At 38.6% G+C, this 72089-nt stretch overlaps 3 protein-coding genes across 3 annotated transcripts; 2 read left to right on the forward strand and 1 right to left on the reverse strand.

The window, feature by feature from the left end:
- The first annotated feature begins 11229 nt into the window (after positions 1-11229).
- LOC140166063 (centromere protein X-like) lies at positions 11230-17727 on the forward strand. Its single transcript, XM_072189446.1, has 5 exons — positions 11230-11291; positions 14232-14283; positions 14663-14716; positions 15475-15563; positions 16791-17727. Exons 1-5 carry the CDS (start codon positions 11256-11258, stop codon positions 16803-16805), a joined length of 246 nt encoding a protein of 81 aa, XP_072045547.1. The 5' UTR covers positions 11230-11255; the 3' UTR covers positions 16806-17727.
- Positions 17728-20505: 2778 nt separating this feature from the next.
- On the forward strand, positions 20506-46703 carry LOC140158527 (uncharacterized). The gene is made up of 12 exons (XM_072181650.1): positions 20506-21019; positions 25651-25826; positions 26377-26482; positions 28309-28401; positions 30070-30269; positions 30774-30905; positions 38129-38573; positions 38916-39097; positions 39528-39633; positions 40428-40520; positions 44086-44291; positions 45429-46703. The coding sequence occupies exons 1-12, from the start codon at positions 20696-20698 to the stop codon at positions 45640-45642; spliced, it is 2277 nt and encodes a 758-aa protein (XP_072037751.1). The 5' UTR covers positions 20506-20695; the 3' UTR covers positions 45643-46703.
- A 6279-nt stretch (positions 46704-52982) lies between these two features.
- LOC140145908 (uncharacterized) lies at positions 52983-56865 on the reverse strand. The gene is made up of 4 exons (XM_072167630.1): positions 56617-56865; positions 55374-55437; positions 54469-54636; positions 52983-53507 (listed from the first exon to the last, which is right to left on the reverse strand). Exons 1-4 carry the CDS (start codon positions 56776-56778, stop codon positions 53191-53193), a joined length of 711 nt encoding a protein of 236 aa, XP_072023731.1. The 5' UTR covers positions 56779-56865; the 3' UTR covers positions 52983-53190.
- Positions 56866-72089: the final 15224 nt, after the last annotated feature.

Consider the following 72089-nt stretch of genomic DNA (forward strand, 5'->3'; position numbering starts at 1 on the left):
ATTCATTGGCAACATAATATTAAGCTATGACATGCTGAAGCAGATTCAAAAGTTGATGAATCCTATAGCAATTACTTATCAACATGTATTTGATTAATAAAAACATGCAAAGACAAAAAAAAAAACATGACAAAAAAATTATAACAAAATTAAAGCAAGAAATAAAAAGAGAAAGGTGATGATTGTGAGCAATTGGCAGTCTTATAACTTGTTTTTGCTAAACTGGGTATTATTTGGATGAAATATGTACGGTAAAAGACAAAACATCACACACAATGTGTTTCATAAAATTCACACGGGCCGTGAACTTAACTGTCACGGGGGTGCTCATACATAACAATTATGGTAGGATTTGCGTATAGAATATAGCTTATTAGGCATATATTCTGAAAAATTATATGAAAATTTTTTAAAATATTATTATTAACTTTCCGACACGTGCTTTTTTTTACTCTCACCTTTTGTTGCGTTACATGCCCACTGGCACATGAGCCGCTATAATATAGGGCCTAGGGCCTGCATTAAACATTGCTAAAGCTCAGCTTTGTCTAAACGTGGAAGATGGGGGGGGGTTATAAGATTGGTGTGAGTTGATGTAAGTTTTCTAACTAATTTGTCGATAACCTTTCATATATCTAAACATAATTCATTTTAGACCAGGGTGGAAATAATATTGGTAAAAATGATAGCCGTTTGTGATGTCCCAAAGCATGATCATTGAGATTGATAGCATGCATTTAAGTCAAAATGCATTTTACTTAAATACTATAAATTATGTAATATTATTCGTCCACAGAACAGAAAAATCATCTTGTCCTCGACTTCTCGTGCAATAGACTTCGATTTCATACAAACATAAAATATAGATGGTATATCCCCCGGATATGATGATATTATATGGAGTCATGCCTTAAAATCATAACAAAAGTAACGTTGGTTTCTTTCTCAAGTTCATCGTCCAGGGACCTATTGACTATAACCAGTTAAATCGTTCAAAAAACAAACCGCTTAATGAGTCGTGAAGAGAGTCAATGTAGAACGAACGAACTTCAACGAAGGCACGAGGCTAGCTGAATGTGTCCCGATTGCTTAAGGGCGTTCGCACGGTGAATCCGATGCGCTTGGTGGGCTCTGTGTCTTGAAAGATCATCGTGACTAAAGTGGCCCTATAATCGTCATACCATATCATTATATTGGGTCTGTCATTGTATCAAAATCAGAAAACAAGGGAAATCTGTCAGAATAAGGAACTTTTGTCTTGTCTCCGATAGATCTGATACTTAACGTATTGTCTGATTAGGTACAGCCCTGACCATAGTTTCAGGCGATGTTCTCATTCAGTGAGGAAGACTAAAATAACAGCCGTAAAGTTTATCATGTTTATAAGGGTAGCCAGTTTTAAAGGTAGCTAGTATACCATGTATTCATTAAACTGCAGCAAATACCTCTAAATTGATCCAATCAAAATTGAGTTTTCATTTAGTAGGTCTTTAAACAATCCAAAGATATGTCTTTACTCCACATAAGAAAACCAACGAAGTGTTGACCTGAAGGCTATAAAGGCATCATTTGGATTTTAATTTATTTCTAACATGTCTAAGAGGACCTAGCTGAAAAAAGAAAACCCGTGAATATTGAATGATTCAGTCACACTTACAGTAATACTATGAACTCAAGATTTCTTCCTGTCAGCGCGATTCTGTTGAACATGTTGAAGAGTTGGCTGTAGCTGTCTCACAACAGAGATAAAATAAATCTGATTCTTCAATCGTTAAACTGTAATCAGAGAGCTCATTTGATGTTAATCAAATGCTCTTTAACTTCTACCATGACTGTCTACAGCATCTGTAGATACTCTCGCCTAACTTCATCAATTAATCATGTTTAACTCTTTATACATTGCCGATTTCACACGGATAAGATTTTCTTTAAAAATCAGTGACATGAGAATAGAAGACAACGCGACAATAAAATATATTTATACATACTATCATACAAAAATTAATAAATAAATGTATTAAATAAATAAATAAATATTGAGACAAACAAACAAACAAACAAACGAATAAATAAATAAATAAAATAAATAAATAAATAAATAAATAAATAAATAAATAAATAAATAAATAAATAAATAAATAAATAAATAAATAAATAAATAAATAAATAAATAAATAAATAAATAAATAAATCATTTTTCATAATTCATTCACAAACTACGATTTTCATTTTGGATGGACTATTGTTATTTTTAATTTTTATTTTATTAACGACATCGTTGAATAAGGGTAGCCCAGATCAATGATTTTCATTTGGCAGGATCTAAATTAAATTTTCCGCAAATTAAGAAGGGCATAACTACATGGTAATCGGAAGGGACAGAATGCACCTCAGAAAATAATTTTGAATGAAATCGGGGATGGAAATTTATCGGGCCGTCGCAATGGCTCTCGCTTAGGTGGTTTACGTACCTGTTTGAGCTTTATTGAAGAGTTTACGAAATTATCTCTGGTTTCATTCAAATCCGTGACTATCAAAGGGAGTTCTACTTCACCCACAGGGCTATCAGAGGTACTTCATCTACAGTGCTATCAGAGGTACTTCATCTACAGTGCTATCAGAGGTACTTCATCTACAGTGCTATCAGAGGTACTTCATCTACAGTGCTATCAGAGGTACTTCATCTACAGTGCTATCAGAGGTACTTCATCTACAGTGCTATCAGAGGTAGATCTATTTCATCCATAGTGCTATCAGAGGGAGTTCTACTTCATCCATAGTGCTATCAGAGGTACTTCATCCACAGTGATATCAGAGGTAGACCTACTTCATCCATAGTGCTATCAGAGGGAGTTCTACTTCATCCATAGTACTATCAGAGGTACTTCATCTACAGTGCTATCAGAGGTACTTCATCTACAGTGCTATCAGAGGTAGATCTACTTCATCCATAGTACTATCAGAGGGAGTTCTACTTCATCCAGTGCTATCAGAGGTACTTCATCTACAGTGCTATCAGAGGTAGACCTACTTCATCCATAGTACTATCAGCGGGAGTTCTACTTCAGTTTACGAAATTAGCTCTGGTTTCATTCAACTCCGTGACAATTTCTTAAATTTTTATACAAAATACAAGTATTGCACTCTTTTAGATGTTTTGTAAGTCACACATCTGAAGTAACATGATTAAGGTTAAGCTGGAGACGAATTACATCTATGTATTCTTCGTTATAATGTAACTTCAGAAAATGTGCTTTTTCAGAAGATAGCGTTACATTCTGTTTAGAAAAGAGCATTTTGACTATCTTCAGAAAACAACATTATTATCTTCAAAAAATAACATTTTATAATCTCCTCTTCTGAAGATAGCATTTTACTATCTTTAATAAGACATATCATTTTACAAAGAAGATAGCATTTACTACCTTCAGAAGATAGTATTTAACTATCTTCAGAAGATAACATTTACTATCCTCAAAAGATGGTTGTTTACTCTCTTCAAGATATAGCCTATCGTTTTACAATCTTCCGAATACAGCATTTTACTGTCTTCAGATAATTTAACTATCACTTTACTATCTTCAGAAGATAGCATTTTACTCTTTCCAGCAGATGGCTTTTACTATCTTCATTAAATAACACTTTACTATCTTCAATAGATAGCATTTATGCTATCTTCAGAAGATAGAAATTTACTATTATCAGATGATAGCATTCAGTTGATATTAGTTTACTTTAAATAGCAATTTACTTGCATTTTACTATCCTCAGTAGATAGCATTTTACCATCTTCAAAAAAGATAACCTTTTTTTACCATCTTCAGTGGATAAGCATTTTACTATTTTCAAAAGACAACCTTTTTTACTATCTTCAGTATACGGTATAGCATTTCAAAAGATAACATTTCTACCAACTTCAGTAGATGGCATTTTACTATCTTCAAAAGATAACATTTTTACTATCTTCAGTAGATATCATTTTACGATCTTCAAAATATAATATTTTTATTATCTTCAGTAGATAGTTTTTTCCTATCTTCAAAAGATATTAACATTTTTAGTAAAATAGTACTATTGATCTCACCTCGGGCCCATAGTTTTAACCAGAACCTCTCATGGCAGTATATATTTGTATACTGTCTTCAAAAGATAACATTTTTACTATCTTTAGTAGCTACCATTTTACTATCTTCAAAAGATAATATTTTTATTATCTTCAGTAGATAGCATTTTACAATTTTCAAAGGATAACATTCTTACTATCCTATCTTCAGTAGATTTTCTATCTTTAGAAGATGGCAGCTTCAGAAGATAACATGTACTATATTCAAAGATACAGTAGTATTTTACCATCTTCAGAAGATAGCAGTTTACTATCTACTGAAAATACCATTTTTATAACCACATTTCAAAACCGATAATGGAATTATAAAATCTTACCCAATGAATAAATATATAAAGAAATAAATAAGTAAACAATTATTTTAATTAAAGGAGTATTGCGTGATCCTAGCATTCTCTTTTTATGACATTTTCAGTATATATCCACGAAAAAGCTTATTCCCAAAAATTAAGTTGATTCCGATTTTGCGCTTGAGAGTTAAGCATGATTATGTGTCTCACACTGTTCCATAGACAATGTGTTGTAATTTTGTTCTGGTATATAACGTAATTTAAATTTCATGATATATTTGCTGAACGAATTAATCTGCAAGAAATGTTTGGTACATAAACATTATGTGGCCAGAGGTTTCCAGTGGTATGAAAATCTCAATAATAAAATTGAACAATCTTGTTATGCAGCACGTGAACTTCGTTACAAATGCATAACAAACACGAGGGCATCCAAAAAGTATCTGTTCATGTGTACGTAGTATTATATGTGACTCTCTATGACTTGTGCACTTATTTTTAAGAGCCTACCATTTACCAAACTGAAGTTATGTGGGTTAAGGGATCTAAAATGAGCGTTTATTGCGTTTCGACAGTATTTTTTGTGGGACATGAGAGCACCTCGGACCTATCGAATTGCATTCTGAATACGAAGCATGTCTTTCTGATATCAAATAATTTTCATTTTTGAAAATCACAATATAATACAAATTTTATGACAAATTATAAAAATTTGATATTTTTCAAATTTTGATATATAACAGTCCTCGAAGTAAATTATATAAATCTAATGATATATTCTTAAAGTGTATGTAGCAGGGAGGAAAAAGCCGACGGTCAATTGAAAATTTTGACCTTTCATATTGAAGATATGGATTTTTTCCCAAAAAGACCTAATTTTTGTTGGTGTTTTGGGAAAAAAAATCCATATCTTCAATACGAAAGGTCAAAATTTTCAATTGATCGTCGGCTTTTTATCCCACCTACATACACTTTAAGTATAAATCATCAGATTTATAAAGTTTACTTCAAGTACTGTTAAATATCAAAAATATCAATTTTAATGATTTGCCATAAAATGTGTATTAAATTGCGAATTTCAAAAATCAAAATTATTTGATATCAGAATGACATTCTTCGTATTCAGAATACAATTCGATATGTCTGATGTGCTCTGATGTCCCAAAATAAATACTGTCCAAACGTTCATACCCCAGCCCTTAAGGCAGAACTCTTTGAATGCCTCGTTTATTGACCCGTTTTTGCAAGTTAGAAATCTAAGGACAATCAGCCAACAAGGCAGATGATTACATATTTTGCTTTTTCTGAACATTGTGCATTAACTTTAGAAACAGCTGATAGAAAAAAATGTCAGGGAATTATAATGGACACATCCAAACAAGCCCCTTTATCCATCATGTTCATAGGGATATCATATGTAGTTCTATACTTCTACTTCATCCACAATGCTATTGCAGAGGTACTTTCTACTTCATCCATAGTACTATCAGAGGGAGTTCTACTTCACCCACAGGGCTATCAGAGGTACTTCATCCACAGTGCTATCAGAGGTAGATCTACTTCATCCTTAGTACTATCAGAGGGAGTTCTACTTCACCCACAGTGCTATCAGAGGTACTTCATCTACAGTGCTATCAGAGGTAGCTAGATCTACTTCATCCATAGTACTATCAGCGGAAGTTCTACTTCACCCACAGTGCTATCAGAGGTACTTCATCTACAGTGTTATTAGAGGTACTTCATCTACAGTGCTATCAGAGGTAGATCTATTTTATCCATGTAGTACTATCCCAGCTAACACAAAAACGTGTTTAAAACGTTTAAAATAAGTTATATTTTGGGTTTTGGTTTAGGTAAAAACGTTTTAATAACATTAAAATGTCGGGTTATGTGAAGGTCATGAAATCGTTTTAAAACGTTTTGTATGAAAACACACTACAAAAATATTTTTAAAATGTTTTCGAAATGTCATTGTAAACTATTTTTGCACACATTTTTTGCCAAATATTTTGTCAACACTTAAATAACATTATGTTAAAATATTTGCACCAGGCAAACACAGAAATGTTCTTATAATGTTTTTTTACAAACCGTTTTAATAACATTTAAATGTCGGGTTATATAAAGGTCGTGGAAACATTTTAAAAACGTTATTGTAAATATTTTGGGCAAACATTTTTGCAAAATATTTTTTCAACCCCAAAATAACATTCTGTTTAGAATGATTTGCACCAAGTTTTCACAAATGTTTTTGGAATGTTATTAAAACGTTTTTATACCATTTATATAACCCGACATTTAAATGTTTTCTGTAAAACATTTGTTTTTGTTGTGCAGTAAATTACCAACAAATGTTATGAAAACGTTTTATACCATTAAGGGCTGGGGTATGAACGTTTGGACGGTATTTATTTTGGGACATTAGAGCACATCAGACATATCGAATTGCATTCTGAATACCAAGAATGTCATTCTGATATCAAATAATTTTAATTTTTGAAATTCGCAATTTAATACACATTTTATGGCAAATCATTAAAATTGATATTTTTGATATTTAACAGTACTTGAAGTGAACTTTATAAATCTGATGATTTATACTTAAAGTGTATGTAGGTGGGATGAAAAGCCGACGATCAATTGAAAATTTTGACCTTTCGTATTGAAGATATGGATTTTTTTCCCCAAAACACCAAAAAAAATTAGGTCTTTTTTTTACAAAAATCCATATCTTCAACATGAAAGGTCAATATTTTCAATTGACCGTCGGCTTTTCCTCCCTGCTACATACACTTTAAGAATATATCATTAGATTTATATAATTCACTTCGAGGACTGTTATATATCAAAAATTTGAAAAATATCAAATTTTTATAATTTGTCATAAAATTTGTATTATATTGTGATTTTCAAAAATGAAAATTATTTGATATTAGAAAGACATGCTTCGTATTCAGAATGCAATTCGATAGGTCTGAGGTGCTCTCATGTCGCACAAAAAATACTGTCGAAACGCAATAAACGCTCATTTTAGATCCCTTAATGTACCCTTTAAATAACCCGACATTTAAACGTTTTCTGAAAACCTTTTATAACATTTTGCGAATGATGTCGAAAACGTTTTGTGTTTGCTGGGTCAGAGGGAGTTCTATACTCATCCACAGTGCTATCAGAGGTACTTCTTCCACAGTGCTGTCAGAGGTACTTCATCTACAGTGCTATCAGAGGTAGATCTATTTCATCCATAGTATTATCAGCGGGAGTTCTACTTCATCCACAGTGCTATCAGAGGTACTTCATCTACAGTGCTATCAGAGGTAGATCTACTTCATCCATAGTACTATCAGAGGTAGACCTACTTCATCCATAGTACTATCAGAGGTAGATCTACTTCATCCATAGTACTATCAGCGGGAGTTCTACTTCATCCACACACTATGCTATCAGAGGTACTTCATCTACAGTGTATCAGAGGTAGATCTACTTCATCCATAGTATTATCAGCGGGAGTTCTACTTCATCCACAGTGCTATCAGAGGTACTTCATCTACAGTGCTATCAGAGGTAGAGCTACTTCATCCATAGTACTATCAGAGGTAGAACTACTTCATCCATAGTACTATCAGAGGTAGATCTACTTCATCCATAGTACTATCAGCGGGAGTTCTACTTCATCCACACACTATACTATCAGAGGTACTTCATCTACAGTGTATCAGAGGTAGATCTACTTCATCCATAGTACTATCAGCGGGAGTTCTACTTCATCCACAGTGCTATCAAAGGTACTTCATCCACACCAGGTAGTTCTACGTCAGAGGTAGTTCTACGTCATCCATATAGTGCTATCAGAGGTAGTTCTACTTCATCCACAGTGCTATCAGGGGTAGCCTAGTTCTACTTTATATTTTGGGGCATTTAGGTTATAAACCTCTCTGCGGCATTTACTAAACACAATTTAAAATGAAAGTCATCACTGGATAGTATCAGTTCACACACAATACGTTAAAATTATGTAATGGTAATTAATCAGAGTAACCATAGTAATCATATGCATCAAATTCTATGCAAACATGAAAATGGAACAATATACCATTGATTCTCTGATTCCTTCACCTATAACAATGCCCCTATAATCGTGCTGGAACAAGAAATAAAAGTTCATTAATTTTATTGTAAGTATGGAAAAAGAGTCCAAAATAATAATAGAAATCGGTAATACAGTATTCACTAACGCGTTCTAATTAGATAATCCGTCTTCAAAATGATTCAAATTATTTTACGGTTAACATGACGGCTATTAAAGATTTCACCAAGTGTCACCGGTGATCTTTGCAATCTGTCACTTTCCGAAGCTTCTTGAGGCGATAGCAGGATAGTTAAATCACCCATAATATAATCGTTATAATAATTTAAGAAAACTTACACACCTTCTTAATAATCTTGAGTTGACGAAAGGCGTAGAAGATGCTTCCCGAGAGATGAGTGTTAATTATTATTTTATTCGTTTACATGTTCGATTAGACGAAATCTCACTGGGGTACTCGTGGCACACAAAAACGAAGAAATGAGAGGATTAAATAGATGAGAATGTATCCCTGGTTGGACTTGTGCACAATTCTTGTTAAGACGAGTTTCTTCTTGAAAATTCATGTTTTTCATCTCATCATCTTTTTCTTCTTATATATTTCTTCTACGAGATAGTGTAAATTTCCTCAAAGTTCATTTGAACTGCATCCGTATACAAACCTGCCCAGATTGTGCTTATCTGACCCCATGCTCACGTTTCCTTATTAATATTATACCGGAACTGACCATCGACTTTGAAGGCGAATGGGATGGCAGATACCTAATTCTACAAAACTACAGTGTACTTGTTAATATTAATACATTTATCTGATAGGAAGTGAGCCAAGGAAACCAATAAATGCATTTTTATTACGACACCCCGAAGTTATAACAAGCCTTAGGATCTCATCCCATAGCATTCATCTTTTGTGTCAGTTCATAGTTTGTCTCAATATTTGAATGCAGATATCGTTAGGTCATGCTCCGCTCCGACCCGCCTCAACGACTGATACCAAGTCACCTTATAGCATATTGTGTTAATGATCAATATTCATATCGTGTCGTTATCAAATCACTATACCGCCTTTATTTGTCAAGAAATAGATACCTCTGGCTAATTTGACACGGTGTATTGATTTCAATTATCATAGAAACACTTCAGTTTAGACACCGTGTTTGGGCTAGAATAATAGCAAACCAAGACATTCGAATGCGAGAGATTAAAAAATGTGCAAGATTAAGAAACAGTTTCCCCGAAATGGGGTCAGGCTTCGAAATTTTTACGGGATGTGCCACGCCCACGTAGACTTTTGGATGCTGACTTTCTCTATACCTTTTGTTTGCTGTTTTTGCCACCCATCAGTATACCAATTTTTCACAAAAAACACCCAAAAAGCACCAAAATGTGCCCTAATTGGGCGCTTTTGACCAAATGCACCCAATTGGGCGCATTATAGTCTTCACTGAAAACCCACTCATTGATATACCAAAATTGCTGAAAGGTATACCCCAAAACAGTGGCACATCCCCGTCCGTATAGGCCTACCTTCAACCAGAGAGAACCCCATCCGGACAGTTTGCCCGCAAATTTGATTTATTTTCAAATTTTTTTCAAAAGTGTTGAGATTAAAATCATGCTGAAAAATACATTGAGACCAAGTGCACTTTCTCATAGCCTACTTCGATTAGGTCTTCGAGAATGAAGAGTACGGAGCACAATGGGAGGTCGGAGGTGATATCGTACCGGTACATCATAATTGGAAACGCATGTGGTATAAAATCAGTTGATTTTTCAGAAAATCTTATTTTTTTAATGAGTTTTACTTTATTCCGAATTAAATTCCGTGTTAAATTATGAAAAACGGAAAAAATATCGCATCCCAGTTTTGAAAAAAAAAGGAAACCTGTCTGCGTCCATTTGGTTTGTGAAAAAAGCAACAATAATGGTTCAAAGAAAGGGTCTGTCAGAGTACGCTACAGCTACCTTTGTTCTTGCTTTTTGAAAACAAAATCTTTCAGAAGTTGTTTAACAGCCACTTTGTTGTATTTTATTAATGGCCTTAGATTATGAGGGCACTATGCATTTATCCACCGTGGTGAAAGGTCCAAGTAAGTGGTTGTCACAAGTACAATAACGCACTATAATGTATTAGGCCTACTAGTAGTGCTTTAGAGATAGCGTTTACTAGACAAAAGACAGGACAATTAAAGACGACACAGGACGAGACAAAGAAATATATTATGAATTGAAACACCACGCAGAGTATAGGCTAATCATTGTCATTTGTCAACCGTACAATCATAGGCGTAGATCCGCGGGGGACCGGGGGGGGTTAGGGGCCCAATATTTTGCAAGGGGGGGATGGTCCATACAATCATCCCCCCCCCAATGTTGACGCCTGTATGTGGGTTTCTGACCAAATTTACCTCATATTTGACCATTTTAGCCCCCAAAGTGCAAATTCTTTCGAGCTTCGCGCGAATTTATTCCATTTTTGCGCCATATTAACGCATATTTCAACAGTTTAAATTTGGAACAAAAATAATTCATTGGACAATATAGTTTATACCAAATGCCCCCTTTTTCAAAAATTGTACACCCACGACTCAGGTTATGACAATCATGTAATCTTCTCTTTTATCAGAGTGTTTATTATAATCTTACTTTCATCAATGCCTGTCAATCGGCATCAGGCCTGATATGGCAGTAATATTTACGCCCTCTTCCCAAATTCGTCTTAATTGTATGACGGGCTGTGTATAGCTAATTAATCATGGCGGACGACAACGACAGCGCAACTTTCAAAACTGTAAGTTTTTACAGATTTTGTGATGATTTACACAAATTATTCAGCACTGTTTAGTGTTTTTGGGGACACAGCCATGCCCACAAAGTATTCATGTATTTATGTACCCTTTTAAAGACATTAATTAGATGCAAGTCGTTAACTACTGTCTAAAGTAACAATTTAGGCTTATGCCTTATTTTAAAAAGGAGTGTTTCGTGATTAGAGCATCCTCTTTTTATGACATTTTTCAGTACATATCCACGAAAAAAGACCATTCCCAAAATTTCAGTTGATTCCGATTTTGCGTTTGCGAGTTATGCATGATTATGTGTATTACACTGCTCCATAGACAATACATTGTAATTTCGTTCTGGTGCACCAGAACGAAATTCAAATTTCACGATATCTTTGCTAAACGAATTAATCTGCAAGAAATATTTTGTACATAAACATTATGTAGCCAGAGGTTTCCAGTGAAACCTCAGTTAACACATTTGTTAGTCAGTCAAAATGGCCTAAACCGGCAATACAAATTTACATTGAAATTAAAAAGAAGCTTTTTAAGAAGGAAACCTTCATAAATATGTTGTCTATACTTCACTTGACCCAAATATATGATTTTTTTTTTGATTGAGAGACTCGCACATGGAATTTCAGAGAGATTTTGATAGCAGTTCCATTAAAAAAAGGTGCTATCGTCATGAGACTAAGATCTAGAAACACCCCCGTAATGCTGTTTTGGGGAATTTTGCTAGCAGAATCTTGTTGATGAAAGTCAATCTTTGACAAGATGTAACTTTGCTACGGAAAGTGCTATGACAAAAAAGGTTTTCAGTGTTGGCTTTCTTTACTCAAGGGCTTTAATTTGATATATAAAATGATGCAGTTTGTTGGCAAATTTGAATTCACCTGGCATACCTAATTTAAGGCCCATATGCACTTGATTATTAGTTTCCTGAAGATTTTGAAAAAGGGACGAGGTGACTTTTAATTATTAATTATTAAGTATCTTTTATTTTCTTTATTTAGTTTGAATTATTACAAGCAACTATTGACTCGTTTTGACTATCTAGAGCAGGCATTTAATTATTTCACAACAATATTTGATTTTATAAATAAGTGAAGGTGGAGTTGTACTCTTTGTTCATTCATCATTATTGTTGATATTATTAAAGTCAGAAAATGGCAAGTAGAAGTAGTTGAAAGTTATTTTAAAGGAGAAAATTAGAAATAAAAATAAAATAATTAATTATTTTGAGATTTTCAATTTTGGACGCGGGCGGTAAACAGGAAACTAATAATCAAGTGCAAAGGGCCTAATAATAATACCGTCTTATACCGGTTCGTCTTAATTTGATCGAGAAATCTATCTATAATCTACTATCCACGACGACACGATAGTTAATGCGTGGATAGAAGGTATAGTAGAGATTGCTAGTATAACACGGTCAGTCATCGTAGCGTCTTCAGTTTTAAAATGCATCAAAACAATTTTTTAGATTGTCCAATTGACTTCAATTTAGCTTGCTAACATTTATGTATCTTAGCTGAAGTGCTTGCTTACTTTTAACCGGAAACACAGGCGCTGAAGGGCAAATTCCGACCATATAATGAGTCCGTTTAATTCTGCAACCTTGCTTGATCATAGTTGTTTTCAGCCCTCGAATTAAGGATCTGAAGGGGCACGGCAACTTTTTTAGGGCAAATTGATAATTGCCTTGGATTTTCACTGAAAAGGCAAGGCAGCACGGCAGTTTGTAGTATTTCAAGAGGGCATCATGGCAACTGTTGAAAATTTGAGAAGGGCACCAAGGCAATTTCTCAAAAGTGAAGAAAACACACACAAACATAGATAGAAGATTTTATAATGAAGGATAGGGCTGGGGCACCGACTGCAACTTCATTAGAGGGCACAGCAAGTGACTGCCTTGGGTAAAGGACATATTTTGACTTAGGGCATTGCGGCAGTGGGGATGGGCACCCACGGCAAAATGCCATGGGTGCCGTGGGTTAATTCGAGGGCTGGTTGTTTTGACAACTGCCAACTGCGTCGGTGATTAAAGATTTTAGAAAATCCAGTGCTGGGCAAATCAATCCATCTCCCGATTTGCAAAGGTTGACTTGTCATTGCAAACTGATGGTGATACCCTTCCGGTTCTTGAACATATGAGCCCAGCACTACATGTGTTGATCACCTACTTACAATGGGGACTGTGTGATGTCTGGCGATCACTCGAGAAAAATTGACACAAAATGATGTTTTTCGTGAGTAACGTCATGGTGAATTGATGAAGGAATATAGCACATGTGTCACTAATATGTCAAGAACAATATCCTCATATTTTTGAGACAATAATTAACTTGAGAAAGAAGTTTTTATTCATATGTATGACATTGGGCCCTGTATGGCAACTGTGTACATGTGCCAAACAAGGTACGTTACATGAGCACGTATACTTCCACGTTCTAACTTTCGTATCACAAGCTATCGGTTGTTCATACGAAAGTTAGAAATTTTCGAACAAGTCTTAATATAATACGTCGTAGTAGTGGAAACATTCACATCCCACACCGTCATGTCTGTCGTGTCCTTTATCATATGTGACTGTACACGGCGAATGAGCTAAATGAACGGAACTCAGTCTGACATAGCGTGATGATTTTTGCGTACACTCACTGCGCGACTGTGAGAATCCAACCACATTGCCCCCAAGGTTGTGCATCCTGGGCAGCGTTCGAAATTTTGGTTGTCCGGTTGCCCGGGACAACTAAAAAAGTCGCCAGACAACCAAAAGTACTGATTCGGTTGTCCGCCGGACAACCATAAATGTAACCAAAAGTCACATTTGTAGGCCTACGGACAACCAAAAAAAAAATGCCAATACGTTGCGCATACCCTTTTGTTCCTTTGTGTTGCTGAAATCTATGTCTTGAAGTTGAAATATTGTTCATTTTTTCCAGGAGACTGTCCAGAAGCTGTTACAGCTAAGTTTTAGGGATGAAAAAACAAAAAGTGAGTATCCTTTTAGTTTATCAATATTTGGATCTATCAATTGAAAGAAAAAAAAGAAGAAAATTAGAAAGTAACCAGTTACCTTTCAACATTAGTTTACCAAATGATGACCATGAATGTGGACATATTTTTCCATGCTTGTGCAACCCATCCATGGAACAAATTCTAACAATCAATCAATCAATCAATCAATCAATCAATCAATCAATCAATAAAAATAAATAAATAAAAATAAATAAAAATAAAAATAAATAAACAAACAAACAAACAAACAAACAAACACAGTTATTGTAACCCTTGAAGCCAATATTTTCAAAAATCTTATTTGCACATTGTGCACTTGATGAAGATTGTGTTTGCTCTTATCGTTTTTTTGCAGTTAACAAGGATTCCTTAAAATTGACAGTTGAAATGCTCAGAATATTTGCTGCTGGTAAGTTTATTTAGCATTTTAGTAATCCCTTATAATTGGTAGATTAAATAAAAAAGGTGACTTTACAAAGGAGCAGTTTAATAGTCTCTGTCTGATCAAATTAACTGGTTGTTCATTGTATAGATAAAGCTAGATAATAGTACCTCAAAAATGAATGTGAACATGTCTTTCTCTACCAGAACTGTTCTCCCAACTTCAATACTATGTCAATATTATTGTCGCTTAACTTGAATTATATCATACCATATTATCCTACACACACTCTATTTTAGTGGGTAACTAATATCTAACATACATTGTATGTTTTTTAGGTACCCAAGAATGTAAGAAATAAACCTCCTTGCCAGGAGGGGGTAAAAAAAAAAAAAACAGGCATTATCCTGATAGGGAACAATCTTCAAGATCTTCTGTCATCCACTGCATACATGCAATCCCACAAGATTTTATTATCAATTTGGCCTTTATAAATTATTCTTGCTTGTTTAGTGGTGCAGCAGTTAGACAAAACTTTTGTTTTCTTGAAGAAAAGTGGCTTGAACATGTGGTAACTTAACTTAGACAATCATTATGATTGTCTTTAAATGAACTCATTAGCTCAGTCAGTAGAGCATTTAACCGGTAAACCAAAGATCCTGGATATGATGTTCAGTGGAATTTCTTTCACCTTTCAAGGTGTGTGGTGAGAAGTTTATCCAATTATATCTAGGTAGATCTGATGTGTAGATTAAATCCAATTAATTCATTGTCTGTGTTTTCAGAGAGTGCAGGTAGATCTGCTAAGCAAGCCGAATCAGAATCGGCGCCTGTAGTGGAGCCACGGCACTTTGAAAAGATTCTACCACAGTTGGTAAGTACTTTGGCTGGGATCAAATGTTCTGTTCCATTGTTAGGACTTTTTTTAAATTTCAGTGTTCATATCACTTGGAGTAGTGGGCCAGTAGTGTTGTATACATGTATGTAGTGGGGTGCTAAGGACTCTTGTCCACTACTCAGGGAATCACTTTTTATTCAAGTTGCCTTCAGTTGAAGTGTCAGTCAAGACCCCAATGAGTGACATACTGCATACCTATCTGAAATGAATAATAATGCATTGGAATCTTTGTTTAATAACACAATATCTGTTATTAAACATTTTTCAGCCTGTTTTGGGCCTTTTTAAGGCTGAATTCACACTGTTTTCAGGCACTTTTCAAAAAAAGTCATTCTCATGCCTGTAAATAAAACAAATATATAAATGGCTAAATCTAAAGTATGAATAAATGAGTAAGTAAATATTATGAGAAAATATACAAAATCATCAATTTTTACACAAAAGATACTGAATCACGCTTTACTACAGGGTGTCTCTGAAAGAACTGTATCGTCAGAAACTTAATTGTTTGGGTATTTTAACGGCACAACTAAACATAAGTAAATAACTGGTATGGTTGAGGGATGAATCAGCTATCACATACTTTTCATTTTGACAATTGACCACACCGCGGTTCATGAAATATAAGAATTTGACAAAACTCCCTTATTTCCAAACCTTTCCACGGATTCAAATATCAATCAATGATCTGTATTCTGAGTGCTCTCTGCGCATCATCAGCGCATGAGGTGTCTATTGTCATTGGTAGATATTTGACTCTGTGGAACGCATTGAAAATGATGTTGTTTCATAAAATTCTTTTATTTAAAAAAATGGAGCGGTCAATTGTCAAAATTCAAAAAGTATGTGATACCTGATATATTCCTCAACCACATCGGTTATTTAGTAATAGTTATATTTGGTTTATGCATTAAGATACCAAAAAAATTAAGTTTCCGACAAAACTGTTCTTTCAAGGACACCTTGTAAACTGATTTACAATGGGCAAATATTGTGTACATGTTAAAAACGGGACTTTGACCAAAATTGAGGGTGCAATTTGTTTGAAATGCTCCTTTTAACCCCCACCCCACCCGGGCCACCCCACCCCCAAATAAAGACAAAAAACACACATACAGGAGAAAAACATTGTGGTGCCACACCACCACTGTTAACAGTATAACAGTTAAAAATTGGTTTCATATGAATTTTGTTCTATTTCAGTTGCTTGATTTCTGAAGACTCAATGATGATTGATGTACAGGTTCCCTATTTGGCTTGGTTTCAAAAGACCAGCAGGAATCGGGTCTCTATACCCTACCAATTTATATAACGTTGAGTGCCCGCTAACCATGCTGACATTGATCCAAAGATTACAAGTGACAACATGCAAAGTATGACATCTCACTGTAACATTGAGAAACAAGGAATGTAGTCTGGCAAACTTCAGGACACTGGGTGACCAGTAACTGGCCTGTAACAGCACCTCCCTTTATTTAAACATGCAGATGAGCCATATTTTGGGATAAAAAACAGGAAAAATGTTGGCAAACAAAACACCACCAACTGCAACAGAATGAGCATTAAAGCCATATTATAACATTTCCATAAGAAATAGAATTGTATTTTTTTTTTGGTATAAAATATTAGTTTTCACTGTCAGATATGTACTCGTTTAATTTGGGCCCAAACAGACGAGGCAATACAAAGAAAATCGCTATTTAATACCAGCGCATATGTCGCCAATGCGAGCCACTCATTCGAACGTGAGCCGTGTTGGTTCTTTTGATCATCCCATGCCCGCACACTATGTATGTACTGTGTTATGCACATCGTGACGTGTACGCGTTCGACTAATATTTCCCTCGTAATAATAAAACGACGATTCCTGCATTTTATTCAAAACTACAGTACTGTAGTCTTGATTTTTGCAGGGTATGTTAGTTTACTAAAGACATAACAATCGTGTTAAAAACAGAATTTTGAAAAATATTGAGGGCATCCTCCTCAGCAAATGTTATAATATGGTAGGTAATATCATGGCTTAACAGCACTATGGGTGTAATTTCCAAAATTGATTTTTAGGGGCTATTTTTTTAACAGTTCAACATGAAAAAAGTGGTCCCTTTGTTAATTTTTCTTTCTAATTTTTTTAAGGGGGTACTACGCCTATGGTAAATTTGTGTCTATTTTTGTATTTTTCTCAAAATATAATAACACACTGGTAACAAAAGTTGTGTATATTATTGGGGCAAGGAATCCAATTACCACACTGAAATTTCAGTGACTCAAGACAAGCGGTTCAGTATATATGATAGGAAATGAGGTACATCCAAGCGGTACCTTGGCTCTGATCATAAATAACGAACCGCTTGTCTTGGGTCACTGAAATTCCAGTGTAGTAATTGGATTCCTTGCCCCTATAATATACATAACTTTTGTTACCACTGTGTTATTAGTTTTTGAAAAAATGCAAAATAGACAAAATTTATTGAGGGGTGTAGTACCCCTTAAGTTGAAAAGACTGGGGATGTTTGGCTTTAGTGATAGAAATGAGACTAATAACATTGTGTACTGATTGTATACTGATGCTGTGCAGTTGGGCGCAGGACTTACGCTGATTGTACGTTAAATGTAATGCGTGACTGGTGCACGCTTATGTGAAATTATGTGAGCATGATTTGGGACTTTATCAATGGCGTGTGTGCAGTTACAAAACGGAATCATTTTTGCCAATTATAAGTCAAACAAACTATACCCAGTCGATCAATCTGGTTTAGGATTATGTACATGCATTGTAAAATATGATTTTGTATATTAATATAAAGGTAGCACACAATAAAACTAATAAACTTGTAAATATTGACAACATTTTCACTCTGATGTTTGATGCACAAGTGTACATGTTTTTGTGTCATCTGTATTATTTGCATAAGATTCTTCATGGGACAAATAAATACTAATAGCACATTAACATTAACAGGGTAGGTGCACTAACCCCAAAATTTGCACCTCTGGTAATTCTTTTGATATTCATATTGTGGGTCCTTTTCATATCTTGAAATGTCAAGAAGATATGACAACCCCCCCCGCCAAGTGGGGTCAAATGAAAAAGATAAAAAGCACAGAATATAATAAATAATTTCCCCACTGGGGTGCTACTCCTCATAAGACTGGTAAATATTCATACTTTGGGTCTCTATCTCGAAATGCCGAGAAGATGTGATGGTTCAGCTATGGTGCGGTCCCGGGGGAGGCACTCCCTATCTGAAGTGGCAGGGATGTGCCTCGGCCATGTTAAAAGTAGGGGGCATTCAGGTAAAAACTAAATTTACAAAAATATGTGGTCATTCAGTACACAACCTGAATAAAAAATGGGGTCATTCGGTATGAAACTTTAAAAAAGGGGGGTCATTGGGGTAACAAACTGTTAAATGGGGGTCATTGGGTACAAGATTGCCAAAAGGGGGTCATTTACACCCGCGTGCCCAGGATCTGTTCCTGCGAAGGGCTTTCAGAGTTATGCGGGGGCTTAATGGCTAAAATCGCCAAAAAATGGCTGATTTTACGTGATTTTTAACAAAGTGCGGGGGCTTCAGCACCCAAAGCCCCCCCCTCCGGACATGCTACTGATTTAGTACAAACATGTAACGTAGGCCTAAGTGCCAAACTGTAACAAAATTGGCCACACTGGATAATTGATTTTATTTTTAGCGGGGATTTGAGATCCCATTATTTCTTGAGCAAAATACAAATACCACCTGAAAATTGGGTATTTGACATTTTGTAATAAAAAGGGGGGGTCATTGGGTAGCAGGAAATAATAAAAAGGGGGTCATTGAGTACCTGAAATTTAAAGGGGGTCATTGGGTAATAGGTAGGCCAGTAGGCCTAACACAAAAAGGGGGGGCATTGGGTACAAGCCGGTTTGAAAAAGGGGGTCTATCCCAAGGCACATGCTGCATATCCGCTATGGAAGTGCCCCCCCCTCCGTGGGGTGCGGTATAAACCGCTCTAGTTTTTTTAATGTTTTAAGCCAATGTTTTAGGCCTACATGTAATTTCAAGCGGGCATTTTAGGCGCAAAATATAAACAATGCTACTTGAGAGCTTTTGATCGTCGGAGAGCTTGATATTGATGATAGGCAGCAAAATAATAGAATTAAATTTTAACAAAGGTGTGGTGTTGGAGCCTTCTTCACTTTTCACATGAACAACACATGCAAAATTCCGGACCGGAATCTGACCAATCACAACCGCGTATTCCACCAAGCCCCCGTCATACCCTAAATCGCCCTTTCCTTTGTTTACATTAGGACTAGTCTTGAAACAAATCTTGTAAAATCTCGAAACTACGTGATCTTGCTGAAAGGGCTGAAACTTGTACAGTCAATAACTTCAACGGGGGAAAAGTAATCTGAGGATCCTGATTAAATATTCCTTACCGTGTTTACCACGGTAATTTCATTTGGAGTATAATTGACGTGAAATACTAACTTTTGAGAATGGAAAATGTCCAATGCCCGGTCCAATGCCGGGGTCCAACGGGCCAATGACGGTCTTGTTCTTGTTGTCTGGGTCACTACTGGTGCCAAGTCTACAGGCAAAACATTGCGAACCGGTTCTTGCTGGTGGCATTTCCATGTTGCCTGTTTTCATATCAGTCGCACAAATTTTGCGACCTCTACCGTGTTTTGGCTACCCGTGTCCCATTGCAAGGAAAGTTTGGCAAAACAGGGAACTGGTCTTTCGTTGGGGGGGTTAAAGTCGTTGATCATAAGTAGGCTATTTAAAATTTAATCAAAAATTCCGGTTTTAAGAGCTATGAAAATTTAATATAAGGCGCATTTATTTATTATATTATGCGAGGAAGTAGCAACACTGCACTGTGCATGTGCCTCCCATTCGCATCGCATTATCAGCTGACTGGAAGTCTGGAACCGGTCGACCCAGACGGTTCTGACAGATCCACCTGCACATCAATATTTATTTGTGCGCGTACTGAAAATCTGGTTGGAAAGGAAGTATTATAGCATGCCATAGTAAACGTTTTTTGATGCAATAATTGGCTTTTAAATAATTACATAATATTCCACTGTATTCACAATCACGACTGTATCACCAGGAAGTATGGCATTTCGCGTCAATCTCGATTTTTCGGCGATGAAAAGTCGTACCGTTTGGTTCTGTGCATTAGCAAATCTGTGCAATGTTTTTGCTGTGACTTTCATAGTTTTATACTTAACTTTCGGGCAGTATCTGACTGCAGAACTATGTATTTATATCACATCTACCTTCCTTGTCGGAGCTGTATTTGTTGTACTGATGTTGAGGAAGAGCCAACTGTCAAAGAATCGACTTGAAACATTCCTTGGACCGGTTAGAGAAGGACTGATAGCTCACCGTGGTGCGGCTCTGGAAAGTCCTGAGAACACATTACTTGCCCTTCGAGAGGTAAGCTTAGCTATCCATGCATTATTATTATTATGATTGTATCATGTTGAAAATGCTCATAATACATGTAATTTTCAATAAAAAAATAGTTTAAAATTTGTTTTTGCATTGAGTAGGCAGCGTGATGCGATTAGTTCGCAACACAAACTTAAAGGGGCATTTCGTGATCCACAGCCTCATCCCCCCACTTTTCTCAAAAAAAGTTGAGATTTTTATATCACTGGAAACCTCTGGCTACATAATGTTTATGTACAAAATATTTCTTGCAGATTAATTTGTTTAGCAAAGATATCGTGAAATTTGAATTTCGTTCTGGTGCACCAGAACCCCGGGGGGGCACTCAACTTAAATTTTGGTAGGGGTGTGCGGCGCGGAGCGCCGAACTTTGGGAACTGAGAACTGATTTTCGGGCAAAATAGGGGCTTGAAGAACTGAAATTTGGGCCAAATTATAGGCTGTTGAGCTAAAAAATTCCAAATTTTTTCCAAATTTGAGCTTAAAGAGCTACAATTGTCAGAGTTTGAGGCTCAAAGAACTGGATTAGATTCAAATGTGGGGCTTAAGGAACTGCCGGAGAGCCTGAAAAAGGGACCCTTGACCGCCGCACATACCCGTACCACCTTAACATGTGAGTGCCCCCCCCGGGACCAGAACGAAATTACAACGCATTGTCTATGGAGCAGTGTAATACATAAATCATGCATAACTCGTGAACGCAAAATCGGAAGCAAATGAAATTTTGGGAATAGGTTTTTTTCGTGGATATCTAATGAAAAATGACATAAATAGAGGATGCTAGGATCACGAAATACTCCTTTAAATAACGGGCAAAACAGACACATCATTTATCGGTATGACATTTTCGTATTGGTGCTGCCCTATCTAAGTTTGCACTGAAGTGCCATCTCAGTTTGGTGCGCCGATGTGGATCATGTGTTAATGAATTTTTATTTATTCTGGATAAATAAAGGGGTATTAATTACAATTACAAGCATAAAAGTTTAGACAAGAAGTACAAGAAGCTGTGTAATTAATATTAGGCCAATGGAACCCGATTATTAGTTTCCGATTGGATGTTTTAAAAAAAGGACGAGGTCGCTATTTCATTATTCATTATTCGGTCTCTTTTCATTATCCATTATGTCAACAAAATCAATGATTTTATGAACAGCTTTCTCCAAATTTAGGTACCCCACCAGTACCAAAGTATATAGGCCTATTGTTGATGAAAGACCATCTCAAAACAGGTATTAATGCTTAGAACATCTTTACAGAGAAAAAAGATTTGAATTTGTTTTCATAAAAATGAAAAGAAATTACCAATTTTTGTAATCAAAGAAACATGATGAGGTAATCCTTAAATTTCCATTATTTACTACATCCTCTACCCCTACAACTAAGAAAAGGTGCTGATTATGATCAGCAGGGGATGTCAGACATTTTGAGAGTTTCAATTTTGATTATTTCCATTTCAATGTTCAGATAATTGACTTTTTTATGAAAATAATGAAAGTTTTGGTCAAATTGAAAAAGAGATGCGGGCGGTCAATAGGAAACTAACAATCGAGTTCCATTAGCCTTATGACAAACATGCAACTATTTAAGGGGGTACTACATTGTACACCCCTGTCGTAAATTTCTGACTATTTTTGCATTTTTCTCAAAAAATTATAACACACTGGTAACAAAAGTTATGTATATTATTGGGGCAAGGAATCCGATTACTACACTGAAATTTTAGTGACTCAAGACAAGCGGTTCAGTATATATGATAGGAAATGAGGTACATCCTAACGGTACCTTATTTCTTATCATAAATAATGAACCGCTTGTCTTGGGTCACTGCAATTCCAGTGTAGTAATTGGATTCCACGCCCCTATAATATAACTTTTGTTACCACTGTGTTATTAGTTTTTGAGCAAAATGCAAAAATAGACACAAATTTATCGAGGGGTGTAGTACCCCCTTAAGCTACAGGAGCCTTGTATTTTTTATAGTGCAACATTGCACTAGCTTTTTGTATACACTTCATCCCATACCGTAATGCAGAGCTACTACGGTATGGGTTCCTCGTACTAGATGCGATGCTTCCTCTTTTGGGTGACCGCTACGGCGCGGCCACTATTTGGCACGACATTGTAAAAAGCTTCTAATTTCGGGCTTGCTAGATTTACTTCGCAACTGTTTAAGTGTTTTGCTTAAAAGTTTGCCCAGCTTAAATTAAAAATAAAAACACAACTTGCTTGGTTTTGATTTTGATTTTATTACTGTTTACTAATATGCATTGAATGCAAGTAAAGTATTTCTATACAGCGGGAATTAACGCTTGAAATACGACATTAATAAAACTGCTTTTATGTCTTTTAAAAACGCTTTTGAAGAGATGGCGCTATTACATGTACGTTCGCAGAGTAGGCCTATGATCCAGGTGAAGGGTGACATGATTTGATTTGATGGGGCATTGATGGGGTCTTTGGGTGACAGTAGGGCCGGCGTCGGCACAGTTTTTTGATGTCAACATGTCGACATATTTCGTATCTTGACTTCATGATTTTAAAAGTTTTAACCTAAAAATATCTAGAAACACCATCGGCAATTTCAGCATAATTCAAGATGGCCGTCTTCATAGCGAGCACATAACGATAAAGTGTACAATTTACACCGGAAAACAAGATAAAGTGTACAATTTACACCGGAAAACAAGGCAAAATACTGCCAAAAGTATGACCCCCGAAGGAAAATAACATGAAAAGTTGGCGAAATAGTAGGAAAGATAAGATTTGGCATTGCATTTTGTTGAAAATACATTGGAAATGGCCAATATTTTGAGTGAAAATGAGCTTCCCTGACAAAGTTTTACTTGGCCATTGCCTGAGCACTATGTCGCCATGGACGAAGTTCTGTTGATATGTTGACATTTAAATTCACTTTGTCGACAGGATTCCGACAGAGGACCTGTCGACGCCGGCCTTAGGTGACAGAGCATGTGCTGGTAATGGAGTCTTTGGGTGACAGCGATGGTAAAAAGGGGGGTCTTAATAGCCCTACATACGCATCACGTCCAAAGCGGATTTCAGCACATCATATCATAGCTCCCATTGGGTGCCCTATTCCTTTTTAAAGGAATTTTTATATGGTCATTCTGCCAACCAGCAGCCAATCACAACCGTGCACAGTTGCGATATCGCATTGCGATGTGAAAAGAACAAAATCCAAATCCATCGCTGACCGAAATTTTCACTGTGCGATATGTACCGCATCGGAGAGTCGCATCATGATTTTTGTGTTGTGGTAAGTACTTGAGAATCATGCTGTTGGACCTTGAAAGTCCTTGAATTTTAACGCTTCGGGGGACCCTGTTATTATAAAAAAAAAACATTTTAACAGCTTTATTAGGTCACTGATGTTCATGGCACCAATAAGATGGCAAATTAAATTTAGGGATTTCAGACTGTCTTTCAGTGCATTATTTTGTATCACTCATTTAATATAATCTTCCATTTTTCTTTTTGCAGGACTTTTCTTACTCATCTGTAGCCAGGTCGGTGTGATGTTGTCAACAAGATCATCAAGTCTAAAACCATATTTTGTACCATATTTCACATTTCAGTCATAATGGTGGTGAATTTTGGTTTAAAAATACTGAAATGCACCTTGGTAAGTATCAGTTATTTAGGTCTTGAGGCTCTCTCCGCTTCCCTAGAGATGGAATGTTTGGGGTGGTACTCGCTGCTACATGTGCTGCGGAACTACATTTTGTCAATGAAAAACAGGCAGCAAGGAATCAATCATAAGGAGGGACGATATGCGAGGGCTCATCTAATTCCATTTCATCTTTTAAATTGCCGTGTTATTCTTTCAGAGAGGAAGTTGATAAATATGGGCTTAATCTGGAGGTTACTCAGGATGAGGTGGTTACTGTCGTGACCATGATGTTGGATGCTCTACTGGTGTGTAGTTTACCAGTAGGCGGAACTAGAACAAATGCCAATCAAAATTTTCTCCTTTAAAACTCATGTTGTACATGTAGATACTCCTGGTGAGAGTTGGATGTTCCACTAGTGCCTATTGCTACAGATTTAAATTTTTAGCTGAGTGAAAGTTTATTGAAGTTTGCTATTTAACAAAAGGTAAAATTTTTATTTTGTTTAATTTGATTAGTTGTAGAAGCTACATAGATGGGCGTAAAATGACTGCCTCGACACATAAGATGCTCAAACTGCACTAGACTAAAATCCATGTCAAATCACTGGCCTCGCATATTTCAAACTACCGGCGTGATGGTCATGGAAGAAATACCGTAAAACCCCGTCTACAAGCATATAGTGTGCTTCTGATGAAAGCTACATTAATCCAGTCACCATTATAGAGTTTGAGCAAATAAATTACGGATCCAAGCATATACAAACAAGTATTATTTTAAGACCGATCTATTGTATTGGTATATTAACGTTTGCTTAGAATTAATTAAGCTTTTATAAAAAACACTTTATATGCTTGTAAACGGGGTTTTACGGTATTTGCCGACTATAAAAGAACGGGTTGGTGACAGTGCAAGTTACGCAGATGGTGAGATGCACAAATTTGAAATTGATGACATTACTAATTGTTTCCCTTATTTCCAAACCAGGCCAAGAAGAATGGTGCCTCGTCAGTGGAATTTGATCTGGAGATGACCAGTGATGGTGTGGCAGTGCTCTTACATGATGATACAGTGGACAGGACTACAGATGGCATGGGAGAAATAAAGAACATGACATTTGAAGAAGTCAGGAAACTCAATGCTGCAGCAAACTTTGGACCAAAGTAAGTCAGGATTTCTGGGTCTTGAAGGGAAAGGCTACATGTTTGTAACTTAGTACAATGTATGACGCATGTGGGTGGAAGAAATTTGAGGAATGGAAATGCCTATTGAACAAGTAGTCTTGTTGTACCTTCCATCTTGATCAGTGCAGTTTCATTGTTTTGTGCAAGCTATAGAAAAATTATCAAATTCGTGGACATCGTGGAACATACTCTTTGCGTGGCTGTGCGTAGTAAGCAGATGTACGCAGATAGCCTCGCTAATATGGACGTGTAGAGTAGCGTTGTACGCGTGTGTAGTTAGCATGATTAGTCGCGGAGTAACAAGCGTAGTTGAATGTTCCACGATGTCCACGAATTTGAAAATTTTTCTATAGTGCTTCTTAAGGGGTTCTCAATAGGCAGCAAAATCAGAGCAAAATATTAGTGTATTTGGTCCTATAAAACACAAATCATTTAAATGATTTTGGCTCTACATTGTCCTTCAAATAAATTTGAAGGACCCCTGTACCAGACCTTAATTTGTATTCTTTTGTGTCTTTTGCATGAACAGATCAAACAATAATTTTGAACAGATTCCAACAGTGGAGGAGGCAGTGCTGCTATGCAAAGACTTGGACCTGAACATCTTTTTTGACGTAAAAAACTATTCCAAAGAGGTACGAGTACAAACATAGATGCATTTTACAAATAAAGCACTATAGTAAGAATTCCAATTGAATGAACGCAGCTTTTAACAGCTGCACTCGATCCAACCGCGATCGTATATTGCGTATTTCAAACTACAACGCGAACGCACGACCTTTCATACATGCTATCCAATCACGAGGGCGTTGGCATGGTTGGATTTACTTCCGCGTTACTCACGCACAGTCGCACACGCTCGCGTACATCGCGCAGTGTACGCAAAAATTCGTCACGCTATTGAAAGCTGCGTTCATTCAATTGGAATTCCCACTATAGTCTTGCCACAATTTGTTTGGTCAGCCACAAACTGTGTATCTTGCAAGTCAAAGATGAGTGCAATATTTGACTTTCCCATGCAATGTATTCTTATATCACATGAAAGTAAGCCATTTAATATTAGAAATATATTGATCAGAGTGAAGCTTAAAGTATGTGCGTGCATGCATCATCTGCACACATAAAATATAATATTTGTTAAATAAATATTGTAATCATTCGGGAACTTCGAAGAAATTATGCAATATGCGGATATTGTATCACTCAGGGAAGCGATTGAATTGATTCAATTATTTATATCAGCTTTCCAAGTGATACATTAAGTCTGAATGACATATGTTTCTTTGAAATTCTGGTACCCCGATGACTATGTTCAAATGATGTACGATCGTGTACATTTTTGCTCGGTTTCCACTCGCACCGAGTTAGGTCAATTCAGAAATAATATTGAATGGTTAATTGCAGTGTGATACAAGAATAAATTGCACTCGATGCATAAGTATACATTGCACTAGTTTTAACCAATTGCATTGTTTTTATTTTGTTTAAAAAAGGCGAGCTGATTGTTACTTAATTTATCCATAACAATAGTATGTGTAGTAAAATTCATATAAGTTTTTAGTGGGCTAAGCTTTCAACTTTTAGACAGAATCTCTACAGATCAAAGGCAAAGTGACAAGACAGTTGTGGACAACACATACATGTAACCATATAAAAGACATTCACCCATTGCCATATGCGAGGAGAGCCTCGATCTGGCAGCATGCATGAATGGGAATTGAACCAGTTATATAACATTGCGTAAAGTTACGTAATACTTCCTTTCATGTCTATTGCCAGTTCGAGGCTCTCCTCGCATATGGCGGAACCATGCAATAGGCAAATATAGGCATGTATGTGGTGACAATTAGACATGGGGGACAAAGGGCAAACGATAGAAACTATCACTTCCTGCTCTGGAGCAGGAAGTGATATGACATAGGTGGATATTAATAATAAACATGTTAACAGGAAGTACTTACGCAGACTAAAAGTAAGTGCCATTGCACATGACATGTGCCCTCCCCCCAAAAAAGAAAGAAATTGATTTGGTGTCCTGTTGTCGGATTAAAAAAAATTTACTGTAAAAATACTAAAAGTACATGTAGCAGAATTCAAGTCAGGAAAATAATTTATTAATTTGTAAAATTCTACCACCCCTGCAAAATATCTCCTAATTAACATGTTCACTGGTACTGCAAGACTGATTGACGAAAAGGTCACATACTAAAAGGCAAACATATTTATATGTACCCTAACAATATTGTTTTCAATTTATAATATCGCAATATAATGGTAAATAGTAATAAAGAACATGTATGTTTCGGGTTGGTGTCGATCCATTGATTGGCCATACAAGTTTTTGTTTCAAATGGCCTAAACATTATCCTCCAAATATATACTTAAAATTTTATGCAAAAAGTGCAAATATTTTCCATGATGTATTAAATTTAACCAATACACTATTTTTTTGTTTCCTCAGATGCTTAACTTCCTTGAAGGTCTCTTCCAGAAGTACCCACACTTATATAACAGTGGCATAGTGTGTTCATTCTACCCGCAAGTTATTTACCAGGTACGGGATCAACTTGTTTTGGATGGTGCTTACAACTTAAAAAGGAATGATATTGCTTTTTCCCTGTGACACCTCCAATTTTGGATCTAATTTTATGTAATTTAACAATAACATGGCATTCATATAACTTAAAACTGGCACAATTTATTACACATACCAAGATATAATCTCATGTTTAAAAATAACTGAACAAAGTGCTGTAAGTAATACTTTTAGAACATGGCTGCATGTCACACTCTGTGTCCCAAACCCTATGGAATATGCCATGCATGCTGTTGTGTTTGTGCTACCAACTGTAGTGAACGTGTGTACTGTATGACATGTGTAAAAAAGATAAAATATTCGGTCAAGGACATCCATGGGTATATATATACCTATCGCCCGAAACTAAAAAGTCTACAATCCAGGTCAAATTTGTTGGAACACTTTAACATGGGTACTTCAAATATGCCCCCTCCCCCAATCAATGTTTGCAGTTGTTGTTGTTTTGGTCATGCACCCCTAAAGAAATTCAACATTGATTGGTGGGGCAGTGGGAGGTTTGTAGTAGCAGGAAACGGTACAGACTTCACACCAAAGAAAGCAAAATTTTAGTAAGTCAAGTATAACACTATTTCTGTTTAACAGAAATAAGGTTTACAACAGCCATACTTTTACACAAGTGTTCCAAGTACTTTTGGCTGGGATTGTAGGTACTAAGGCTGGGATTTTTGGGTAATTTTGTGCCTGGGTACCATATATGTAATGAATGAAATCCAACGTGGCATTACTCTCAACTTGAGAGGAGACAGACTATAGGGACCAAGTATCAATTGATATTGAACTTTTCACCACAAACTTAGTTACAGAACAGGGCAAGGCTTATTAAAGGCTTATTCAGTGATCCCAGCAAAAGTCCCATTAAAATTGTGTATAAATGTCCTTAAAGTGTAGAATAAGTCATTAAAATTGCGATTAGGTATTTTTGAAATGGAAAATTGAGCAAAAACAGGGAAAGCAGCAGTACTGGCAAAGTTAAAGCCCAATTAAAATACATGAAGCTAACTCATGTAAAAAGTCTTATTTTGTCATAAATTTATGGCTTTTTGCTTAACCACTAGCAGGCTATGTTAGCACTATCTAATTCTATGTCACTAACCAAGGTGCCAAAAACTGAATTTTGATGATTTTTACAATCCTCCGGATGAGCAAATAAATCACTGAATATGCCTTTAATGAATGATCTTAGGGTGACTGCACCAGAAATTCAGACCCTAGTAACTGGTAAAAAATAAATAAAAATTGGAAATTGCTCTAATTAAAATTCATTCTCCAATGCATCATCACACGCTACACACAGCCGACTATCTCACTGTGGATGATGCCATTGACACTGTTTATCTCAATGCTGTTTCCTTTTAATCAAGAAGCACCAGTCAATCAGTATGCAGTCAGATGGGGTTGAATGTGACATGTGTTATGTTACTTTCGTTTACAGCTATTTGTGTAATGTATTGAGAAACTACACGGGATAATTCATGCCTAGTATGATCATGATGTGACAAATATGGCTATCATTTAAAATATAGTACAAAATAATAAATTGTTTGATAAGTTGCAGTGTCTTTCATTTCAGCATTTACCGTAATTCTAAACAAGCAGTTGTACTATTTATTATTTCTCCTTCAGTTGCGACGATGTGATGATCAAATTCTGACAGGCCTAACTACAGAACCAAACTTTATTCAATCAAAATGTAAAGGTTCTTCAGTGTTTGGCTCTCTGTTGATAACAGTGCTTGATTATTGCTTGGCATGGTCGTTTTACAGCTGGCTCTGGTTCTTAGTGGGCAATTCAGCGGTTCTTCTCAAACATACAACGGTTTCACGGTGAGTTGAGAAATGGCGATTATTAATCATTTCTGGTGACCATCTCAGACTGTATAAATGCAATATTTGTGAAATACTCCTTGGCATCTGATAAGAACAGCTGGGAGGGGGAAGGGTGGGTGGTGCTGAAAATAATTGCCAGCACAAGCTTTCATTTTGAGGGACCAATATCCTTGTGAAGAGCTAGGATGCAACGGTTGTAGTTGCCCAGTCGTAGCAACAAAAAAAAAAAAAACGGCTTAATTTCACACTTAAAAAATGTAAAACTGCCCATTGAGCTTACTATGCTTCCAGGTATAAATACAGAGGTATGCATGTTACATGTACAGTATTCATTTGCAACAAAATCTGACACTGCATTCCACCGTTTGATGGAATTGGCACGCGATGACTCTAAAATTGAGTTGTACAAGTATCATCTTGTTATGCAGCATACCAGGATAAAGTCATTATCAAGTGACTTGTTTGACAAGTTGTCTTTCTTGTTATTGTTTACTTCCACAGGGATGTTGTCCAGTTCTGGCGAGAACGAGATGTTGCCGTAGTTACATGGACTGTCAACACCCAAGAGGGCAAGGATCACTTTACTGAACTACAAGTACCAGTCATAACCGATGCAATCAAACGCTCAAAATAGTTTTCCACAAAATTGCTTATTTTTATGTATTTATGTTAAACATGTTTGTGTGGGTTGTAAATGCAATTGTGTATTTATTGAAATATTCATTTTTTAATAATTACTCCTGATTTTTTGGGCAGTTTCTTAAATGTATGGGTTTCTATAAAATATAGAAACAGTTTTTAATTTTTTGTACAGAATGAAAATGTAAACAGGGTTAAAATGCACCAGTGTTGGAAGTTATTGTTCAAATTTCAAGTTCTGCATTTTTAAGTTAAGTTTTTTAGTTCCAAGTAAGAGGTTACATGTCAATATAAACTTAAAAAACTGTTTTAAAACATTAAACACAAGAAAAACATTCAAGGGGAAAAATATTGGAATTGTAAATTAGTATCTTGCAATTAGATTGTGATCGTGTGTGAATATCAAAACAATGTTATAAACATTTGACTTGTAATATTTGTTTCAACAGCATGTAATTTCAGACAATTATTAAGACTTACATTACATGTAAGGCACAGACATTGATGTATGTGAGCATCCAGTCCACCATAAATGGTCTGTAAATGTTGGTGTTCTCAATGTTTTGAGACATTTAACAGAAAAATTCTGAAAATAAGCTTTACAATAATATTGAATGTCCCTGTTGCTTGATTGAGAAAGGAAGTAAAGAGAAAAGTAATGCATTGGGAAATTCTTTGCTTTTACGATGTTCAATGGACAAACCTCAACTTCTGTCAACATTAATGATCCTTTCATGGTGGATGGCATGCACGGATACTGATTTTATTTATTATTAAAAAAAAAATTGTGTTTCTTTTTTTTACAGAAAGGGTCCAATAAATGTTTTGCATGTTAATTAAAAAAAAATGTTGGATGCAACCAAGCCTGAGGTTAAGGGGAAAACTGACCATGTCATGCCATGAATAATGATAATAATTAAAATATATTCTTGTATGCATGGATAAATACAGTCAATTCTTGCTATGGATGCTAAATGTGGAACAAAAGCACATGGTCATATTTTGCACTTTTTTATATTGGCTTTCTTTTTACCATGCTCATTAATCACTATTATGTAACGCCCATGATATCTGCTGTGTGCTTTGCTGTATGCAGGGCCTAGATTTCGACGAGAATCACAGAATCGATTCTCGTAAGATTTGGTTGTGAGAATTAACTTCTCTCATTGTATCATACAGTAAGTGCAGTGACTACATGTATGATGGATTTTGATTCTCGCAAACCAAGACGAAATCTAGGCCCTGTGTATGTACTGTTGGGAAATGGATGTGTTTTAACATCCTTATTAAAGATATAGCCTATTCACTATTGCAGAAAAATACAGCACTATATTCTTGGTTTAAAAAAACCCATTTTGCCGAGTGAAACTTACATGAATCCTTTAGTTTGTTCTAACTGGGAATAAATGTCAAATGGTTTTGCAATTTGATGGAAAATGGGCCAGAAACATGCAATTTTGCATGATTTCTTATAATTGCAGTCACAAAATTCAATTACACCGTATTTACTCTATACCCGGGACTCTATAGAGACCCCATTATAATATTTTTTTTAAATCCCAAGTACTGTATTTTTCTGGAATAGGGAGTAGCATTGTCATCAATATATTAGGCTGATGTTTTTTAATCGGTATGGTTTCTATGTAACTCTCAACTGATGTGACTAATTTTGTCAACATTATGTAATTGTAATATCTTTGTGATGTGCATGCCCACTGCATGACAACACGCTGTTCTGGTGGCATGGTAATGAAAATTAATTAGATTTAATTACATTATCTGCTTGTGGACATGTCACTAGACTTGTTACCAAAGCTAAAAGTCTTTCATGTGTTTTGTACTAAAAACTGGGACTAAAAAGATATATACAATACAATATAATCAGGAAATTTGTATAGCACTAGTATCATTAACGAAAGGTTATGTTCAGAATATGCATTATTTGCATTTTGAGAGTTTCTAATTGAGGGGCCAGAGCCAAAAGGCCCTAAGTGCATTTTTGGCCAAAATGAGACTTTGATACTAAAATAATATTTACAACATTGGACACCTTATGATTGTATAGCCATAATCAAGATATAGCCACAGAAACTGTTATCAACGAAGTGCAACACTGCAAATGTGTCAGAGCCAAAGGCCCAAAGTACATTAAAATACCTGTATCTCAAAATGGCATTTTTGCACATAGGGCTGTCTGATACCAAAATAATCCTTACAACACTGGGCACCTTATGATTGTTTACCATAAACAAGTGATAGCCACAGAAATGGTTATTAGCAAAAATCTAAAGCCCAAGTTCAACACTATGCATGAAATGTGTGAGAGCCAGAAGGCAAAAACGCCAAGTACAGAAACGCCTATGTCATTACATATCTTTTTTGTACTTTGGGTCTTTTGGCTCTGACCCCTCGTAATGTCCAATTGCAAAGAGTTCCATAGAATTGGTGCAAAAAATGGCCGACTTCTATTTCAGGTGTAGCATTTCCACATGGGAACTCAAAGACGATTGTGTGACGATCACAGGTCACCTGATGGTAATGTTGATTATGGCTGGAATCATATCATATTTCTTATTATGGGTGGTGATATTTCGAGCAGCACTGTCTGGAGCTTTGTTGAACGAGTTAAATTTGTGATGATAGAAGGCCACTGATAAAAGAACTACAAAGAAGTTGCTCTACTACTACTGTTAGTTACTGTTATAATTGTGAATTTTATTTCTGTTTGTTAAAGTATTATGTTGATATCTTCACCTCAATAAAAACATAGCAGAATAAGACACAAGAAAACCAGCTATTGTCTTTTTTATGTGTACAAGTCTTACAATAAAATGTGTTTGAATATGGTGATGTTAAGGAATAAGATAGCGATAATTGCACAGTATTTTGAATGGGACCCAAATCACCCAAGAGTATATCGGACATACCAAAATGCATTCTGATTACGAGGAATGTCTTTTTGATACAAATACAAATTTTATGGCAAATTATTACAAATTGGTATTTTAAAAATTTTAACAGTTCTTGAAGTAAACTTTATAAATCTAATATGTTCTTTATAAAGTATATGTAGCTGGGAGCAAAGGCCAACCATTTGAAAATTTTGACCTTCCGTATTAAAGATCAACCCCCCCAAAAAAAAAGACCTAAAATTCTTATTCTATTACCTGCACGACCCATTATTCAAAATCGCGCACTGTGATTTGTTGAAACGCGTCGCGTGAGAGCCCATTATTCTGCAATAATGGGTCAAGCGCCGTTAACACATTCTACGCACAGCATTACGCTTGGTTACGCGTGCAATATTTCCGCGATACGCGCTGTCACTTACGCGTACACGCGCTCCACCTTGAAAGTAAACAACTTAAAATATTTGTGCCAAAAATTGACATTTTCTCTTTAAATTGCACTATTTTCTGGTAATAGAATAGAAATAAAGGTGCAGCATTATCCTTTACATAAAATAATGTGTCCTCGGCAGTAAAAGCGTTTAAATAATGGGTTCTGGCTGCGCCTGCCCATTATTTACATTTTTACTGCCTCGGACACATTATTTGGGTGTAAAGGATAATGCATTACCCTTTATTTCTTAATTAGAAGTACATTCAGAGTGCAATTTGGTGTGTCTTATGTGCTCTCATGCAGGTCTCACAAACAATACTGTGCAAACATCGTTATCTGATCCCTTCATGATGCAAGTACTTCAGTATTCATGGAGGACAGAGTGAGCTAGTGAAGAAACACAGTTCTGGTATTCTGATGTGGAAGTTCTTATTGCAAGCAAACTCCAGTTACACCACAGAGCTGTGTAATAATTGTGTGTACACCTGGGTGTTGAATTCTCTAGGAGGGGCGCATAATCTAAGCTGAATTGGTCAATTTGGCACCCCCCTAAGGGTGGTGCCCGGGGCATGTTGCCCCCTCTAATTTTGTTATTCTTTATCATGTTTATTCAAAATTTTGAAATAATATTAGGGAGTGTTCACTAATACTTTGGGGGCTGGTTTTCCTCTTTCCCTCAAAGACTTTTTTGCCCCCCTCCCTCGATGGACCGCTAACCCTTTTTGCCTCCCCCCTCTTTTGACAGACAAAACTTTTTGCCCCCCCCCTCCATTATCGTATACCAAACATTATACTTAAATAGTGTTGTTTCCAGTGGTGTGGTATCTGGATCACATGTCAAATTGCAGCGCACACAAGCACAAGGAAATTTTGATTTTATACTACATTAATTTAGATTTATCCCAAATTCAGGGTGTTTATCCGATCATACAGGAACGACTAGAGGATTTATTTGGAGGTTCATAGGCACAGCAGCATAATTTTAGGAATAGGACAAATTGAAGTTAATGGCCAAAAGCTACCAAATCATGGACGTATTGGAACTAATTTATGCAAAAAGCTATTAATTTGGTCAAAATCACACACACGTACACAAGCATGTTGCCCTACATACATGTCATCTCCAAAGTGAGAGTGCCCCCCCAGTTCACTGGATGGAGCTTGTTCATAATGCAGCTCATCTCATACGGCCTTTTCAGCCCGGGCTTTTCAGATCATGTGGGCGGGGACGTGGGTATGGGGGCACAAGCCGTTTTTCAGCAATAGTTTTCTATGATGGGATTTTCTAAATTTTCCAATCGATTGGGCCCCCCCCCCCCCCCCGCGGTGCCCTTTTACGCTATAGTGCTTGCACCACCCCACCACCCCCGGGCCCACCACCCCTTCTCCCAAAGTTACACCTATCACTGTGAATTTATATAGTGTTAGGCGCCCGAAATATCAATCAATTAAAGTTTGCTGGTCTCTTTTGGCTTTCATCTCTCGGCGCCGCATTCTGTACGTGTAACAATATCGACGCCTCACAATGCAGGGTACCAACAGCAAAGGTCATCGTAGTCTTCTGTACAGTCTGGTCCTGTCGTTCCTATCAATTCTCATATTATCATGTTCTTGAGTATGGCTTGAGACTAAAGGTCAACAATGTTTACAAATTATGCACACACACGTTGGTACGGTCGTACCTTTCCGAGTTCAATCATTCATGCATTTCCACCCGTTCAATGCCATTCTAAAGTATTTAAGTGTACTTAAAGTGTATGGTATTGGATATAGTATTGGTAAGATTATGTATTTTTTTACTCTAGCATGCTAGCTAGGCAGTAGGCACGTCATAGCTGATTTACATGTTTACACGAGTCGTGACATGATGTACAATAAAATATTTTATGTATGTTAATTGTTATTATAAACTTAGTCTTAAGCTTACCTATTTTTTTCTCAATACACACAATAATAATAATATGATAATGATATAAATAATAATAGATCTATCATCTATGTACTATGAGTAATGTCGTGATCATATCAGACTGGGGGGGGGGCTCATAATTATTGCACAGCCCCTTTTTTCAGGGCTATTCATGAAAACCTGCAAGATTTTACACATGTCACTCATGTTGGAAGATCTCGGATGGGACATTCTCGCTGTCAGAAGGGAGAGAAATTGTTTAGCCATGTTTTACAAAATTCATAACGAGTTGGTGGGGATCAAAAAGAAGACTACATGCCCCGGTCCCCACACTCCTTGCATCCGCGGCCCGCAGGTATTCATGCTTGTCGGTGAACTTTAAAAACACCCCCCTTTTGCATCTCATTTAGCGAAATTTTTATGGGAAAGACACCCCTTTTTTTAGCGATTTCGTGAATTATTTGCCCTTCGACAATACCCCTATTTTCGCTAAAACGCATCGATATTTCTAATATACCCTTTTCTAGTAGAAACGCGTAGTAGGCTGCTCGATGAAAATACCCTTTTTTTTTCAATTTCGCGAACACATTGTTTGAAAAACACCCCTTTTTGTGTGTTTCGCGAATCGCGCTTTCTTCATCTGAAAACACCCTTTATTTCGCAAAATTTTTCACGAGCATGAATACCTGCAGAGATGCAAGGAGTGCGGGGACCGGGCTACATTCAAACATCAGCTGCAGCGGGTGCAAGAAGAAACCACCAGTTCCATATTAATGTTCCATTCAGCAATAAGGATGTCTACAAAAACTCTTTTTTCCAAGAACCAGTAAAGCATGCATGTAATTCTCTTAGTCAGGAAAACATTGCAGCCCCATCTTTAGAAATTTTCAAGAAGAAAAACCTCTAGCATGCCAGTCACCTAAATGTTAGCGACATGCAGTTTTCGCCCTGCTGACTACCAACTTCAGAAGGTTCAGAAGGTTGTGTGACTCACTCTGTGGACTATCCTCCTGGCCCCCCAACTCAACACAAAAGTTGGCAACCATGAGAGTTACCAAATCTTTCAAAGACCCCCTTTTGCAATGATTTTTCATCAAATTTACCCCCCTTTTTCATACAAAATCGAGGACAAAATTTGGCCAAAAACAACCCCTTTTTTGTGGTTTTCAATGACTAGAATTTCCAATCCCCCATTTTAAATGACTAGAATTTCAAACACCCCTTTTTCAATGACACTAAATATTGCCAAAAATTACTAGATTTTTTCTCAAGTAGGCCTACCCTTTTATCCAAATTTCATGGACAATGCAAATTAAATACCCCTATTTTGCTGATTTCACAGTCAAATTTCGTGGACAGTCCAACTTAAATACCCCCTATTTTGCCAATTTCGCAGTCCTTGCTACTGGTGAAAAAATTAACCCTTTTCCGCGGTTTTTGTTAACTCTCATGGTTGCCAATTTTGGGTTGAGTTGGGGGCCGGGACTATCCTTCTGATACTTGAATGTTTGGACAACCGGAACAGTTTTGACAGTTCTTTAGTCTTCCTCTCTGTGAAACAGACAAGGATGTAAAAATTGGCATCCACCCTGATAGGAAAGTATCATCGTTATTAGTACGGCACTGGTGCTTGCCTTTATAATTATATATATTGTCAATTTATCTTTCTTCTCTCAAAAATAAATTTAAATTAAGCTAAAATTAAGCTGAAAACGTGGAGGAGCAAGGGCATGGTTGATTGAAAACTGAAAAGTCTATCCTCAATCTCAATTTTAAAACAATATCACTTACGTTTTGTTCTTTGTCATTTGCAGGAATAATAGTTGTCTTAGTATTCAAAGATGAATTCAATTTGCAAAGAGGATATTCAGTATTACTAAATTGTACATTATTAGTGGCTGTGGATCTGCTGATGGGAGTGCTGATTGGTCTTGGATTGCTGTGAGCAGATGACATAATCTTCAATTCAGAACATTTGCTACGTGGCAGATGTATTTGCTATTTGTAGCAGCATGTTACCACAATTAGTTCTGTTCCGTCAAACGTGGCTCAAATGTCTCATTGATCTGTCGTTATTCCATGCTGCTATCTTTTGTGGTCTCATCTTGCTATTCAGTCACTGGATAACCTTTGCAGCATGCTTTCACATCGCAATATGTTTTGAAGCTGTAACATTGATTGTATTGGTGCTGTTCAAGACTGCTGCACCAACAAAAGTTTGTGTGAAAGCCTTTTGTGAGGGAGAGTTACCAATTACAGAACTTGGAAGTGAGAGTAATGATGTTGAGCCTAGTGATGTAGAGCCAAGTGATGTAGAGCCTAGTGATGGAGGATCTGTGAAGTGGGAGTTTGTCAGAAAGGCAGGTGGTGGACATGATGCACCAGAAAATACCTTGGCAGCAATTCTACAGGTGAGGCTATTAACCCAAACTGTTCCCAACATCAAAAAAACTGCAGTTCCAAAAGCATATATGCATGGGCAGGTTTCATATGTGATGCGATTGAGGCATCATGCAAACAGTCATATATGGCAACAGGAAGCTTGTCTGGCCAAATTACAGTATTTTTTTGTATCTTCAAGTGTTGTTTTGCAATGCAAAATTATTTTTTTTGTGTTTGAATTGCCATTTATTTCCCAGCATTCCAATGGCTGTATAAAATATGTTACCTTAAAAGGTAACTTAGTGTAATGTACAGTGCAGTTCTGCAACCTAAATATTTACAATTGTATGGTTGTTTTGATTTTGTTCCAGAGCAAACAATACAATGTATCAGGAATAGTTGCTGACCTGAGGGTGACTTTGGATGGGGTGATTGTACTTTGTCATGATGAGTGTGTTGTACGTACCACAGATGGCACAGGACAGGTTGCTGAGATGTCATACGAGGAGATTAAAACACTTAATGCTGCTGCAAAATTCAAATCTGCAAATGGGTAAATAAAACTTCATTATGTAAAGGGACATTCAGAGGTTTTGAATTTAACTATTTCAGTACTAGTGTTAGATTGTATGTACGTATCAGTTTGAAAAGTTTAGAGAGGATAAATCTTCCTGGCATGTCACCGTGATCACATTGTTATTTAGTAGTTTCAATGAATGAGTTTCCTGCATAACCGAATAATACAGTGGAAACATGTTTCTTAACACAAGGTACTGAAGCTTACTGATAAACACCAAGTGATTCTAAAGTCCCAAATTTATAACTTGTAACAAACCTGATAACACAAACTCCTGATAACACAAACTAAAATCATCAGCCCATGCAACTTTGTGTTAACAAGTTTCCACTGTAATTTGTTTCAATGAAATCAACAACAGATCTTAAAGTCACACCAAAGTCTGTATTTTTCCAATTACATACAGGGTATCGTTTGGTCACGAGTCTGTTCCAAGCCTTGAAGATGCAATCCAATTATGTGACACATTAAACCTCAACATATTAATGGACCTTAAAGATACATCAATTAAGGTAAGTAATGGTCAAAAAACTAGTTCAATGCAGGTCAAGTGTCATTTAGTGTCACTTCAGATTGGGTAGATAGTTGAAAATTAGATGTACCATGACTTGTTTTTAGTTTTATCATGTTTTTATTTAAAGTAATCATGTTTCCATTAATATATGGCTGATAATAACTTTTTTCTAAGAATGAACATGAATTATCATATAAGGGTATTCTAAATCAAACACTTGATATTTAATGCGCATTTCATGACTTCTTAGAGGTGTGACATGTGTCTTCCAAGTGCATCATTCCACTATAGAGGTTGTGCGTACCATAATTGATTCGCTCCAAACAAAGGATTTGAACCAGTGTCCTTCACCGTAATCATGGCGCAGTGCAGTCAATTCAATCAAATGTCATCAACCTATTTGTTCGTAGTGCATTTGTTATGTGTGTGAGACGAACTGTCACGGTAGATTGCAATCATGCTTTTGTTTTTGAGTACTCCGCCATTTACGGTAAGATATGCCATATGCACAACCTCCATAAGAAGTTTACACATGCAAATTAGGAAATTAGGGTGGCTTGGAAAAGTTACACCTACTGCACCGTAATCATTCACTTTCCATGCTATCCACCGACATGTTTGCGCTGCTGCATTAAAAAGAAATTCATATGCAAACTTCGTGTTATGGAATGATGCACTTGCAATTGATCCTCGGGTAAAATTCAGTAGTTGGCTACATGTACATAATATGTTGCCAAGGTACACTGCCCTTCCTTGTATAATCATCTTAGTTCATATTATTTCATTTTGCAGATGATGCATGCATTGCTGGTGCTATTTAAGAAGTATCCTTGGCTATATGACAAAGCTGTAGTATGTTCTTTTATGCCATTTGTGCTCTATAGGGTGAGTAAACAACCATATCATTGGTGTACAAGTGGAACCAAATTGGTCACTGCAGTACTGGATTGATTACAGTGGGAAGCAGCTTACAATACTGATCCATTTATTTTCTTTGGCAGTTTCTACCAAAGGTTGCAGCTAATCATCAAGTGATCAAGCAACATGAATCATTTTTAGTCACAAAAAATTAATTGTAGTTTTGAACAAAAGAAGTCATGTTGTATTACATTTACATGTATACATCACAGCCATTTACCACCTATGTATGACAAACACTTTTACACTACAGGATTCCTGGCTACAGCGTACCTCTGCTGCCCTGATACTTTGCAGCTACTACCGCTGCTGCTACCGAGTACCATTACCCGTGGTGGCCTATGTCGGTACTACACTAAAGTGCTAACATCGGCCACCATACAGTAGATACCCCCATATAGCCGAGTACCTACATTGGTACTCCACCATGCGTCACCTAAGAGTCAACTGCCGTGTACAGCTGAGCTGGTGACTTATAGGCACACCATAGTCTCAGGTACTTCGATGGTTATTCAGTGGAAGTACCTGCACCGTAATCACATCCATAGTGTACCCATGTGTCAGCAGTGAAGGCACTCTCCTGCAGAGGTACTCCGTCGTTAATGACCTTTATATGTGACACGATCTGGTCCATGGGGCCAAAGGAGGCATTTTTGAAAATTGAGTTACTGTAATTTTTACATTATATGGTCAATTCCAGCCAAAGCGGGTCAAAATTCTCTCTGGTGGCCATTTTGAAAATGTTTTCCTTTTCAATTCTAGACTTATCAAATGAGACGATCATGTCTAGTGAATCATCAGGTGGAAGTGCCATCGGATTGAAAAATAACTTTTCTTGCTAGACCAAATAAAGTGTTCAATGCGCATATGCATGTTACCCACAATTCAAGCATTTTTCACCTGTTGTACGCCATAAAATTTCACTTTCTTTAATATCTTTCAATATTTTATGTGTGACTCATATACACTAGAAATCGGTGAAGACTTTGAACGTAAAATAGAATTTTATTACATATATCTACAAAGAAATATTTTGGTTATTACAAATTTTCAGAAAGAACCAGGTGTACAGTTAAGATTGTGTCAATTCTTCAAACTCTTTCCAAAGTGGCTGTCATTTAACATTACTGTATTATTTCGATAGATTAGAATAAATGCTTCATATAAATATAAAGTAAGATTGTGTATCTGGGCGCAGGATGAGGATCTCGGATGGATTCGTGGGTAACAGAGTCTGGAAAATAGCAATTCCTATTAATTTTTTTTTAATAAAAATAAAAAATACTTTTCCGTATGTCAATAATTCAGGCTGCAATGGCACTAAAATGAATTTTAATCAAAATACAGACTACATGGAATATTTAGAATGGATCATTATGGCATTTTGGGTATAAAAATTTTGAGAATAATGAAGTTGTCAAATTCAAATAGACAGAGCAAACAGTTTTATATTATTATTTTAGTAAAATCATTCCATATTTTCATGCAGCAATATTCTATTAACTCGTGTTTGACAGTTCCTATGAACTAAAACACTATCAATACATTGTTAACTATAATTTAAGTAGGGATTCGTGGGTAACCAAAATGTTCGTGGGTAACACATATTTGAAGGTATGTATTGGTAAGCGGCAAAATAGAAAATATTACAGAAGGTTGGAAACCACCATGCGGTTATTCCTCCATTGTGTTTCAATGATTCCCGCTTCTCTAACCAATTGCATTTACCCAAAAAATGGTAATTTAGGATAATCAATCAAAACTTCATGATGCAGCTTCAGTATACCTTCAAGAGGACGCTATTAAACAGGACTGTTTTGGAACCTATTTCGCATGTTTTCAAAATGTTAAGATGCATAAGAAACATATAATTTACTTAGTAAATCCTTGGATTCGTGGGTAACGCCAATTGTGGGTAAAGCTATAAGTGCTATAGTACCGCTTTGGGGTTTGCGTTTCTTAGGTGTATAAACTGTAAGTACTGTCAAAATTATATCATACCCATGGCTTGAATATGTGCTGATTTAAACTTAAAATAAACAATCTCCTTATTTTTCAAGGTTAGCATCTATTCGGGATTCGTGGGTAACAAAAGTTTAAACCGTCAGAGATTCTTTTTTAAAGCGGTGAACGATTTATTACGATTTACAATTTTAAGCGCTTGTCAAACTAAATTCAGTGTCCAAAGTCATTTAAATGTTGATTTAAGTTATGGCAATTATATTTGCTGGACTCGTGGGTAACAGTTGATACGTGGGTAACGTCAAATTTGATTTTATGGAATTTTATGGGTAAAACGTATTTGCATAAAATAATCACTTGGACCTCAGAATTATAGAACGAAACTTCGTTTCATGATATAGTCATTTATGGCATATTCACTTAACATTTTTCAGAACGATCATTTTATTTTTGATACGCTGGTAACAAAATTATTAGCCAAATTGACTTAATGGCCTCTAGAGTCCACAAACATTGGTGGAATTCAATCGTTTTACATATGATGAGAGATCATGCAAACGTCTTTATAACGGTAATAATTTCATTTTGATTGAAGGACATTCAATGACATATATGGTGTTTTGTCTTTTAGTTCGTGGGTAACGCCAATTCATTTAAGCTATCATAACTTGTCCCCTGGTATGACTTGCTAGTAAAGGCCTATATGCACAAAGAGACCACATTGGACGTGACATGATATGCTCCATCAATAACGTGATTTCCTTTATTAATGACATTTTAAAGTGGAAAGTTAACATAGAGAGAATTTTGTACCGCTTTCGCTGGAATTGACCATATACATACAATAGGCTATGACATTTACTGAAAACACCAAAGGTCTAGCATACTTGGTTCTAAAGTTATGAAGTTTTTAATGTCTATTTTCTTATGTATTTTATTGTTTTTATACTTTATATTTTTACCTTTATCTCAGTTTCAAATTTGCTGCCTTTAGCCCCATGGACCAGATCGTGTCACATATAACCCAACATTTAATCAAAAACGTTTGAATGAAACCAAAAAGTCATCAAAAATCCCACTTGTTTGGACAAGATTATTTCCGCCTTCCCTCCGGGATTTCATTTTTGTTCTTCCATCATTGACCCTGTGGAAAAAATCATGATACTGCCACTGCACTGATCACATTGGTTCCTTGTTAGGTGAGTATATGTATATACACAGTTGCACCTTTCATTTTTTACACAAGCCAGTTAGGCAGGTGACCTACTAAAAGTTACTAGCCCAACAACTCTGACACTCAGTCTGACAGAAAAGTTAACAGCCACCGCCTCTCGGGATGGTGTCAAAAGTACACTTAGTAGCATTAACCACTACAGATTTTATCTCTAAAGAATGAGATGCACCAGGAGAGGGGATATTAGAGGGAATGTTCTGATACCATACACCATGTGACTCTGGTTATGACACAGGTAGTTGAGCTTTCCCTCTTTTCAGAGAAGTGGAGCAAAACAACTAATTATTTAGTCACTAACCAGCCACTGTTATGACTATTATTTTTGATCAATTTCAGATAAGAAAGCATGATAGGAACATTATGACAGGGCTACGAACAAGGAAGAACTACCTGGAGTGGAATTACATTGACCCACTGGATCCAAGCTGGTGGCAGTGGGCCATGGTAGTTGGAGACATGGCCTTAACATGGTCTGTGTATGCCTGGCTCTGGTACTTTTGTGGAATTTCATTTGTGTTGCTTTACAAGGATACAATTTCAAGGTAAAAAACTTGGAGAGTTTGTGTTTTTCAATTTTAAGTATAACTCTCAAAGCATTAGCAATTCAAATGATGAAGCAGCAGTAGTCATTTTAACATGTTTTAGTTGTATTCTACTGAGATCACACCACTAAATCAGGTCCAACCCTATCTGACTGAAGAAATAATGACTGGTGTTTAATTTGCTGTACATATCAGGTACATTAAAATGGAAAAATAAAGTTTGAAATGAAGGCTGATATGCCAATTTTTGGTGATGTTAGCATAAAAAGATAAAAAATACTACAATTCTGAAATTTTATGAAGGTTTTTTTTGTTCCATGGACCAACTTATGTCACAACATAGAGGCGCTAAGCTGTAGAGTTTGGTATGGTTTACATCCTGTTCCATGCACCACTGCGAAAAATCGAGCCACTCTACTACCAAAAAAATGCTGGTTCTAGGGTAGAATATATCATGAACTTTTGGAAAAATTGTGTTGTGAATGAACGATGATGTTATAGCCATGAGAAAATGACGATTTCTTGGGTACCTTTTAACACATAAAAGAATAGGAACTTTATTTAGTGGTGTGATCCCTACTACATAAGATGATAGATCCTTTAAATAAAATAAAAAACCTTCATTTGAATTGTTGCATATATGGCTATTTCCCACATTTCCATTCAAATTGGTTACAAGTCACATTAAATTAGTTTCTTCTACATGTTTCTTCTGCTGATGATATTTTCAAGAAATTAAATCCAATTTCAACACCACTAAAATAGCAACACATACAAAACCTGGAAGACTAAGCCTTGAAGTGCTTTAATTTAATTACTGTGTTCATCAATCGAAATTATTATGATGGTTGAAATGTCTTGTGTATGAGTGAAACATTGATCATAGTTGGCAGTGGTGATTCAAACCCACCCTTTTTATTTCAAACCCACCCTTTTTATTTTATACCCTTCATACCAAAACACATCCTTTCTAAGCGTGATTACTAATAATGTAGATAAGTGGTTATGATGGTCCAGGAGGTGCAGATTTGCATCCAAAGAAAATTACATATTGAAGTTTTAGATGACCATACTGGTGGGTAGTGGGTACCAAAGTGTTATAATTTTCCCTCTTTTTTCCCCTGTTGTTCATTTCAGACAAGTGTTGGATTTGTGGAAGCAGCAAAATGTTTGTGTTATAGCATGGACTCTGAATGATGTCAAAGAGAAATACCACATGACAAATGTGTTTGGTATACCAGTTATTACAGACTTGATGGGATCAGATGATGAACCGGACAGAAAGCGTAAAGGAAAGGCTTCTAAAAAAACAAGTAAACTCGAGACAATAAGGAAGTGCATGACGCGTTAATCATAATGAGGTGTGTACAATGTGTCATCGTGGTTGTTAGAAATGGACAACTGAACAGCCATTGAAAGTAAAATTACAGTATTTTGCAAATATATGATATACCAGATAGTGCCTCTTCACTTGGGAGACGGATTTACGTGAATCAGTCTACAGTACACCCAATGTAAAAAAATGTATCCTCGTCCGTTGGATTCATCATTACCTATGCAGCATTTGAAATATTTACTGATGATGTTTTTAAATATGTTTATCTCCACTCTGACACAAAGAGCGCTTGCATAGCCTGCAACTTTCTGCAAGGTATTGATCCATGCCTTGGCAATTTTGCTAGAGGACAAACAATGCACTGTATGTGCACTGCACTGAGCAATAGGGGAAACTCAGGTTCATGACACCCTAGCCCTGAAACTGTTTAATTATCTCCACTTAATATTAATTTTTCACCCAAGGAATTGTTCAAAATTATTTCTTTATTTTTTCGGCAAAAATGTACAATTTTAATGATGAAATTGTGTTTCAGAGACAAGTTTTCCTGTCTCAGTCAGAGCATGACCATGCATTGAAACAGTGCAGAAAACTGTGCTTGCTTGTCCTCCACCACGCTTGACTGACTTCAACATATGTTGTTTAGTTTGACCAGAGAAGATGAAAATAGACTATTCTCTTCTTCTCTGGTTTGAACTACTGTGCAAGGGCCCTTAGGGTTACTAGTTTCTCAATGGTCAGATAAATAACAAATACTTTTTGGTCAGTGGGCTAATCCTACCAATGCAAATACTTTTCTTGACTCAAATGCATAATATAGTTGTTTTATGTTTGTTTATTGTAGCGGAAAGGAAAATTAAAGTCCAATAGTAGTTTTGTTATAGTTATAGTGCATTTAGCCAAGGTGACAAATAAAAAAAAAACTGTTTTACTGGTTCAATCCACCCATACTTAACATGTTTGGGATTTTTTTTATGAAAGTAAAATGGATTGATTTTGACTGAAAAAATGCAAGCAAATTGTTTGTTTGTTTTTGCCTCATTTGCAAAAAAATAACACATGCCAGATGGCAGATGGATAGATTGTACTTGAAACTCTGTATGCCCGTAGAACAGAAGTTAAGCTAGAGAATTACTTTCCAACACCAAAACGGGTAAATTTAATTGTATATTTGTAAAAATATCCAGTATTGTTGTTCACAACATCACCTACAATATATAATGGTTCTAGGAAGTTAATCCCATCTATAGCTAACACAGAATGGGTCTGTTGTATATTGTATTAACTTTTATAATTTGCAGTATTTTTGATCTAATATTATTTTTCACAATGAAGTAAGGCTATGTACATTTTTCAATTTTTTTACATCTATTTAAGTGTAGAATGCTTTCAAAATTATATTTTTTTATGCTTTCCTCCTCAGTACCAAATGAAAAGTGGAAAAAATGTTTGTCTCAAAGCTCATGCACAACAGTAAAAACATGCCAATTCTTTAATAATTCCCAGAAAAATTGTCACATTAGCCAATCTATGTATACACAAATCTGACTTGACACATTCCTACACCTCACTGGCAGCCATAGCTGGGGGCCTTCCATCCATTTTACGCGATGCCAGTAATACAGGCGTGCTGCGTTTACCGCTCCCGTGACGCAGCGCAAGTGCTACACGCTCCAAAGCGCTTGTGATAGTGGGCGTCTTGGATCGCAATCCAAACAAACTAAGCTAGTTTGGCGCGGATGGCCTCCAGTTATGGCCGACTTAATTCTGACCGTCACTTTGCTAGTCGGATTCGTCTATAATTATACAAAATATCAAAATGATTGGAACCAGGATACATGTATGTGACATTTACAAAAATTACAAAATTGCTAATTGTTATTTTTGTGGTGCTAACAGAAAGCGGTATAATGTGATAATCTGAAGCCAATGGGTTGTTGCATCTGAGAGTTATTGTCATTTAAATGAAGATTGACATATTCATAGTTTAACTCTCACAAATTCTGTAATTCTTAAGTTATTTTCCTTGATTTTGTATCTAGTTTCTTGTCTTTTGTTCAGTTTTTGATTAAGTGGATATGTGCCTTATTGCTATTGTTGTTGTTGTTGTTGTTGTTGTTGTTGTTGTTGTTGGGTTTTGTGGCTAGGGACCACCGGAGCCAGGTTTATCAGTTTATGATGCCAAAAAACGTTTCTGGTAAGCTTTTACAGCAAACTGGGCCAGAGCAATTATGCTTGTAAATATATTATATAATGCCCTTCCGGGAAGTTCCAGTATGGAGCAGCTGGTTTTTATACACGGGTACTAATTATTGTGTTGTCATCAAATACAGTATAGAACCCAAATTGTCATTTTCTCAGCTTCATTCCATAGTGGCATCATCAATGCTTTGAGAAAGCCAGAAGGTTTTTGGCGAAACTGTCAGCAGAAAAAACGTAAGTTTTTCATTTGGTCTTGACAAATAAATAGCATAGTGGTGTAAGATGATTTTTGGTAAATGAAAAAAAAAATTGGCGTATATATTTTTAATAATATTCTTTCATTTTACTAAGTCTCAACAGCCAGAATTAGCTAATTTATTAATAATTAATTAATTAATTGAATTTGGCGTATGGTTACAAAGGTTACAGATTTTGTGTTTTCCTTCCAAGTGGCATATCAGATATACACGATAATACACCTTACGTTACTTTTTAAACACATTTTATAATAGTTAACAAACTAAGAAAAAATAAATAACATTGCACTGCATAAAAGCGTATCACCTTATGCCACTATGGAATGAAGCTGAAGTAAATGCCAAGTTGGCATAAGGTTAGGGACATGTGCTTTGTGTGTTTTCCATCCAGATGTACTTATTGTTTTCAATTTGCCAGTAAGAATATGTCTTTATTTCTTTTGAAAGTTATGTTAGGATAGAATCTGTTTATTCTACTACAGAAACTTGACATCAAGTACAAAATACATGTATAATGAATGTCTGATTTACACAACACAATTTTATATTGCCATTTCTTCAAACCTGAATTTCTCGAATAGTTGTTTATTCATGGTGCCCCACCTTACATTACTACAAAATGGCGCCGACAAGCATTTAATTTGTAACATGCTCACATAAAACAGGGATTTAGGCATCAGATGGATTTTTCCCACTCCCGCACTATGTGTAGCCTACCCGAAGGTAAGCATGCTTGTTGGAAATTTTTGCGAAATATGGGGTTCTGTTTGAAAAATGCTATTCGCGAAATGCACAAAAATGGGGTGATTTTTCAAAAGTGTATCTTCAAAATATCTTTCACATTTTTAGCCAAAAAAAGGGGCACTATTGAAGGGCAAAAAAAATTGTGAAATAGGGTATTTTTCCTCTGAAAAGTTTACGAAATGAGATGAAGAATGAGGTGTTTGCAAAGTTTGCTGACCAGCATGACTACCTGCATACACCGAGGGGGGGGGGGGTTGGGAGTTTTTAGTTAAATATTTTGGAAATAAGGGCCAAAAACATGCAATTTTGTATGTTTTCTTACAATTACAGTCACAACATTCAAAGACTTGACTAAGGATTCAGAATATGAATAGGGTATTATAATAGGCTAAGTTATTACTAATCTTACTGTTGATGTTTAGCATACTCCCTATTCCAGAAAAATGCAGCACTAATTTTTTGGAATATAAAATATCCGGTTTCCTTTATTTAGTTCTAACTGGCAATTAAAGTAAAATATTAATATTTTTGAAATTTGAGAGAAAATGGTCTGAAACAATGCAATTTTGCATGTATTCTTACAATTATAGTCACAGAATTCTAAGACTTGGCACAAGGTCTAAGCCTGATTATAGGCTAAGAATTAGCTCATAAAATGTGTTTTCTAAAAATTAGAATGCATAAATTGAAATTAGTCTTTGATAAGTCTGTAGGCTTGATTGTCACAGAATGCAAAAAAGCTAAAAAACGCCCTAAAAACGCATGTTTTGGGCACTTATTTCCATAAATTGACCAAATACTAAAATTTGACTTTCATTGCCAGTTTAAACTAAAGAATTAAGATATAGGCCTATGTTTCATTTGGCAAAACGGTAATATTTTTTGAATCCAAAAAATTAGTGCTGTATTTTTCTGGGATAGGGAGTAATTCCTTTTATAAACGAGGCATACAACTTACCGTCCAGCTCATACTAGTATTATTTCCTCACGCTTGACTTTCGCAATGACAAATTGACTTGCCAGAACATTTAAAAAAAGGACTTGATGCAAATTTAATAATAATTGGTCACACAATAAAATCGAAATTTTGTATTGAGTGCACAGACTGAAGTGATATTCGGGCAAATCAGGAAAAAAAGAATTCCAAAAGATGAGTGATGTATTTTTCTGGAATTTGGAGTAACTACCATTTGCCCTTCATATGAAATCTTAATGGTGCATCTCTTGTGTTTACCTCCCATGGATACATTATGTTTGCTCTTAGCGTCCACATGACATGATCTACTTATTTTTTATTTTTTTAGTTTCAGTATTTTGCATCCTATAAATTTATCATTAATATTGTAACCCACCTTTTGCAATAAAATATGGTGCATTCAAACAATAAGAATATTAAATAATTTACATTATACAAATTGCTTTTGTCTCCTTGATTTATTTGTCATTCCTTCTTCATCAATACACTTCTAGTGCCCGTTTCTATTCATCGTTATGTATTCTTCTCCCGTGCATTATTTTCGCGAACTACCCTTCACAGCCCAAATTATATAAACCTGCACGCTAAACAATGCATTATCTAAAACCTGCACGCTAAAAAATAGATTCTAGATAATACGTGCACGCTCAAATACTAGAAATACTACTTTCACATAACCATATAGTAGAGTTAGGGGACGCTTTCGACACAGAGGTCACATAACTATATAATTGTCTGTTCGATATATATACCATCAAAAAAGTACGAATATACATTCTGTGGTGTTAAAATGGTATAGTTACAAACGTTGTTCTATAATAGGGTACAATTACCGAATAGGGTGCAACTCGTTAGACTTGAGTCCAGTCCTCGTTTACGGAGTTTAGGGTTAGGGTTGGGGTAGGGCAGTCTTGTAATAAGACTAGTAGAGTTGCACCCTATTCGGCAATCGCTCGTGCAAAGGGCAGATCATTGTCATCAATTATGATTAATGACCTCAAATAAATCAAACATCAAATGAGAATAATCGAGCTTCTATTAAGGAAAAAGGGCCAAAAACAGGTGGATCATAATTATACAAGATGACACCATTGCAAAATATTCAGCATTTTACAAATGAAATACATGTAGGCCTATATCTAAAATAACATAGCCGGGCCTGGAAACACACACTAGCGCATAATATCATGATCATGCTTTATAATACCATAGGCCTTCAAACACATGTGTTTGAAGGCCTATGATAATACTGAACAAATTGTTAAATCCCAATGTCGTGTGTTTTAATATAAGTAGATTTTAAAGTTCAAATTATGATAAGGATAATGAACTGAGTGCAATGCATTCGTCAAGATAATCGCACGCGCCGTGGAGTTATTGCATTTAGCTTGAGAGCCGATAGGCTCGAAAGCTAAATGCAATAACTCCATGGCAAGTGCAATTATCTTGACGAATGCATTTGCACGAGTACATTATCCGTCATACACTTTGAGTGTAGGCCTATTAAAACAATAGGCAATATTAATTGCTGCATTCATTATATTAGTTTTAATATTAGGAAAATATCTTACATTTTAAAAACACCGTCAGGACATTGACCAGCTACGTAGCATTTAACTGGTAAAGAAAATCAATCCCTGTAATCAATGGTATCGATTGCGCCATACGTCATACTTAGGTAACTTATTCACGCATGGTTTAATTGACTTGACTTTATGTTGTGATCATTTAATATCGTGGTTTCGAACACAGAGAGCACTGAACCAGTTGGAAACGATCGATTTAGATGTCAGACTAGTACTACGGTGAATATCAACTGGACTTTATAGCTCTATAATTTGAACTACTTATATTAAAACACACGACATTGGGATTTAACAATTTGTTCAGTATTATCATAGGCCTTCAAACACACGTGTTTGAAGGCCTATGGTATTATAAAGCATGATCATGGTATTATGCGCTGGTGTGTGTTTCCCGGGCCCGGCTATGTTATTTTAGATATAGGCCTACATGTATTTCATTTGTAAAATGCTGAATATTTTGCAATGGTGTCATCTTGTATAATTATGATCCACCTGTTTTTGGCCCTTTTTAATTAATAGAAGCTCGATTATTCTCATTTGATGTTTGATTTATTTGAGGTCATTAATCATAATTTATGACAATGATATTTGCAAGGGTGTAACTCTACTAGTCTTATTACAAGACTGCCCTATCCCAACCCTAAACCCTAATCCTAAACTCCGTAAACGAGGACTGGACTCAAGTCTAGCGAGTTGCACCTTATTCGGTAATTGTACATTATTGAACACCGTTTGTAACTATACCATTTTAACACCACAGAATGTATATTCGTACTTTTTTGTTGGTATATATATCGAACAGACAATTATATAGTTATGTGATCTCTGTGTCTAAAGCGCCACCTAACTCTACTTTATGGTTATGTGAAAGTAGTATTTCTAGTATTTGAGCGTGCACGTATTATCTAGAATCTATTGTTTAGCGTGCAGGTTTTAGATAATGCATTGTTTAGCGTGCAGGTTTATATAATTTGGGCTGTGAAGGGTAGTTCGCGAAAATAATGCACGGGAGAAGAATACATAACGATGAATAGAAACGGGCACTAGAAGTGTATAGAGCTATAAAGTCCAGTTGATATTCACCGTAGTACTAGTCGGACATCTAAATCGATCGTTTCCAACTGGTTCAGTGCTCTCTGTGTTCGAAACCACGATATTAAATGATCACAACATAAAGTCAATTGGTTACAAACCATGCGTGAATAAGTTACTAAAGTATGACGTATGGCGCAATCGATACCATTGATAGCTAACTTATACGGGATTGATTTTCTTTACCAGTTAAATGCTACGTAGCTGGTCAATGTCCTGACGGTGTTTTTAAAATGTAAGATATTTTCCCTAATATTAAAACTAATATAATGAATGCAGCAATTAATATTGCCTATTGTTTTAATAGGCCTACACTCAAAGTGTATGACGGATAATGTACTCGTGCAAATACATTCGTCAAGATAATTGCACTTGCCATGGAGTTATTGCATTTAGCTCTTGAGCCTATCGGCTCTTGAGCTAAATGCAATAACTCCACGGCGCGTGCGATTATCTTGACGAATGCATTGCACTCAGTTCATTATCCTTATCATAGTAACTGTTTTTCTTTAATAGTAACTATTCTCTTATCAGGGCTTCAAGTGCTCAAATATTGTTGAGACATAATTGGGCAGGCGTATCAGAAGCCACTTGACCATACCCAAGACCTTCTCCTTTTAGTCTCGGATCATGTTCATACTGAATAGGATTGAATGGTCGTGATTTTTTACGCCAATGTTATGATTTATGTTTTCATCCTTATAGGTTAAGCTGTGCGAAATAAAATCCTGTCCAAATCTTCCATTTCAACCTTCCTGGTAGAAGTTGACTTTTCTTCGGATGGCACCCCAGCATATTTGCAGTCAGGCGTTTGAACTGTTTGTTTAGGTGCGTTGTAAAAGCGGGTAAACCCTTCCTCCTCGATAAAGCTTAGAACTTCATCTTTGAATCGTGCATTAAACTCTTGTACGTTACGAGCCAGAACAAAGAGGGTTAGTCGATTTGAATCTGTCACAACTGCATATTGGTAGAGAGGAACACTGGGGTAACTTTCTTCAAGTGGTCCAAGTTTTATAATCCAATCTGAAACGAAAGGTGCAAAATAATAAATAAGAAAGTATACAATGTATGTCAAGTTTCAAACTGAAATACATGTAGTAACTCTGGCGCTTAGCTATAATGGGATTGAGACGCACATTTGCAGGTTTACGTGTCTATAACTCTGTGTATCGATGATTTGCTCAAAACCCTTTACACTTTTGTGGATGGAGCTCTTCATGTTTGCATGTTTTAAAAGCGTTCGATAGTAAGCACATAATCATGCTAACTGTCGAGTTTTTACAGTAGAGGACTGGATTTTGCCGGTTAGTATCGGTTTTGGTCACTGTTACACCAACCCGAATCTTATTACAGCTCATTCAAATAATCAGCAAAGACTACACTGTCTAGAGGGGCTCTGCTCACTGCCGGCTTTATCCATTTTAAACATTAAATGTGGGATCGCTGTGTGTGTATATATATTTATGTGCAGCGGAAAATGTTAACCTTTTGTAAAAAAACGTTAACTCTTAAGCTTCTTTGTCCCGGGTTCTTTGTATCCCCCTCCTCACCCCTTCCGACTGATACCATATCCGGCTTGAAATGTAAGGGGGGGGGGGGGGTCTGCCTGAATTGTCAAAAAGTGGCTGAAAAGAACAAAAATGGGTAATTTTGCCGGGGGATACATACGCGTCCCCTTGCCCTGCCCCACCCTACCCCCGGGATCGACGCCCATATGACTGATACGCCATGCACTGATATTTAAAGGGAAGATTGGAATGCCATCTTTCCCAGGGAAAGCAACCAGCAGGTCCAGACCATGGCCAGATAACATGAGTAGGTTTATTTTACCTTGAAGGCATGGACACTGACAGTCTTGCAAAAATGGGCCAACTTTCCCTAGACCATCCAATATGCTATGAATTAGTAGGACTACAACTGCTCTACTGGTCAGTTTATACTCTTATTTTTACATCTGTTATTTTTATATGAAGCTTTAACTTACATTCGCCAGGTGGTCCTCCAACACTCGGAAATATAACGGCGAGTTTTGCTGGTTCCTTGGGGTCAGGCATGTAAGCAAATCCATTAATTACTGTGCTATTCTCACTCTCTGGGCTTCCGAGTCGTGCGTTGTTTTCTACGGAAACAGTACCATCAAGGTTCAAACCATCTAGCGAAAGAGAAAAAAAATCCTCAATTCATTTCAAATTTGAAAAAGTTTCAAGATAATTTTAATACGTTACACACACCTTTATGTTTCTTAAGCATTGAGGGGGTACGGGACAAAGTGAACTAGATTACTACATGACATATAATAAGCACTAATGTGCAAAATTTATAGGAAAAAAAACCGCTTCCACGGTTTTTCTTTTTTACTACGAGCTTAAAACTGAGGTAGTGATAGTAGGGGAGGGAACACTCAACACAAATGACCCCGGCAAATGACCAAACGGGCGGCTCCCTGAAATACCCTGTGTTTTTACATTTAGGGAGAGTGGGGTTAGTATAAAAATCACGGAAGAAGCCTGGAATTAGGCAGTATTTTTGTCTAATTTATTATACAAATGGGTCATTGTGTGGATTTCTACTATTATACTAGGCCTACCGTTTATATTCCAGAAAAATACAGCACTAATTTTTTGGAATTAATGAAAATATCATCTTATTTTGCCAAATGAAACATAGTTTAATCTTAATCCTTTAGTTAGTTCTGGCAATAGAAATGTTTGGAAATAAGGGCTAAAAACATGCGTTTTTAAAGTTGTGCAAAGAGCCAAAGACTAATTTCAAGTTACGCATTCATAACCAATTATCAAAAATAACCTAAAATATTTGAAGGCTACGATATGAATGGGTCATATTCTACGGTACTGTAAATTCGGCTATTACCCAGTTTCACAAACTTACAATCGGCAGTTACACACACGTTGTCCCTTTCAAAGGTTGAAAACACAAACCGATTGGCATACATCTATAATTAAAAGAAAATAACGCAAATTAAAAAAATGAAGGCAGTTGCTAAAAAGAAGAAGAATAGAAATTCCATTTAAAAGGGAAAGCCGGGTTCATTGGGTAGTACTATTGATTTGTTGGGAGTGGCCTTTCTTTTCCTTGTTCTTCCCTTAATTCTTTCTGTTCTCTTCATAGGCCAACATGTTTATATAAGCTTTTAAGGCTTGGCTTAAGCATTTTGCTTGAGCCTGGTCCAATCAGGACCCAAGCGTGGGTCCACCCAGACCGACCGGTTAAACAAAGAAGAAACAAACATACAGAAAAGGGACCGCTATATATTATAGGCCTATTATTCATATATCGATTTTGACTTCGCTGCCGGATTCGCTGCACGTGGTAGGGCTATCGGTCAATGCAAAGTATATAGGGAGCCTTTTCTACATCGAGTCTTTTCTTGTATAGACGTTCTGGGTTTTTTCCATTTATATAAAAAGTCCACATTAGACACCAAAGTTTATTTTAGAAAATAAAACATTAGATTACCATAAAAACGATACAGTAAAGTTTGGCGGGGTCTAATATAATTTTTACATAGATTATCACCATCTTTTCAATCTTAATTTTCACTAAAATAAAAAAATGGCGTATAGGCTATAAAATTAAAATAAAACGCCTACTTTACCTTCTAAACCACATCAACTGTACCACGATTGGGTATATCGCGAATCGTTATATATGATGTTGATGTATACAGTTACTACATATAGGCCCTACTAGTATTCTTTTTATACATAATGTTTCAATTTTCAGTTATACAAAATTTAACGAAAACCCTCCCACTCGGCTATTATATTTAGAGATCCTTTGACTGTTCTTTGAGACAGTGACGTGGCCAACGGAGGCAGAAGAAAATTAAAGTTAAAAGTGCCCCCTGACAAAAAATGAAAGAGAGAATCAGAAACTTGAGGCAAAGGAAAAGAACATTTTCCACCAAAATGCACAGTGAACCCGATAAAAGGCCAAAATATTGTAAAATGCCAAATTTTAGCATGTTTCTGTACTGTCTGCACCCGGGGTCTGCACACAGAAAAATTATCAAGTGCACATTCATCATGTTCATCCGCCATGTCTATAAGAGGTTCGTAGATATGCTTAGACTACCAACTATCATTTATTTAGAACATAAAATGGCACTTACCTGGTACCATCTTCCAAGATAGTTGGGTAAATCTACACTACTAACGGTAACAGGTGGTGCAGCGACGTTGATATCAGATGGAGAAACCGGCATCAAGTTATCCAAAGGTTTGGCATTTACAATACCGAGATACAGAACTAAAGCAAGTATCTGTGCTTTCATGGTGGACTTATTTGCAGCTATACTATTTGAAATTTAAAATGTCTAAGGAACAGTTATATAGGGCATACACTTAAACGACTGGTTCGTACTGCTCCTTCTTGACAATAAATAGACAAACCGTATAACGTCTTTAATCACGTGTTTTATAACCGAATCAACGATTAAGATAAAACAGATTAAGCAAATAATGTACATGAGATTGGAAAACTGTAATCACGTTCAGACTGTCGGTGATAACTTGTATAACTTGTTATGTAAGTAGCTGTAAGTTATGAGGTCTTTTTGAGAAAAAAACCGCGTACCTTCATTACGAAAGGTCAACATTTTTAAATGATCGTCGGCTTTTACTCCAAGTTATATACACTTTAAGTACATGTCATTAGATTAATTAAGTTTACTTCGAGGAATATTGAATATCAGAAAACAAATAAATAAATATCAAATTTTAATAATTTGCCATAGAATTTGTATTATATCACGAATTTCAAAAAATCTAAAATATTTTATATCAGAAGGACATTCCTCGTATTCAGAATGCAATTCGATATGCTATGTCCAATAAAAATACTGTGCAAACGTTGCTATGTGAGCCCTTTAAAGCTATTTTAATACATCATTTTAAGCTATTTTAAATAGGGCCTACATCATGTTAAAACTTAACATTTAAAAATGTTTTAATACATCATTTTAACCTATTTTAAATGTAGACGACACATAATCTCTTGAACTGGGCGTATTTATGTACAAGAATCCCATACACAGATGCATGAGATGAGCTACCTAATACATTTTAATTAGTATTTTGCAAAACGTTCTGTTATCCATGACTAACCAGACAACACAAATTAATGATATCTAACAGTGAACAAAAAATAAAAAGAACTTTTCCGACCATTACATTCGAATGAGCGGGCCCATTCTTTGGAAATCTCTAGAGAAGAAAATAAAAAAGCTCAAAGTCCGTAAAACATTTCTGCAAACAGCTTAAACAAAATCTTATCTCTAAGTACAATTAGACCCTTCTCGAGCACAGTCATGTGCCACAGTCATGGCTGTTAGTCCTTCAAATCACTGTGTTAGTCTTTTGGGGCGCCCGCTACGGCAGCGTAGCGTGCCTGAACTTTTTGTCGGGAGAGGTGCAAGAAAAACAACTGACCAATGATCATTATCCACATATCAAATGCAACCCCGGCCCCTGGGTACCCGGGGATGGCCGGGTCAATCGAGATGATAATAGCAACCATAGTGGAAGGCTTGTATTTGACCTTCTTATGAATCCAATTTTGTGGCGAGAAGTTGAAAAGGTAAGGTATATTTCAAGGAATTTGGGTTCAAAAATTCCACAAAAATCATCATTTCCGTAGATATGCCATATAGGAGCACAACTTGACAATAAACTGAACTATTTAAACCCAAAGGACGCGCTGAATACACATAAATGTGTGTTTCCTTTCTAACGGAGTGGTTGCAGAACTCTTTTTTGTCAAAGAAAAGTTGGACAATTTATGAATTTTGATTGGCAAAATAGCGAAAGGAAATAGACTTTTCCAACCATGTAAAACTACACTGCATTGTTGACATGGTCGACATACATTAAGGCATATGCACGTCCTCAAAGTGGGAGGTAAGTACTATAATTATTTGTTTAAAGTGCTCAACATACCAGCAAAAAGTCATGGGGTAATCAGAGAACAGGGACTTTGTGAAATAGTGGGTACAAAAAAAAGTGCGTGAGCCGATATGCAACATCAAATATACAAGCCGATTTACGTAATTTCCCATGACCTTACAGAAGTGATCATACTCAAATCCCGGGACTCAACTATAAAACTATAGAGTTTGGTCATTGATATGCACCATCAATTGTGTAATTGTGATCAATATTGCTAGGCAAACAATCACAGCAAACATGCCAAAATCCTCCCATTTCTCCTCAATTTAAAAATAAATTTCCCCACTCCTAGGCCTTAGTGAACCAGGTGCGTACTTTCATCAAGTTGTAGCTAATAAAACTAACGACATGTCAATATTATTTAAGTGATTTATATTAACCTATTACCTATCATTCTAAATAAATTGTAGGCACCTGTGTGCATTTTGTGCAACTTTGCAGAGTTTTATCCGTGTTTTTGCACTCTGATTAACAGTTTTAAATCGTTAACTTCGCACTAGCCAGGCCCGTACGCAGGATTTTTTTGGGGGTGGGGGTGCTGATTTGGTAAAAAGTGGACTTTTCCTCAAAAATTTGGACTCTTTTTGGCCAAAAAAGCGTAAAAACGCTGATTTTTTTGCTCGCTACGCTCCCCATTTTTCATATTTTGGGACTTTTTATATACTTTTGCCCCCTGCGTACGGGCCTGGCACTAGCGTACCAGGTGTGTACTTTCATCTAGCAAAAGGCTAAAAAATGACAACAAGAATCGGGTCATAAGTATGCGTTTTATGTAGGCCTATATAGCTATTTATTTGTGGCAGAAAAAAGTCACATCACAGTTGGTTAACATGTGTTTATTTGAAATAATTTTAATCGTGTAACCAATCGTGGAAAATATTCCAGATACAAACACAAACACAATGGGATTTTGATACCGAAGGAAACGACATATAAACACAACAAGATATTAAGTACTACACTAACTGCAGTATGCCAGGGAAGGGTTTAGACAGATTGATAAATACGGTATGCGCCTCCCACCATACACTTGGTTGATGGACTGTAAAACGACCTCGAGGCGGCGGCGTCCATCCCCCCATGCATGTCACCCCATGTCAAAAAGAAATCTATACACCACTGGCTGAGATTAAAAATGAGCTAAAATGCATCACCAAATTGAATGAATTCTAAAAAAAATCAGAAACTGGAGACGGAGTACACCCCTCGACCCCCACACCCCCTTGCACACGTACACCCCCGCTTGGGCATCGAGGCAAAAGTGGTAGATGCCTCATTTAAGACATCACACTCGTAGAAATGACTTGTTCGCCTTGTTGGCGCAATTCAAAAGGAGTAAGTTGGTCACCAGCTATCACCAACCATCACCAGCTATCACTAGCCATCACCAACCGTCACTAGCTATCACCAACCATCACCAGCCATCACCAACGATCACCAGCTATCACTAGCCATCACCAACCGTCACCAGCTATCACCAACCATCACCAACCATCACCAGCTATCACTAGCCATCACCAACCGTCACCAGATATCACCAACCATCACCAGCCGTCACCAACCATCACCAACCATCACCAGCTATTACTAGTCATCACCAACCGTCACCAGCTATCACCAGCCATCACCAGCTATCACCAACCATCACCAGCTATCACTAGCCATCACCAGCTATCACCAACCATCACCAGCTATCACTAGCCATCACCAACCATCACCAGCTATTACTAGTCATCACTAACCGTCACCAGCTATCACCAGCCATCACCAACCATCACCAGCTATCACCAGCTATCACCAACCATCACCAGCTATCACCAACCATCACCAACCATCACCAGCTATTACTAGTCATCACCAACCGTCACCAGCTATCACCAGCCATCACCAACAATCACCAGCTATCACCAACCATCACCAGCTATCACCAACCATCACCAGCTATCACCAACCATCACCAGCTATCACTAGCCATCACCAACCGTCACCAGCTATCACCAACCATCACCAGCAATCACCAGCTATCACTAGCCATCACCAACCGTCACCAGCTATCACCAACCATCACCAACCATCACCAGCTATCACTAGCCATCACCAACCGTCACCAGCTATCACCAACCATCACCAGCCATCACCAGCTATCACTAGCCATCACCAACCGTCACCAGCTATCACCAACCATCACAAGCCATCACCAACCATCACCAACCATCACTAGCTATCATCAACCGTCACCAGCTATCACCAATCATCACCAACCATCACCAGCTATCACTAGCCATCACCAACCGTCACCAGCTATCACCAACCATCACCAAACATCACCAGCTATCACTAGCCATCACCAACCGTCACCAGCTATCACCAACCATCACCAAACATCCCCAGATATCACTAGCCATCACCAACCGTCACCAGCTATCACCGACCATCACCAGCTATCACTAGCCATCACCAACCGTCACCAGCTATCACCAACCATCACCAGCCATCACCAACCATCACCAGCTATCACTAGCCATCACCAACCGTCACCAGCTATCACCAACCATCACCAACCATCACCAGCTATCAGTAGCCATCACCAACCGTCACCAGCTATCACCAACCATCAACAACCATCACCAGCTATCACTAGTCATCACCAACCGTCACCAGCTATCACCAGCTATCACCAACTATCACCAGCTATCACCAACCATCACCAACCGTCACCAGCTATCACCAACCATCACCAACCATCACCAGCTATCACTAGCCATCACCAACCGTCACCAGCTATCACCAACCATCACTAGCCATCATCAACCATCACCAACTATCACTAGCCATCACCAACCTTCACCAGCTATCACCAACCATCACCAACCATCACCAGCTATCACTAGCCATCACCAACCGTCAACAGCTATCACCAACCATCACCAGCTATCACCAGCTATCACCAGCTATCACTAGCCATCGCCAACCATCACCAGCTATCACCAACCATCACCAACCATCACCAGCTATCACTAGCCATCACCAACCGTCACCAGCTATCATCAACCATCACCAACCATCACCAGCTATCACTAACCATCACTAACCATCACCAGCTATCACTAGCCATCACCAACCGTCACCAGCTATCACCAACCATCACCAACCATCACCAGCTATCAGTAGCCATCACCAACCGTCACCAGCTATCACCAACCATCACCAACCATCACCAGCTATCACTAGCCATCACCAACCGTCACCAGCTATCACCAACTATCACCAACCGTCACCAGCTATCACCAACCATCACCAGCCATCACCAACCATCACCAGCTATCACTAGCCATCACCAACCGTCACCAGCTATCACCAGCCATCACCAACCGTCACCAGCTATCACCAACCATCACCAGCCATCACCAGCTATCACTAGCCATCACCAACCGTCACCAGCTATCACCAACCATCACCAACCATCACCAGCTATCACTAGTCATCACCAACCGTCACCAGATATCACCAACCATCACCAGCCATCACCAACCATCACCAGCTATTACTAGTCATCACCAACCGTCACCAGCTATCACCAGCCATCACCAACCATCACCAGCTATCACTAGCCATCACCAACCATCACCAGCTATTACCAACTATCACAAACCATCACCAGCTATCACTAGCCATCCCCAACCGTCACCAGCTATCACCAACCATCACCAGCCATCACCAACCATCACCAGCTATCACTAGCCATCACCAACCGTCACCAGCTATCACCAGCCATCACCAACCATCACCAGCTATCACTAGCCATCACCAACCTTCACCAGCTATCACCAACCATCACCAACCATCACCAGCTATCACTAGCCATCACCAACCGTCACCAGCTATCACCAACCATCACCAGCCATCATCAACCATCACCAGCTATCACTAGCCATCACCAACCTTCACCAGCTATCACCAACCATCACCAACCATCACCAGCTATCACTAGCCATCACCAACCGTCAACAGCTATCACCAACCATCACCAGCCATCACCAGCTATCACCAGCTATCACTAGCCATCGCCAACCGTCACCAGCTATCACCAACCATCACCAACCATCACCAGCTATCACTAGCCATCACCAACCGTCACCAGCTATCATCAACCATCACCAACCATCACCAGCTATCACTAGCCATCACCAACCGTCACCAGCTATCACTAACCATCACTAACCATCACCAGCTATCACTAGCCATCACCAACCGTCACCAGCTATCACCAACCATCACCAACCATCACCAGCTATCAGTAGCCATCACCAACCGTCACCAGCTATCACCAACCATCACCAGCCATCATCAACCATCACCAGCTATCACTAGCCATCACCAACCTTCACCAGCTATCACCAACCATCACCAACCATCACCAGCTATCACTAGCCATCACCAACCGTCAACAGCTATCACCAACCATCACCAGCCATCACCAACCATCACCAGCTATCACCAGCTATCACTAGCCATCGCCAACCGTCACCAGCTATCACCAACCATCACCAACCATCACCAGCTATCACTAGCCATCACCAACCGTCACCAGCTATCACCAACCATCACCAACCATCACCAGCTATCACTAGCCATCACCAACCGTCACCAGCTATCATCAACCATCACCAACCATCACCACCTATCACTAGCCATCACCAACCGTCACCAGCTATCACTAACCATCACTAACCATCACCAGCTATCACTAGCCATCACCAACCGTCACCAACCGTCACCAGCTATCACCAGCTATCACCAACTATCACCAGCTATCACTAGCCATCACCAACCATCACCAGCTATCACCAACCATCACCAACCATCACCAGCTATCACTAGCCATCACCAGCCATCATCAACCATCACCAGCTATCACTAGCCATCACCAACCTTCACCAGCTATCACCAACCATCACCAACCATCACCAGCTATCACTAGCCATCACCAACCGTCACCAGCTATCACCAACCATCACCAGCCATCATCAACCATCACCAGCTATCACTAGCCATCACCAACCTTCACCAGCTATCACCAACCATCACCAACCATCACCAGCTATCACTAGCCATCACCAACCGTCAACAGCTATCACCAACCATCACCAGCCATCACCAGCTATCACCAGCTATCACTAGCCATCGCCAACCGTCACCAGCTATCACCAACCATCACCAACCATCACCAGCTATCACTAGCCATCACCAACCGTCACCAGCTATCATCAACCATCACCAACCATCACCAGCTATCACTAGCCATCACCAACCGTCACCAGCTATCACTAACCATCACTAACCATCACCAGCTATCACTAGCCATCACCAACCGTCACCAGCTATCACCAACCATCACCAACCATCACCAGCTATCAGTAGCCATCACCAACCGTCACCAGCTATCACCAACCATCACCAACCATCACCAGCTATCACTAGCCATCACCAACCGTCACCAGCTATCACCAACCATCACCAGCCATCATCAACCATCACCAGCTATCACTAGCCATCACCAACCTTCACCAGCTATCACCAACCATCACCAACCATCACCAGCTATCACTAGCCATCACCAACCGTCAACAGCTATCACCAACCATCACCAGCCATCACCAACCATCACCAGCTATCACCAGCTATCACTAGCCATCGCCAACCGTCACCAGCTATCACCAACCATCACCAACCATCACCAGCTATCACTAGCCATCACCAACCGTCACCAGCTATCACCAACCATCACCAGCCATCATCAACCATCACCAGCTATCACTAGCCATCACAAACCGTCAACAACTATCACCAACCATCACCAGCCATCACCAACCATCACCAACCATCACTAGCCATCACCAACCGTCACCAGCTATCACTAATCATCACCAACCATCACCAGCTATCACTAGCCATCACCAACCGTCACCAGCTATACCCAGCCATCACCAACCATCACCAGCTATCACTAGCCATCACCAACCGTCACCAGCTATCACCAACCATCACCAACCATCACCAACCATCACCAGCTATCACTTGCCATCACCAACCGTCACCAGCTATCACCAACCATCACCAACCATCACCAGCTATCACTAGCCATCACCAACTGTCACCAGCTATCACCAACCATCACCAGTCATCACCAACCATCACCAGCTATCACTAGCCATCACCAACCGTCACCAGCTATCACCAACCATCACCAGCTATCACTAGCCATCACCAACCGTCACCAGCTGTCACCAACCATCACCAGCAATCACCAGCTATCACTAGCCATCACCAACCGTCACCAGCTATCACCAACCATCACCAACCATCACCAACCATCACCAGCTATCGCTAGCCATCACCAACCTTCACCAGCTATCACCAACCATCACCAACCGTCACCAGCTATCACTAGCCATCACCAACCGTCAACAGCTATCACCAACCATCACCAGCCATCACCAACCATCACCAGCTATCACCAGCTATCACTATCCATCGCCAACCGTCACCAGCTATCACCAACCATCACCAACCATCACCAGCTATCACTAGCCATCACCAACCGTCACCAGCTATCACCAACCATCACCAGCCATCATCAACCATCACCAGCTATCACTAGCCATCACCAACCGTCACCAGCTATCACCAACCATCACCAGCCATCACCAACCATCACCAGCTATCACCAGCTATCACTAGCCATCGCCAACCGTCACCAGCTATCACCAATCATCACCAACCATCACCAGCTATCACTTGCCATCACCAACCGTCACCAGCTATCACCAGCTATCACTAGCCATCGCCAACCGTCACCAGCTATCACCAACCATCACCAACCATCACCAGCTATCACTAGCCATCACCAACCGTCACCAGCTATCACCAACCATCACCAACCATCACCAGCTATCACTAGCCATCACCAACCGTCACCAGCTATCATCAACCATCACCAACCATCACCACCTATCACTAGCCATCACCAACCGTCACCAGCTATCACTAACCATCACTAACCATCACCAGCTATCACTAGCCATCACCAACCGTCACCAACCGTCACCAGCTATCACCAGCTATCACCAACTATCACCAGCTATCACTAGCCATCACCAACCATCACCAGCTATCACCAACCATCACCAACCATCACCAGCTATCACTAGCCATCACCAGCCATCATCAACCATCACCAGCTATCACTAGCCATCACCAACCTTCACCAGCTATCACCAACCATCACCAACCATCACCAGCTATCACTAGCCATCACCAACCGTCACCAGCTATCACCAACCATCACCAGCCATCATCAACCATCACCAGCTATCACTAGCCATCACCAACCTTCACCAGCTATCACCAACCATCACCAACCATCACCAGCTATCACTAGCCATCACCAACCGTCAACAGCTATCACCAACCATCACCAGCCATCACCAGCTATCACCAGCTATCACTAGCCATCGCCAACCGTCACCAGCTATCACCAACCATCACTAACCATCACCAGCTATCACTAGCCATCACCAACCGTCACCAGCTATCATCAACCATCACCAACCATCACCAGCTATCACTAGCCATCACCAACCGTCACCAGCTATCACTAACCATCACTAACCATCACCAGCTATCACTAGCCATCACCAACCGTCACCAGCTATCACCAACCATCACCAACCATCACCAGCTATCAGTAGCCATCACCAACCGTCACCAGCTATCACCAACCATCACCAACCATCACCAGCTATCACTAGCCATCACCAACCGTCACCAGCTATCACCAACCATCACCAGCCATCATCAACCATCACCAGCTATCACTAGCCATCACCAACCTTCACCAGCTATCACCAACCATCACCAACCATCACCAGCTATCACTAGCCATCACCAACCGTCAACAGCTATCACCAACCATCACCAGCCATCACCAACCATCACCAGCTATCACCAGCTATCACTAGCCATCGCCAACCGTCACCAGCTATCACCAACCATCACCAACCATCACCAGCTATCACTAGCCATCACCAACCGTCACCAGCTATCACCAACCATCACCAGCCATCATCAACCATCACCAGCTATCACTAGCCATCACAAACCGTCAACAACTATCACCAACCATCACCAGCCATCACCAACCATCACCAACCATCACTAGCCATCACCAACCGTCACCAGCTATCACTAATCATCACCAACCATCACCAGCTATCACTAGCCATCACCAACCGTCACCAGCTATACCCAGCCATCACCAACCATCACCAGCTATCACTAGCCATCACCAACCGTCACCAGCTATCACCAACCATCACCAACCATCACCAACCATCACCAGCTATCACTAGCCATCACCAACCGTCACCAGCTATCACCAACCATCACCAACCATCACCAGCTATCACTAGCCATCACCAACTGTCACCAGCTATCACCAACCATCACCAGTCATCACCAACCATCACCAGCTATCACTAGCCATCACCAACCGTCACCAGCTATCACCAACCATCACCAACCATCACCAGCTATCACTAGCCATCACCAACCGTCACCAGCTATCACCAACCATCACCAGCAATCACCAGCTATCACTAGCCATCACCAACCGTCACCAGCTATCACCAACCATCACCAACCATCACCAACCATCACCAGCTATCGCTAGCCATCACCAACCTTCACCAGCTATCACCAACCATCACCAACCGTCACCAGCTATCACTAGCCATCACCAACCGTCAACAGCTATCACCAACCATCACCAGCCATCACCAACCATCACCAGCTATCACCAGCTATCACTATCCATCGCCAACCGTCACCAGCTATCACCAACCATCACCAACCATCACCAGCTATCACTAGCCATCACCAACCGTCACCAGCTATCACCAACCATCACCAGCCATCATCAACCATCACCAGCTATCACTAGCCATCACCAACCGTCACCAGCTATCACCAACCATCACCAGCCATCACCAACCATCACCAGCTATCACCAGCTGTCACTAGCCATCGCCAACCGTCACCAGCTATCACCAATCATCACCAAACATCACCAGCTATCACTTGCCATCACCAAACGTCACCAGCTATCACCAACCATCACCAACCATCACCAGCTATCACTAGCCATCACCAACCGTCACCAGCTATCACCAACCATCACCAGCTATCACTAGCCATCACCAACCGTCACCAGCTATCACCAACCATCACCAGCTATCACTAGCCATCCCCAACCGTCACCAGCTATCACCAGCCATCACCAACCATCACCAGCTATCACTAGCCATCACCAACCGTCACCAGCTATCCCCAACCATCACCAACCATCACCAGCTATTACTAGCCATCACCAACCGTCACCAGCTATCACCAACCATCACCAACCATCACCAGCTATCACTAGCCATCACCAACTGTCACCAGCTATCACCAACCATCACCAGCCATCACCAACCATCACCAGCTATCACTAGCCATCACCAACCGTCACCAGCTATCACCAACCATCACCAGCCATCACCAACCATCACTAGCTATCACCAACCGTCACCAGCTATCACCAATCATCATCAACCATCACCAGCTATCACTAGCCATCACCAACCGTCACCAGCTATCACCAACCATCACCAACCATCACCAGCTATCACTCGCCATCACTATCCGTCACCAGCAATCACCAACCATCACCAACCATCACCAGCTATCACTAGCCATCACCAACCGTCACCAGCTATCACCAACCATCACCAGCCATCACCAACCATCACCAGCTATCACTACCCATCACCAACCGTCACCAGCTATCACCAACCATCACCAACCATCACCAGCTATCATTAGCCATCACCAACCGTCACCAGCTATCACCAACCATCACCAGCCATCACCAACCATCACCAGCTATTACGTCGGCCGCATCACATACTGACGTATTTGCGAAATACGCATTTCGAGAAAATCGAAGATGAAAATTTAGAGATTTTCATTTGCTTCATAATCTTGATTAAAACATTATTGTCGATTAAAACCAGGTTAGCAGTAAAGCGAATATACTATATTTTCAATATAATTCACTTATTACTATCAGAGCATAACTTATTCTGCAAAAAAACAATATTAAATAAAATACGTCACTATGTGAAAAGGACTAATGGCAATTTCGCTGTTCAAATGACAAATACGTCGCGCAAATACGTCAGTATGTGAAAAGGACAAAACAGCGATTTTATCGTGTAATGACAAAGTCGCGCAAATACGTCGCGCAAATACGTCAGTATGTGAAACGGCAAATCCTTCAAATGGCAGATACGACATACTGGGCTTGCGCAGTATAGGTGATCGGCAAATACGTCGTTATGTGATACAGACATTTCAAGGTTTTGTAAATACGTCAAAATTAAATTAATTAATATCTTACTAATTAAGCCACTTTGAGGCATGGTTTTTGGTGAATATATAGAGTAGAACATAACAAACTAATATACCAATTTTCTCAAAAATGTTAAAAATGTCGAATACGTCAGTATGTGATACGGCCGACGATTACTAGTCACCAACTGTCACCAACCATCACCAGCCATCACCAACCATCACCAGCTATCACTAGCCATCACCAACCGTCACCAGCTATCACCAACCATCACCAAACATCACCAGCTTTCACTAGCCATCACCAACCGCCACCAGCTATCACCAACCATCACCAACCATCACCAGCTATCCACTAGCCATCACCAACCGTCACCAGCTATCACTAACCATCACTAACCATCACCAGCTATCAGTAGCCATCACCAACCGTCACCAGCTATCACCAACCATCACCAACCATCACCAGCTATCACTAGCCATCACCAACCGTCACCAGCTATCACCAACCATCACCAACCATCACCAGCTATCAGTAGCCATCACCAACCGACACCAGCTATCACCAACCATCACCAACCATCACCAGCTATCACTAGCCATCACCAACCGTCACCAGCTATCACCAACCATCACCAGCCATCACCAACCATCACCAGCTATCGCTAGCCATCACCAACCTTCACCAGCTATCACCAACCATCACCAACCATCACCAGCTATCACTAGCCATCACCAACCGTCAACAGCTATCAACAACCATCACCAGCCATCACCAACCATCACCAGCTATCACCAGCTATCACTAGCCATCGCCAACCGTCACCAGCTATCACCAACCATCACCAACCATCACCAGCTATCACTAGCCATCACCAACCGTCACCAGCTATCACCAACCATCACCAACCATCACCAGCTATCACTAGCCATCACCAACCGTCACCAGCTATCATCAACCATCACCAACCATCACCACCTATCACTAGCCATCACCAACCGTCACCAGCTATCACTAACCATCACTAACCATCACCAGCTATCACTAGCCATCACCAACCGTCACCAACCGTCACCAGCTATCACCAGCTATCACCAACTATCACCAGCTATCACTAGCCATCACCAACCATCACCAGCTATCACCAACCATCACCAACCATCACCAGCTATCACTAGCCATCACCAGCCATCATCAACCATCACCAGCTATCACTAGCCATCACCAACCTTCACCAGCTATCACCAACCATCACCAACCATCACCAGCTATCACTAGCCATCACCAACCGTCACCAGCTATCACCAACCATCACCAGCCATCATCAACCATCACCAGCTATCACTAGCTATCACTAGCCATCACCAACCTTCACCAGCTATCACCAACCATCACCAACCATCACCAGCTATCACTAGCCATCACCAACCGTCAACAGCTATCACCAACCATCACCAGCCATCACCAGCTATCACCAGCTATCACTAGCCATCGCCAACCGTCACCAGCTATCACCAACCATCACCAACCATCACCAGCTATCACTAGCCATCACCAACCGTCACCAGCTATCATCAACCATCACCAACCATCACCAGCTATCACTAGCCATCACCAACCGTCACCAGCTATCACTAACCATCACTAACCATCACCAGCTATCACTAGCCATCACCAACCGTGACCAGCTATCACCAACCATCACCAACCATCACCAGCTATCAGTAGCCATCACCAACCGTCACCAGCTATCACCAACCATCACCAACCATCACCAGCTATCACTAGCCATCACCAACCGTCACCAGCTATCACCAACCATCACCAGCCATCATCAACCATCACCAGCTATCACTAGCCATCACCACCAACCTTCACCAGCTATCACCAACCATCACCAACCATCACCAGCTATCACTAGCCATCACCAACCGTCAACAGCTATCACCAACCATCACCAGCCATCACCAACCATCACCAGCTATCACCAGCTATCACTAGCCATCGCCAACCGTCACCAGCTATCACCAACCATCACCAACCATCACCAGCTATCACTAGCCATCACCAACCGTCACCAGCTATCACCAACCATCACCAGCCATCATCAACCATCACCAGCTATCACTAGCCATCACAAACCGTCAACAACTATCACCAACCATCACCAGCCATCACCAACCATCACCAACCATCACTAGCCATCACCAACCGTCACCAGCTATCACTAATCATCACCAACCATCACCAGCTATCACTAGCCATCACCAACCGTCACCAGCTATACCCAGCCATCACCACCCATCACCAGCTATCACTAGCCATCACCAACCGTCACCAGCTATCACCAACCATCACCAACCATCAACCAACCATCACCAGCTATCACTTGCCATCACCAACCGTCACCAGCTATCACCAACCATCACCAACCATCACCAGCTATCACTAGCCATCACCAACTGTCACCAGCTATCACCAACCATCACCAGTCATCACCAACCATCACCAGCTATCACTAGCCATCACCAACCGTCACCAGCTATCACCAACCATCACCAACCATCACCAGCTATCACTAGCCATCACCAACCGTCACCAGCTATCACCAACCATCACCAGCAATCACCAGCTATCACTAGCCATCACCAACCGTCACCAGCTATCACCAACCATCACCAACCATCACCAACCATCACCAGCTATCGCTAGCCATCACCAACCTTCACCAGCTATCACCAACCATCACCAACCGTCACCAGCTATCACTAGCCATCACCAACCGTCAACAGCTATCACCAACCATCACCAGCCATCACCAACCATCACCAGCTATCACCAGCTATCACTATCCATCGCCAACCGTCACCAGCTATCACCAACCATCACCAACCATCACCAGCTATCACTAGCCATCACCAACCGTCACCAGCTATCACCAACCATCACCAGCCATCATCAACCATCACCAGCTATCACTAGCCATCACCAACCGTCACCAGCTATCACCAACCATCACCAGCCATCACCAACCATCACCAGCTATCACCAGCTATCACTAGCCATCGCCAACCGTCACCAGCTATCACCAATCATCACCAACCATCACCAGCTATCACTTGCCATCACCAACCGTCACCAGCTATCACCAGCTATCACTAGCCATCGCCAACCGTCACCAGCTATCAC

Source organism: Amphiura filiformis, chromosome 1 (genome assembly GCF_039555335.1).
Source record: "Amphiura filiformis chromosome 1, Afil_fr2py, whole genome shotgun sequence".
Taxonomy (NCBI): Eukaryota; Metazoa; Echinodermata; class Ophiuroidea; order Amphilepidida; family Amphiuridae; genus Amphiura; species Amphiura filiformis.

Coding starts and splice junctions, on each gene's coding strand:
- LOC140158527 (XM_072181650.1), top strand. CDS start 20,696: ATGGCATTTCGCGTCAATCTCGATTTTTCGGCGATGAAAAGTCGTACC. Junction 28,402..30,069: donor ACCCGCAAGTTATTTACCAG/GTACGGGATCAA, acceptor TTTCTCCTTCAG/TTGCGACGATGTGATGATCA. Junction 40,521..44,085: donor TGCCATTTGTGCTCTATAGG/GTGAGTAAACAA, acceptor GATCAATTTCAG/ATAAGAAAGCATGATAGGAA.
- LOC140166063 (XM_072189446.1), top strand. CDS start 11,256: ATGGCGGACGACAACGACAGCGCAACTTTCAAAACT. Junction 14,284..14,662: donor TAGGGATGAAAAAACAAAAA/GTGAGTATCCTT, acceptor GTTTTTTTGCAG/TTAACAAGGATTCCTTAAAA. Junction 14,717..15,474: donor GCTCAGAATATTTGCTGCTG/GTAAGTTTATTT, acceptor CTGTGTTTTCAG/AGAGTGCAGGTAGATCTGCT.
- LOC140145908 (XM_072167630.1), bottom strand. CDS start 56,778: ATGAAAGCACAGATACTTGCTTTAGTTCTGTATCTCGGTATTGTAAAT. Junction 54,637..55,373: donor CGTGTGTGTAACTGCCGATT/GTAAGTTTGTGA, acceptor CTCTTTCGCTAG/ATGGTTTGAACCTTGATGGT. Junction 53,508..54,468: donor TGGAGGACCACCTGGCGAAT/GTAAGTTAAAGC, acceptor CTTTCGTTTCAG/ATTGGATTATAAAACTTGGA.